The sequence below is a fragment of the Canis lupus genome, chromosome 3 (genome assembly GCF_048164855.1).
Source record: "Canis lupus baileyi chromosome 3, mCanLup2.hap1, whole genome shotgun sequence".
Lineage (NCBI taxonomy): Eukaryota > Metazoa > Chordata > Mammalia > Carnivora > Canidae > Canis > Canis lupus.
This window is the reverse complement of record NC_132840.1, coordinates 26,556,693-26,627,300: the sequence shown is the minus strand read 5'-3', so window position 1 is coordinate 26,627,300 and position 70,608 is coordinate 26,556,693. Positions and strand designations below refer to the sequence as shown.

The window sequence follows — 70,608 nt, the reverse complement described above, 5'->3', positions numbered from 1 at the left end:
TTCAGACAAAAAGTAATTATTGGAATTATCATCCACTTTCTTCGAAATGTATCTGAACCGTGGTGTAACTTAATCTCAAATGTTTATGTATCAGCGATTCTCAGCATATTTTACAACTTTCATGGTATTCCTTTATTCAGAATGAAGAGGTTTTTTTGTTTGTTTAGTCTTTCTTTCTTTCTTTCTTTCTTTCTTTCTTTCTTTCTTTCTTTCTTCTCTTTTTTATTTTTTGCATCTAAGGGATGGATTACAGTCTTTACATTCTGTGTAAGAGTAGGAGCAATATTATATTAATAACATAATAAATTTCTCTAATGTAATTTAAATGCTTATTCATTAAACTTCATTAGAGCTTTTATGATTGAGTGTAATGAATTTTCTGCCCAGTTTTACTGCCACATAAACACATGCCAATATTCAAAACACTTGCTTTTCATGGGCACATAGTCATAATTTAAAATAGTAGTTTTATAGGATCTCTTTGATACTTGATACATCTGTGTTTTATTTAGAATTTTCGGGGTTAAATTTTCCCTTATTCTTGTTTTGCAATTCCATAACAATATACTTGTCTTTTAATAGTAGCTTCCACAACATTGGTTAATTGTGGTTTTGTCTTTTACCTATGTACTATGTTTTTTTATGACATTTTCCAACTCAATGCATTTTAAGACAAAATGGGGTTTAATTCAAGTATGAATCAGCCGTATGTCTATTTTCAGTAAAGTTATATATATATTTATCTATATAAATAAATGTTACCCATGCTTTGTTCATGACTTACCTTGTTCGTTTCTTTTGCTGGTTAATGTTATCAATGATTGTGTTATCCTGTCTAGGTGAGTTGTCATAAAAATAGAATTAATTTCATCATCTATTTATTGATAAATTTATATTTTCTGTGTGAGAGAAACACTTTTTTGAATTGAAGGTAATTTTTACAAACTCTTATACCTCTATTATCAACTTTAATTATTATATTTTATTCTTAACTGTGGTCAAAACACATGACATAAAATTTATCATCTTAACCAAACAAAAGTGAAAACAAAAACAAATCCCCCCCCCAAAAAAATCACCATTAGTTGGCACTATTAAACCTGCATGCATTTTTAGAATTAGCTAGAATAATGTTACATAAATTTCAAACTAAAAAAAAAAAATACTATCAAGACATCTATTCAAGTCTTAAGCTCAAATCTCTAAAGTTAGCTCCAAGATAGAAGTGGAGCCCTATGTCCCTGGTGAACTTTAGGACAAGTAGAAACGAGATTTTGTGGCAAATAGAGTATATAGTAAGACCCAGTAGGACCTAGATAAGTGTTTGTTAACTGGTATTAAGTGAAAAAATAAATTCCCTTGTTTTCTGAAAGCAGTCTGAAGTTAGCAAACCAAGGTCAGAATGACAGGAACAAAGTTGAAATATTTAAAAAAAAAAAAAAGAAATATTAGTATACACAGTCCTTGGAAAACATAATCTTTTAAAAATAGTCCTTCTAGTTTTATAAAAGTAGTCAAATTTAGAAAGTACAGACAGGGTAGCCCGGGTGGCTCAGCGGTTTAGTGCCACCTTCAACCCAGGGCCTGGTCAGTCCTGGAGACCTGGGATCGAGTCCCACGTTGGGCTCCCTGTGTGGAACCTGCTTCTCTCTCTCTCTCCCTCTGTGTCTCTTATGAATGGATAAATAAAGTCTTTTAAAAAAAAATAAAATGCCTTTAAAAAAATAAAGCACAGAAAAATGAGAAGAAGCAAATAAAACCCATACATATATCCACTCATAAATGAGCCTATAAACGACTTGGAATTTGATTTTTCTTTCCTTCATAGCTTTATTGGGATAAATTTCACATAATATAAAACCCATTCATTTAAACTATACAATTCAGGGATGCCTGGGTGGCTCAGTGATTGAGCACCTGTCTTTGGCCTAGGGCGTGATCCTGGAGTCCCGGGATCGAGTCCCACATCGGGCTCCTTGCTGGAGCCTGCTTCTCCCTCTGCCTGTGTCTCTGCCTCTCTCTGTGCCTCTCATGAATAAATAAATAAAATATTTTTTTAATAAATAAAATCTTTAAAAAATAACCTATACAATTCAAAAATGTTTTAGTATGTTCACTGCTTGTGCCACCATCACCGTCTAATTATAGGGCATTTTACCCTCCCTTAGCAGATAACTCCTGCTCTCCCCACCCTAAGCATCCACTAATCTATTTCTGTCTCTGACAAAATTTGCCTGTTCTGGATATTTCATAAAAATAGCTTAAACAACATGTGATGTTTTGTGTTTGGCTCCTTTCACTTACCATAATCTTTCCAAGGATTGTTGTAGTTGTATTGTGTCAATACTTCACAAAAGTATTGTGTCAATACTTCACTTCTTGTTTTTGCTGAATAATATTTTATTGTGCAGATAAACCACATTTTATTTATTTATTTTAAGTAATCTCTACCCCCATTGTGGGGCTTGAACCCACAATGCCCAGATCGAGTGTCATGCTCCACCGACTGAGCCAGCCTAGCACCCTAGATATACCACATTTTTTTTTTAAGTAGGTGCCCAACACGGAACCTGCACTCATGACCCCAAGCAAGACCTGGACTGAGATCAAGAGTTGGACACAACTGAGACACCCAGGCGCCCCAGATATACCACATTTTTAATCCATTCAACAGTTGGTGGACATTTGGGTTGTTTCTACCTTTTGGCTGTTATGAATAATACTTCTATGACTGTTTATGTGCATGTTTGTGTGTGGACATATGTTATCATTTCTCTTGCATTTAAAGCTAGAGGTGGAATTCTTGGATCACATTTGTCTTTTTTGTTTGCTTATGTATTGATAGAGGGCCCTCCTCCCCAACAAATGGACTAATTTTGAACATACTGTTAAATAGCTTGTTTTTTTTCCTCCCTCTTAAAAACATACTCTGAGACATCTTTTCATATCACTAAGCATTTCTAACCTATAATCTGAAAAATGAATTAGTGTTTTGGGCAAAATACAGCCTACGTCTGGAAAATGATATTTAGGGGGTGGACTTGAGGGCAGTTCTGCAGGTGCACCCACTCCAAACTATCTGTAAGGTTCTAGTATTATTTTAACAATACAGTCAACACACAGCAGCCTGTGTACATGAAGCAGTGCACAACATTTAAATATTAGTCTAACAATAAGGGATAACAAGGATTCCTTTTTGTTGGGAGTTCAGGCTACTTACTTCCACTTAAATACCTTCAGCCCCAGGATGTCCTACCCAACAGAGGCCCTGCGGAAGAGGTTAAGCGTGTAGCTAGTGAGGGGCCACTGTGGGGTTTCATGCTGTCCTCACTCCTGTGTGACCTCTGATCCCCTGCCTGTGGCAGGGACACCTCAACTGGCAACAGCGCAGACTTCCCGAGAAAGATTATAGGGATTTCTCAATTCCATTTGTAAACATGGTCACTTTGAGTATGAAAAAGTCTAACACCAAGTACATAAAAAGTACCACGGGGCACCTGGGTAGCTCAGTGCTTGAGTGTCTGCCTTTAGTTCGGGTCATGATCTCAGAATCCTGGGATCGAGCCTTGCGTTGGGCTCAGCTAGGAGTCTGCTTATCCCTCTGTCCTTCCCCCTTCTTGTGCTCTCTCTCTCTCTCTCTCTCTCTCAAATAAATTAATGAAATCTAAAAAAAAAAAAGTTACCTAAAATGAAGTTCTGTGATTAAAATAATTAAAAATAAACACATTTTATTGGAGGATAATGCAAGAGACTCATGCTTCCATACCAGCTGGTTTGATCCTGTCCCAAGTGGGTAGGCAAAGACAAAGGATGGAAAGAGGTGGGGAAAGTTGTTTGCAGAGACCCAGGCACATGTGTCTTATTTTTCATTGTTTTGAGTAAATTTTGATTAGAAACAAAAATGATATTTTAAAGGTCAGAGATGATTGTGGTATATTGAACGCTGGGAGGACCACCTGGCAGGAGAGAAAGCATGGGGTGATTCTTGGTGAGGACCCCTGAGTCCCCTCCACCACCATTCCACCCACTCTTTGTCTCCTCCCAGGATCCTGGGATCCTGAGCTGTCTGTCTTTAACCTTCCCTTTGCCTTCCTTGAAAGTTGTCTTATAAATATGTGTACTCTCCATTCTAGATTGTATAGTTTACACAACTTTGACCTTTGCAGACATGGAATTGTACTCTGTATTTCTATCAGCCCGTTCCTGCCCTGCTCCCCTCACTCTGACATTCTGTTCTTGAGGTTCTAACTGCAGACAACACAACAGTGCCTGTTACAGGAATCCTCCAGTCTTACGTTCTAGACTGCCACTGATGCATCTTCTGGGTCCTGCTTCTTGATGTTAATGAAGAGTGGTAATAAATGGGTCTGGTCCACGAGCTTGTCCCTGGGTTTCTCTGGATGGCAACCCTCCCATTCTGTCCCTCAGCACATAGTCTTGCTCACCTGCACCGACATGTCATAGCAGATGGTGACCAAATCCACTGGAGTTTTCCTCATGCCTTCACTGCATGTCTGGTTTCTACAGAGGTCTAGCTCGTCTTTCCCCACCTGGGAAAACACAACCCTGGCTTAGTGGCTTGGTTTTCCTTCTGAAGACTAGCTGATGCTTGCTCAGAGGGTAAACCCCTGAAACTGGGGCTTCCATCCTGGTCCTACCCAGGACACAACTTACAACTTTCCATGCCTCAGGTTCTCTGTTAGATGGGGGAGAAACACCTGTCCTGCCTAACTCAGAAGGCTATCACAAAAAGAAACAGCCAGAAGTTGGCTCCCCACTTACCACCAACACAATCTGCTGGTGAAACAGAGCAGGATTTACTGCTACCACAGTAAGAGGGAATACTCCTTTGCAAAGTTTCAGCAGGGCCTCCAAGGGGGCAAGGTTAGGTCAGCATTTATTGGGAATTGGAAGTGTGACTTATTTATTATTTTTAAAGAAGGTTTATTTATTTATTTTAGAGAAGTGAGGAGGGGTAGAAGGAGAGGGAGAGAGAGAGAGATTCTTAAGCTGACTCCCCACTGAGCATGGAGCCTATGCGGGGATTGCTCTCACAACCCTGAGATCGTGACCTGAGCTGTGAAATCAAGATTTGGACGCTCCTCCAACAAAGCCACCTGGTGCCTCTTGGGAATAGGAAGTGTAGTTTAAAGTGGATCTGTCAATCTGGTGACTTGATAGGCTAAGAGTTATACAACAGTCCAGGATTGGTGGGAAGAGGGAGATGGGGATTTTGAGATTAGCCAGTATTTTAAGGGATTCAAAGAATCTTAGGGCACAAGCTGTCTGTGGCTTCCATTGAAGAGCTAATGGGTCTTTCAGGAAGTTCTTGTAATAGTAATAGTCAAAGCCATTTTCCTGGGCAAGAGACTCATGGAAGCATAAAGACATACAAAGAAGGACAGAGTAAGGGCCGCAGCCTCAGTCAGGTATGGTTCTGGTTCTCAGTGGCCAGCTAATTCCAGCAGAGATGGTTTGTGTTCTCAAAACCAAAGCATGGACTGAAAGGTAGAAAGCTCCATACAAAGTCAAGGAATTGGTGATATTAATGAACATATCCTTAGCTTTCTAGAAAGCATTGATAGCTAGGTGTAGAATGGGATGACCCTAGAACCTAGGCCAGGGACCCTGAGGCCAAAGGATAAGGAAGCACATTGTTTCCAACACCTGTGCCCTGTGAGTCCTCCTGCTGGTTAGTGGGGTTGGGGGACATGTGGAGGGTCTGTAACAGCTCATGTTTCTGAATATGGGGCTCCTTTCACCTAGGATGCTGACCTTCCTCTTTGACTAGGTGACCAAAACGACAAAATAACAACATCCCTTATGACGCTTTATGTGGTGACAGTACAGAGGACGCTAGAAACCAACTACCTCTTCCTTAGCATTCCATCCCCACACTCCTCCTGGCTCCCAGCCTGTGGACTGGTGCTCCCTGCTCTGAACTCTGGGCTGTCTCTCCCACACCCTCTGACTGCCTGCTCTCCAGGCTGTCTCTTCCATCAGTCTAGGAAGTCCAGGCTGAGACTCCTCAGAGTCACTGCTGTATCCACAGGTCCAACCTAAAGCAAGAGCTTAATACATCTAGTTGGATGGATGAAGGGCTTCTCCACAGTGGATGTTGGATTCCAATATCCAGCTTCCTCAAACTGGCCGTCTTGAGTGTCAAATTCCTCTCATTGTCCTTGTCTGTCCATGCTGAGATTTGGTGGCAGCCTTCAGGAATCCACCCGCATGCATGAGATTCTAAAGGAGAAACAGACCCAGCCGTTCTCAGGCATCCAAATCCCCCTTCCCAGTGGAGACTGGCTGTGGGGAATCACAGAAGACACCTGCCTCTTCCGGTGGCTCGAGCAGGATCTCCCTGGGCTCTGGCAGCCACAAGGATTACCAGCTAGAAAACTCCCCAGCTTCCCGAGACCAGTGGGATGAACCCAGTTAAAAACTCAGCAAGCTGCTCAAGACGCCATTGAGCCTGGCATCTGTGATATGCAGGTTTTGGCACTAATCTGTTGTTCAGATAATTTCCCCCCCTGTAATCAGCAATTTATAAGGCACTCAAGCTCCAAACACTGTGTCAGAGGGAGAGGTGGAGCAGGGTAGAAAACATCAGCTTCAGGTGGGGCTCAGCATCTCCCTAAGAGAGAGGAGATGGGTTCTGATTTCTCTTGCACTTTATGGACAGAACTTCACTGAGGGCGCTAGTGGACTGCCTTTATCTCCCCTATAATCTCCATCGGCATGTCCCCCAAGACATCTCCCCAAATACAATTTAGGTAAAATCAGTCACATGTGTTGTTTTGAGACAGGGCTGCTAGCTCTCTCTTCCAGTCCAGTTGCTGTATTGTACCAAAATCCTGGGGCTACTGCTCACCTTCTATCAGTGATCTCTATATCTAAGTTTTTTTCTTTTCTTTCTTTCTTTCTTTTTTTTTTTTCCTTGCGAATTTTGTCCAGTTAACTTAGGAAGGATTCCAAAGTGATTGTATTTGATAGCATTCTGTATGACTGTAGATATCATGTGACTTCATGACATAACCCGTTTCTCTCACTACCTTTAACACCCATTCCAGATCTATTCCCCTTCTCATTTTCTGGGACACTTATGGTTTCCACAATGTCAGACCATGTGGCATTTTATTATATTCTTTCACTGCTTTTCCACTTTGTGGCTGACTGGGCTGCATGTCACTCCTCTCTGGAGGAAAGCACCCTCAACTTAGCCTTCAGGATTGTACCAAGTTCAACTGAGGACAAGCTCAGGAGACATGATTTGCAAACACATAAGGAAACAAGCCATCATGAGTGAGAGTCAGCAGAAACTATGAACAACAGACTTAGGCCAGTGAAAGATTTCAGATGTTGGAGTGATCAGATACAGATAATTAAATACCAATATATGACAAAAAGAAAAGGGAGTTAAAAATCGAACAATCAGAAGAGAATTCCAAAAATGACCAGATAGGGACACCTGGCTGGCTCAGTCGTGAAAGTGACCGGACCATTGATACATAGGTTGAAGGAAAAAGTCCATATGATGATCTCAGTATACATGGAAAAGGCGTTTGAGAAAAGGCAACAATAATTTATGGTAAGAATGCTTGCCAAGGTAGGTATAGAAGAGAAATTCCTTAATCTGAGTGTATCAGAACTGCTAGGGCTGCGATCATACAGTACCACAGACTAGGTAACTCACACAACAGAAAAATACATCTTTCCGATTCTGGAGTCTAGAAGTTTGAGATAAGGTGTCAGCAGGGTTGGATCCTTTTGAGACTGTGAGGGAGAATCTGCTCCAAGCCTCTCTCCTTGACTTGTAGACGACCATCCTCTCCCATGCCTTTTCTCATCATATTCCTTCTATGTGGCTACCTTTCCCCTTTTTATAAGGACACCAGTCATATTGGATTAAGGCTCACCTCAATGACCTTATTTAAAAAAATTTTAAGTAATCTCTACCTCCATCATGGGTCTTGAATTCATGATCCTGAGATCAAGAGTCACATGCTCTACTGACTGAGCCAGCTAACTGTACCCCTCAACCAATGACCTTATTTTAATTGAATTATCTCTCTAAAGACCCTGTCCTCAAATTGGTCACATTTGGAGGTTGCCGGGGGTTAGGACCTCAACATATGAATGGAAGAGGGAATAATTTAGCCATAACATAAACTAGGAAATTCCTTAATCTGAGAAACCATCCTTTTGATTCAGAAACATAACAAGGACCCTCACCATTACTGATTCTATTTAATATGAGATAGGAGATCTTGGTTAATGCAGTAAGAAAAATAAATGAAATGTAGAATTAGAAACGCACTGTCATCATTTAAAGATGGTATGGCTGTCTATATCCTGCTGTCCAACAGAAATATACCATAAGCCACATATACCATTAAGAATTTTTAGTAGGCAAGAAGCAGGTTAAATTAATTTATTAAATTTATTATTATTATTTAATATTTTATTTATTCATGAGAGACAGAGAGAGAGAGAGAGAGGCAGAGATAGGGGCAGAGGGAGAAGCAGGCTCCATACAGGGAGCCCGATGTGGGACTCGATCCCGGGTCTCCAGGATCACTCCCTAGACTAAAAGCAGCACTAAACCGCTGAGCCACTCAGGCTACCTTAACTTATTATTTTTAAAGATTTTATTTATTTATTCATGAGAAACACAGAGAGAGAGGCAGAGACATAGGCAGAGGGAGAAGCAGGCTCCCTGTGGGGAACCCTATGCAGGACTCAATCCCAGGACCCCAAGATGATGGCCTGAGCCAAAGGCAGACACTCAACCACTGAGCCACCCAGGCACCCCTGAAATTAATTTTAGTACTGTATTTTTATTTAACACAGTAAATCCAAAATGTCATTTTAATATGTAATCAATATAAAAACTTATTAATCAGATATTTTCATTCCTTTCCTTGGATCAAGTCTTTGAAATTCAGTGTATATCTTAAGCATATGGCACATCTCACTTTATCCACATTTCTGGCACTCAGTAACCATGTGTAGCTCTTTCTTCAGTAAGAAAGTGCTTTAGAAGTGAAGCAGAAGGGCACCTGGGTGGCTCAGTTGGTTGAGCATCCAACTCTTGATTTCAGATCCGATTGTGATCTCAGGGTCATGAGATTGAGCCCAGCATCAGCCTCGAGATTCTCTCCCTCTCCTTTTGCCCTTCCCTTCTATCACCACCCCCTACACTCTCTCTCTTTAACCCCCCGCCCCCACCAAAACAAAACAAAAAAGTGAAGCGGCAGATCTGTTTCGCTGGTAAGGTCTGTGTTATGTCAACTCACACATTTTGCTGACTGCTGGCTAACCTCTTTGGAGTGGGGCCACAGGCAAGCCAAGGCAACACCCGCTCCTGCCAGATCTCTCCAGCCAGGCTTGTGTGTGTGGCTCTGGGGGGAAGGGGCTGACTTCTCTTGCAGGTCACCCACATTGTTGAAATTGGAGACTGAGGTGGTGACAGACCAATGTGGGTCTGGCTTGTCCTTGTGGGTTCCAGTTACACTAACTTTCCCCACTTTACATCCATCTTTCCTGTCCAACTGCTTGCCTACACAGAAGCACAGCCACAGAAGAACTATGTAACCAGCTCCCACAGTTACCCAGGGTCAAATCCACAGAAGAATCCTTTCTTCCATGTGGATTCCTGGTCATTCTGATGAATTCTAATGGGTACAGGAAGAATAGTAGGAGATGACTGTAGTTAATTCTAACATAGTAAATGTATGACGATCCACAAGTCAATTAAACCCAAGAAGGAAAAGCTAAAAACAAACAAACAACAACAGAACCATTTCATTTGTTACCATTGAAAGTGACTATTATGCACCCTCCCTTCCCTGAGAACTGGTACTTGAAGGAAAAGAATTAGTATTTATCCTTATAGATTATACTCTATATTCTGTAGTAACCAAGTAGCCTCAATTGATGACAGAAAGCTCTAGCTACACAAGAATACCAGCTAATGAATGTAGAATGAATGATAGAATTAGAAAAGAAACATTTTGTGTCCTTGATATATTAACAATTATCAATGTGCACTAAAGCAGTGAGGCAGGGGTTTGGGAGTGATGTGTGTGGTTGCATGATGTCAAAGTTCCATCCTTTGCAGACCACTTTCTGGCTCTGGGTGAGGAATCAGCCTTGGGAATCTTCACCTTGTGATCCATTTCCACATTACAGCACTGAGATCAGCAGACATGTAAGGTCCTCATGACCTGATGTGATAGGAACTATTGGGGATCAATCTCTGATTCATGCTTCGAAAAACTGAAACTGATGGGGTGTCTGGGTGGCTCTGTCAGTTAAGCATTTGACTCTTGATCTCAGATCTCAGCTCAGATATTGAGCTCAGGGTTGTGAGTTAAAGCCCTACATTGGGTTCCACACTCAGATAGAGCCTACTTAAAGAAAAACAAACAAACCAACCTGAAACTGGATCCAGATCCTCCCTTTCATAGTAAATACAGGAGATTGAAGAACAAGGTAAATCACACCACAAGGGAGCCATCCACACCCTCCAGAGGACAAAAACCCAGTTTATCCCAAATTATAGTTGTAAAAAGATAAATAAGAAGGAAAGAGTGACTGGTATGGGAAAATGGAGACGCAAGGGACCTAACAGCCTAACACAGTGTGGACCTGTTTGGATCTAGATCCAAACACAATAAATGTAAAAAATGCTTTTGAAAAAAATCCAAGAAACTTAAATATGGGCTGGGTATTATTATTATTTTTTAAATTTTTATTTATTATAGTCACACACACAGAGAGAGAGAGAGAGAGGGAGAGAGAGAGAGAGAAGCAGAGACATAGGCAGAGGGAGAAGCAGGCTCCATGCACCGGAAGCCCGACGTGGGATTCGATCCCGGGCCTCCAGGATCGCGCCCTGGGCCAAAGGCAGGCGCTAAACTGCTGCGCCACCCAGGGATCCCTGGGTTGGGTATTAGATGATATTAAGGCATTGCTGTGAATTTTGTTAATTATGATTATGCCATGGTGCTTCTGCTAGGCTGAACAGTGGCCCCCAAAGATATGCCCATGTCCCAATCCAGAATCTGGAATATGTGATTTTATTTGCCAAAAGGGACTTTGCCAATGTGATTAAGTTAAGGACATTAAGGGTGCCTGCTCCGTTCCTCTTTTCTCTTTCACTGCCCCACCCCCCACCACCCAATGCATCTCTTGCATTCTTAATTCCATCCCAGCGTTCACTTCCTGGAGGACTCAACTGACTCAACCACCTGGGTAGGAGAGGTAGGTAGGGATTGGATCATAGAAATGATGATCAAACAGGAAAGTTTGAATTTCGTTCTGGGTCTAATGGGAAGCCATTGCATGGTTTAAGGGAGGGAAGTGCAATGAGATTTGCCTTTAGAAGGATTTCCCTGGAGTATGGGGAATGGGACAGAGCCAAGAATTCTGGTTGTGACTGTTCAGCAGAAAGATTCTGCTTGGTTGGCAAATTCTGTTAGGAATCTGAATCTTCGTTTGGGTTTAGGCAGGTAGTGATATCAGGGTCATGGGATTGAGCCCCGTGTCAGGCTCCATGCTCAGTGCAGTCTGCTTGAGATTCCCTCTCCCTCTCCCTCTATTTCTTCCACTCATGTTCTCTCTCTCTCTGTCTCTCTCTCTCTCAAATATATAAATCTTAAAAAAAAAAAAAAAGACAAGAAAGATCCTGCTGGGACTGAGATGGTAGCAGAGGAGCAGTGCACAGTGGTTAGGCTCAGGATGTTTTTGAAGGTAGAGCCAACAGGGCTTCCTGATAGATTGGATGACCTGTGTGAGCTCCAGGAGGGTGGTGGAAACATTGCTGAGATGGAGGAGGGGGGTGAACTTGGAGCACTGGGGAGGCACAGTTTGGAGACGCCCATGAGACATCCAGGTGGAGATGCCAAAAAGGTGTTAGAATTACAAGTCTTGAACAGGGAGACAGAAATCTGAGAGACAATATTTCTTTCCTTCCTTTCTTTCCTTTCCTTTCCTTTCCTTTCCTTTCCTTTCCTTTCCTTTCCTTTCCTTTCCTTTCCTCTCCTTTCTTTCCTTTCCTTTCCTTTCTTTCTTGCAGATAAAGGTTTGTTTTATTGAATAACTGTGTAATTGCTGAGGCCGGTATGTACAGACAAAAGAAGGAGAGTTTTATTTCTTGGTCTCTTCCTCCTTGGACAGAGCCTCGATGATTTCCTTCTCCTTGGCTTGATGCTGATCTTTGTGGTGCTTGCATGCTGCCTTGGCCTTAGATCTGTGGGCCTCAGCCTCATCAGCCAGAAGCTTCTGGGGAGCCTTGTCTGCCTGTACCTTGTGGACGTGTTCCATGCAAATCTGCTTGTTTTTGAACATGTTGCCCTTCACCTTCAGGGACAGCTGTGACACATGTGGCAGTCAATCTGAGACTCACGGCATCTTTTGAGCAGCCAGCACAGAATTCTCATCGCCCTCACCCAGGTCACCTTCTTGGACATTTGAGCGTCGGCAGTACCTTTTCTCTTACCAGTGTCCACATACCTGCCCTTCCGATGGGTCAATGTGTTTGTCGGGCCCCCAACCTGGGAATGGACAGTCACAGACCTCCAGATGATCAGCCCATCTTGGATCAGTTTCTGCATCTGTGGACAGGAGTTAGTGTTGGCAATTTCACTAGTTTCACTGGGTTCCAACCAGATCTTCCTTTTGCCACAGTGGAGGACACTGGACGCAAGCCTCTTCTGAAGCCTGAGCTTCCTAGTGGCTGTGGTCACAGTGGTAAAAGGAAAGGAGAGAGGGTATTTCAAGTAGCCTAGCTGGCTAAGCTTGAGGAGAGGACCTGCCGACGCTACAAGGGGAAGAAGAAGAAAGGAAATGTGTGTTTTCCTCCTCTGCACCATGTTATGGGGCATCCGTGAAGCGGAGTGGGCCTCCAGCATGAACAGAATGATCTACAGTGTATATATGCTGTGGGAAGGTGTGTGTCTACAGAGAAGTGATAGGGAAAAAAATCAGACCTCCAGGCCACACGTGTCACATGAACTCAACTGTGTGTGTGCGTGTGTGCATCTGGGAATATCTGGAAGGACACACACCATATGGCTCACAGTGGCTACCTCTGGGGAGTGGCACTGGGGAGGAAGAAAATGGATTTAGTTTTACTCCTCTGTACACTGCTGGGATATTTTATTTATTCCTTTATTTTATTTATTTCATTTCTTTTCATTTTGTTTTGTTTACAACAAGCATTACTACTTGTGGTGTACAGTTTTGGGAGCCCACACATGTTTGCTTCTGGCTGGGACTCAGATCAGGTATAATAAGGGGTGGCCGGGGCAAGATGGGGTGACATCCTGTGTGTCTTTGGGGCCCACTGAAGGAAGGAATGGCCAGGGAGAGGGAGGGTGGGGCAAAGCAGCCAGCAGCTAGATCCAGCCGGGTTTTTCTCTTCACTTCCTGGTCCCTGGGATCCCAAGGGACAAGCTGGATAGATCCCTTTGGTGGGCGCCCCCAGCCCCCAAGCTCCACTGTGGCCCTAGACCATTTCCTTTTCTGTGGGAAAGGACTTGTTTGAAGATTAATTTTCTTGCTGTGTAGAGCTGCCCCTGGGCTCCAAAGGTAAATAAAACCTATCCATTTTCTTCATTCTCTTTTTGCTTTGTCTTCCCTGGTACGGTGTTAAGGATAGGCCAGGGCCTGTTTCCAAAAGTCCCTTTAATTATTTAGAAAAAGTCCTACATAATTTAACTAGAGGGACCCCAGGAATCAAATGCATAGTTGTCACAGGATACATTGACCAGAAAGTTCAAATGTAGTGAGCAGGGCTGTTTTGATTTATTAACTGCCTGGATCTCCCGGTGAGGGATTTCTAAAGACATGTCCTAGAGGGCCCCTCAGGTCTTGGGTGAGTCTACGCGCTAGGGGGCTGGCAGTGCCAACCCAGGGGACCAAGTGGCCAGGCGATTGGGTCAGGGCTGACTCCCCGGTGCCCACTGGCCTGCTGGCTGTCCAACTTAAGAAGTTTGCTGTTAGAATTTTTGAGGTGGGGCTGAATGAAAGTTGACACAAAGGGGGTGCCTGGGTGGCTCTGTTGGTTAAACATCTGCTCAGGTCATGATCCCAGAATCCACGTCAGACTCCCTGCTCAGCGGGGAGTCTGCTTCTCCCTCTCCTTTTGCCACTCTCCCTGCTAGTGCTCTGTCAAATAAATAAATAAAATCTGGAAAAAAGAAAAGAAAAGAAAAGAAAACAACACAAAGATCCACAGTGACTAAAGTCTCTTGAAGATTCTTGCCATTTTCAATAAGTACTTTAAAGATATGTTTTATTAGTTGGGGGCACTCCTTGGAAACCAAGCCGATTTCATTCTTGTTGATTTGTGTGCCTGCTTCTATGTCTGTGTGCTCTAAAAATGCAGATAGCTTACTTCTCAGCTTGCTTTCCTAATGAGCTCTATTGCCTAGCTCCTAAAGACCGAAGGGTCAGCAATGCAGGGCACCACACCCTCTTTACAGTTAGCCCATAAAGAGGAAGACATTTCTTCTTCTTCTTTTTTTTTAAGATTTTATTTTTCAAGTAATCTCTACACCCAACGTGGGGCTCAAACTTACAACCCCTAGATCAACCCCTACATGCTCTACCCACTGAGCCAGCTGGGTGCCCCAAGAGAAGGAAACATCTAAGCAAGGGCTTTGGAGATTGAGTCGAATCCTGGTGTCTTAGACTGGGTCCCTTTGAAACACTGCAGAGGTTGCCTGGGAAGGTCTCTGGGGACAGGTGCCCTGTGGCTGTGAGGAGGGCAGGATCCAGCACCTTCTCCATGGGGAGAAAGTGAGCCCGGTGTGGCTGTAACTGAGGGCTGTTCTGTAAGAAAGTTGAAATTGAGACTGGAGGTCTGGGCCTTTGTATCCCTGCATCAGCAGGTGGAGGATGGGTGCCTGCCACAAAGAGGGGGCCTAAATGTGACTCTATAGCCTACTACCTCTGGCTGCCCCTGACAACTGCATGTCACCTGAGAAAGTTACTTCATATTTCCATGCCTCAGTTTGCTTCTCTGTAAAATGAGTCCAAAATACCTGAGCTTTTCAGGGTTGCTTTAAGGATTAGAGATATAAAATACACATAAAGGTTCTAGCACAGTGCTGGTATGGCTAGTAATATGTAAAATACACATTGGATTTCTGAGACGTAGGACAAGAAAAATAATGTAAAACATCTCAAAGATATTTTAAATATCAATTACATGCTGAAATGATGACTTGGTTATATTGGATTCAATAAAATGTATTATTCAAATTAATTTCACCTGTTTCTTTTCACTTTTTCAACGTGGCTACTAGAAAATTAAAATTAAGCAAAGAGCTCATCAGATGTATACACACTGCTCCTACATGGGCAAAAGTGTCTTGAGTCTAGATTCTAGACAATATTCTTGGCTATTCCATCATTTCATCAATGAAAAATTATTCTTAGCACCCATTATGCTAATTAGCAAATTATCTGGTGTTGATTGAAGACAAAGAGAGCCAAAGTGGGCTTTTGATGAGTCTTTCAAATGTAAGTTCTAACTACCTCTGGAGTTTTGTATTTCCAATTGAGTGGACCTGGCTGTTCCTGGGAAGTGGACTGAGACTCAGTCACATGTACAGACCACACTGAAGGATTTTAGAGTAAATTGCAGGCACTCTAATACCCTTTCCAAGCCCTTTGGTTTTGAGAAGGCCACTGTGTTGTGTAGCTCAAACTGGGCCTGACAAATATGTTCATAATCACGTTCAGAATCTTCTTAGGAGACGGGAAATCTAGTGCTGTTTCAGAAAGCATTTCATCCAAAATGGTGAACATATTTATAATGAGGGTTTATGGGAACCTTCATGTAGAACAAGCAGCTCTTTCTTTACTGTAGTTAAATCAAGAATATTTTACCATAGAGGGCGCCAAATACACCTCCTCATTGTTTTCTCCTCTTAAAGAAAACATGACAAATTAGTGACCCGGAAGATTTGAATAAAACACACACAGGGAAATCATTGTTTTGAGAGTTATTTTCAGCTTAATTAATTCACTTTGACTGTCCAAATTCATTTTAGGTCTGCAGGCTATTTTCAAACAAAATGTTATGACACAGCTCATACCAAAGATTTGGGGCAAAGGATTTCCGTTTGCTGAACTGTCATCTCAAGCTAAACAAATGTCAACAGAGTATCCTTAGGCAAATTAACTTTCCCCTGAATGGGCTCTTTTATCTTGTCCATTTGCATTCATTCCCATCAGTACTTTCAGGCGGACCTAACTGAATGATGGAAACTTCAAAAAAAAAAAAAAAAAGAAAGAAAGAAAGAAAGAAAGAAAGAAAGAAAGAAAGAAAGAAAGAAAGAAAAAAGAAAAAAAAATCAATGGGTCATTTGGGAAAAGTTGGTCCTGGTCTAAATAAAATTCTTCCTCTATCAATTTCAAGAAGTCTAAAAAATCTATTTCAATTTCTTCTATTGATTTCAAGAAGTCTAACAATTTTTTCTTCAAAGAGTTAAGTAGGATGACCACGGGACCTAGGGATTCCACTTCTAGATATATACCCTAAAGAATTGAAACCAGGTATTGAAACAAATATTTGTATATGTGCTGCTGAAGCGAGCACGAAATAAATACTTGTATACAAATATTCATAACAGCACTATCAGCAGTAGCCAAATGGTGGGAACAGCTGAAATGTCCATCAACAGACGATTTGATAAATATGTCAAATGTTATTTATTTATTTACTAAATATTTAATTTATTTATTTGAGAGAGAGTGAGTGACTGAGAGAGCACAAGTGGGAGAGAGAGAAGCAGACTTCCCACTGAGCAGGGAGCCCCACGTGAAGCTTGATCCCAGGACCCTGATATCATGACCTGAGCCGAAGGCAGATGCTTAATTGACTGAGCCACCCAGGAGCTTTCAAATGTGATATTTAAATAATAGAATATTACTCAGGCATAAAAAGGAATGAAATGCTAATGCAATGATATAAGTGAATGAACCCCCCTCTCCCCAAATTAAAAGTTATAGGAACCAGACACAAAAGTTACATATAGGATGATTCCATTTATATGAAATAACCAGAATGGGTAAATCCCTAGAGAAGAAAGCAGACAGGTGGTTGTCAAGGACTGAAGGAAGGAGGGAATGGGGAACGACCGCTTAATGGGCATAGGATTTTCTTGGGGGTGATGAAAATGTTTTGGAACTAGCAGAGATGGTAGTTATACAACATTATGAATGTACTAAATGCCACTGAATTGTATTCTTCAAAAAGGTTAATTTTATGTTATGTAAATTTCACCTCAATTTTAAAAAATCGATCATTCTTTCTGTAACTGCATATTTGATGGTGTGGGGAGTGGGATTTTCTAAATAGCCAAATGACCTTTTATGGGCACCTATCAAATAGGTTTCTGGGGCAGAGGTGGGGTGGTGCTTGGGTAGCTCAGTCAATTCAGTGTCTGTCTTTGGCTCAGGTCATGATCCTGAGGTCCTGGGATCGAGCCCCACATCAGAATCCCTGCTCAGCAGGGGAGCCTGCTTCTCCCTCTCCCTCTGCTGCTCCCCCTGCTTGTGTATGCTTTCTCCCTCTCTCTCTCAAATAAATAGATAAAACCTTAAAAAAAAAAAAAAGGTTTCTCATATCAGCCTGGACTCTTGCTGACATTACAGCAGGGAGACACCAAACTCATTCCTGTTTCACTGTGGATCCTTTATGCCTCTACAGACCAGCTGTTTGCAATAGCACTGTGGATTGTGTATGAAAAGAAAAATAAATAAATAAATAAATAAATAAATAAATAAATAAATACTCTGCACAGTGTTTTTCTGACCACTGGATGTCATGAGCGTACAGTATATACTCCAGCTAGAGAAACTACACACTTGGAGGAGCTCAGTTTCATTCAATATGGCGACAGTCCTCTGTATGTCTGCATAGAGGGCATGAGGCAAGTGATGAGCCATTGAAAGGTTTTGTTTGTGCTAGCGTGACGTTGAGAGGCAAAGGAAGATGAGCAAAAACATAGCGCTGGCTTCTTTGTGCTTTCCAGAGTACTTCAATGGATTTCCAGTTATGGGCAAGCAGTCAGAATCTAACATAAAGTGTTCTTGGGGCCACTTCTCAAACCTTCTGACCAAGAAAAGTGAATGACTTGGTACCTTTTGGCCTTAGGCGGTACAGAGCTTCACTCATTTCACAAATTAAAGTAAGGACAAGTAGATGCTTGTTGTCACTATCTTATTTCCCATTGAATGGTCCTTAAAATTTCGTTAAATTTATTTATTCTTTTTGGGTAGGTTCAATGCCTACCACAGGGTTCAAACGCACAACTCTAAAATCAAGAGTGGCATGTTCTACTGACTGAACCAGCCAGGTGTCCCTCTCATTGAATAGTCCTTAATTCTTCTAGGTAGTAACTTCTATGTAAATCATTCTGAATGCAGTTGATCCCCCTTCAGAATTGTACAACCATGGAATTTTCAGATATACTCAGTTTTGGCATCAGTGCTTCCTCATTTATGAAAGTATTCTTGGTCCTCTCTAAGCTGGGGTAGTTAAGGGGGCCTGAGTGTGCCAACCAGCAGCTCTAATTACTCCTCTTGGAAATCATTTGTGTCAATGACATTGCTAACATTTTCTTTTTTTAAATTAGGGAGGAGGATCAATGAATTAAGTAGGAAGTAAATTTGGGCTCTTGACAGTTTAAGTCTAATACTTCCAAGGACACCAGATCCCCTACCCCCCGTAGGTGGGGCTGTCTGCAAGTTATAAGGATTTGAATGGTTTATTAAAAGCCTCTTTGGGTTCATGAAGATGGAAGTGTTGAAATCTGGGCTTAGAGAACTGAAACTAGGGAGTTGGAAAAAAAAGAACATATCCACAAATTTAGATAACTAAAAAAATATTTTTCTTTCTTTCTTTCTTTCTTTCTTTCTTTCTTTCTTTCTTTCAGAAAGTGCACAGTGTGTGTGAGACAGAAAGCATGCACAAGTGTGTGTGTGTGGGCAAATAGAGAGAAAGAGAATCCCAAGCAGACTCCTGGTTGAATGTGGAGCTCAAAGAGGGGCTTGATCCTATGACCCATGAGATCATGACCTGAGCCAAAACCACGAGTCAGATGCTTAACTGATTGAGCCACCGAGGTGCCCTTACATTTTCATTTCTATGAGTATTCAACAATAGGTGAAGTAAAGAAGCATTCCAGTACCTGAGCAAATCCAGGAGTGAAGAAAGGGAATGTTTATATTTTAAGAATGTGCTCAAACTTTCTGCATCCTTAATGCCAACAACTTCTAGTATGGAATAAAGATCAGATTCAGAACTTAAAAGGAAAATTTGATCATTCTTTAGAATGACAGTGCAAGAAGAAATAGGAAGGACTGGGAGTGACAGGTGGGTGTTTTAGGATGAGTGGCCAGAGTGACCTTCTCTTAAGAGATGTCCCTCTACCAGTAACCTGAATGGGATGAGGGAAGAGTCATGGAATATCTGGGGGAAGAGCCTCCAGGCAGAGAAACAGTGGGTGCAAAGGCCTTGTGGTGAGAGCACATTTGATGGGAGAAGAACAGGAAAAGAGGGCAGAGTGGTAGGAGATGGTACTACCCTGAGTGAAACCAAAGCTGTTGGATGGCTTTGAGCAAGGGTTGCCATGAGCTGGTTCATGTTTTAGAAGGTTCTCTATGGCTGCTTAGAGAATAGACTATAAAGAAGGACCAGAGTAGAAGCAGAAGACCAGGTAGTGGCCACTATAGGTGTCCAAGCAAGGGGGCTGGTGGCTTAGACCAGGCTGGTAGCAATGTCCAGGGGAAAAAAGATGGTCAGAAATATATTGAAAGTAGACTTGACAAGGTCTGTTAATGGATTGGGTGTGGGGGAGGACCCTCACACTTATGTTTCTTCTTGCCTTTGGGTTTTTGCTGACTGCTCTGCCAGGAACACTCCTCCTCAGATCTTTACCTGGCTCTTTCTTCTTGTCAGGCCTCAGTTAAAATGTCACCTCAGAGAGGCCTTCCCTGACCACCCTGTCTGATGTCCTGCTTTTTCCCTTCCCTCATTCTGTATGCCATTATGCTGCTTTGTCTTAATAAATTTATCCCTATTTGAAATAAATTTTTTAAAGTTAAGAAAACTTACCATACCCAGCATGGAACCCAACATGGGGCTTGAACTCATGACCCTGAGATCAAGACCTGAGCTGAGATCAAGAGCCAGGACATTCAACCAACTGAGCCATCCAGGTGACCCTAAGCTTTTATTTTTAAGTAATCTCTACACCCAATGTGGGGCTTGAACACAATCCTGAGATCAAGAGTCAAATGTTCTACCAACTGAGCCAGCCAGGTGCCTCCATTTTATGTATGTATCTATGTATGTTTATTTATTTAATTTACTTTTATTTTATTTAAAATATATATATTTTTAATTTATTAGAGACACACAGAGAGGGAGGCAGAGACACAGGCAGAGGGAGAAGCAGGCTCCATGCAAGGAGCCATGTGGGACTCAACCCCAGACTCCAGGATCACACCCTGGGCCAAAGGCAAGTGCTAAACCACTGAGCCACCAGGGTGTCTCTTTCATTTACTTCTTTTTTTTTTTAACATTTAAAAAAAATATTTTATTTATTTATTCATAGAGACACACAGAGAGAGGCGCAGAGACACAGGCCAAGGGAGAAGCAGGCTCCATGCAGGGAGCCTGACGTGGGACTTGATCCCAGGCTGCAGGCGGTGCTAAACCGCTGTGCCACAGGGGCTGCCCCTTTCATTTACTTTTAATATTTATTTCCTCCGACCTAAATATAAGCTCTGTTAAAGCATAGCTTAGAAAAGTGACAGAAATACTGTGTATTTGTGGATGTCTTAGGGAAACTTTCACATGCAAGTGAGAGAACTCCCCACTATCAGAGACTCATACAAAAGGGATTATTTCCTTGGATAACAGGAAGTTTAGAGGCAGCTGCTGGCAGTGTGTCAGCTGCTCTATGAAGTCATTCAGGACTCAAATTCTTCCTCTCCTTCTGCTTTGCCATCATTAACATACTGGCTTTTTATCTTCATGGTCACAAGATAGCTGCCACAGCTCCAGGCATCAGACTTGATTTTAGTGCTAAAAAAAGAGGAGGAGGAAACAGTGTTGGCAAGCTCTCCTCTCCTCTTGGACTATTTTTATAAGAAAGCAAGAGTTTTCCCAGAGGTCCCCCCAGCTGATTTCCCTTTAAGTTTCATTGCCTAAAAGTGAGTGATGTGGCTACTATTCGCCATAAGAAAGTCTGGGAAGTAGGCGAAGGAAAAGGGATGGTTAGTCAGCAATGGTGTCTTCCACAGTCAAGGAAATGAACTGAAAGGGATTGATCAATAACAAGATGACACTCACTTAAGCACCCAAACAGACCCAGGGAATACAGACTGAAAATTCAGGAATTCTTAGGAAGATTGGTCACCTGTTCGTTTGTTCATTCATTCATTCACTCATTCACTCATTCATTCCTGTTCTGTTTAGGATTTTTATATCTAAATTCATGAGTGATATTAAAATTTTTCTTTACTATGCAGTCCTTGTTAGATTTTGGTGCCAAGGATACACTAACCTTATAAAATGAGTTGGAGAGAGTTCTCTTTTATTAACAAATGTTATCTTTTCCTTAAAAAGATTTTATTTATTCATTTGAGAGAGAAAGAATGAGGGGGGGGGGAAGGGGGGAGCAGGCTTCCCACTCAGCAGGGAGCCTGATTGGGACTCAACCACAGGACCCTGGGATCAGGACCTGAGCCAAAGGCAGACACTTAAGTGCCTGAGCCTCCCAGGCATCCCTGGCAAATGTTTTCTGTAGAGGACTAGATAACTGGCTTTGCAGGTTCTTTGGTCTCTGCCGCAACTACTCAGCATGCTAGTTAGCATATGAGAGTGGCCACAGACCATGGGTAGAACAGACATGGCCAGATTCAGCCCACAAACTGTGGTTTATCCCTGTTCTAGGCTATGTTTTGTGTAAGTTTAGAGTCATTTGTGACTAAATGTTTGAGAAAACACTCTTGTAATACCTCATGGGCTTGCTTTTGATTTGCGAAGATGTTTTGGAACTGTTGATTCAATTTCTTTAAAAATTATAGGATAATTCTGCTTGTCTCTTTCTAAGAGACATTACATTATATTCTTGTAGAAAGCTGTCCATTTGATCTATGTTTTCACATCAATGGACAAAGAATTGTTCATAATTAACTTGTTAAATTGTGGTTACAAATATATATTATGTATGTAATTTTTTTAAAAAGATTTTATTTATTTATTCATGAAAGACACACAGAGAGAAAGGCAGAGACGTAGGCAGAGGGAGAAGTAGGCTCCTGGTAGGGAGCCTGATGTGGGACTTGATCCTGGGACCGTGGATCACGCCCTGAGCCAGGGGCAGGTGCTCAACTGCTGAGCCACCCAGGCGTCCCTATGTATGTAAATTTTACTATATTTTGCTACTTTCTATAGAGTAAAATTTACCATTCTAGCCATGAAAATTTTTAAAAAATTTAATTGTAGTAAAATATTTATGAAATAAAACTTACCACCTTAGCCATTTTAATTTTTAATTGTATTTCTTTATTTTTAAAGATTTATTTATTTGAGAGAGAGAGAATAAGTGAGGAGGAGGTGGTCGAGGGGGAAGAGGAAGAGGGAGAAGCAGACGCCCCACCTAGCAGGGAGCACGACATAGGGCTTGATCCCAGGACACTGAGATGATGACCTGAGCTGAAGACAAATGTTTAACCGACTGAGCCACCCAGGTGCCCTGTCATTTTAATTTTTAATTGTTAATTATTTTATTTGATTTTTATCATTTTATTTTTCCATCTTCCCAAATAGAAACCATAACCCACTAAAAACAGCAGTTCCCTGTCCCCAGGCACTGGTAACTTCTATTCTATTCTCTTGTGTCTACTCTAGGTACTTCATGTAAGAGGACTCCTATAATATGTGTCGTTTTGTGTCTGGTTTCTTTCACTTGGCATATTTTCCAGGTTCATCCTGGTTGTAGGGTGTGTCTGTTGAAATTTCAATCCTAGCTCACACTATGGTGGTAATGATTTTGTGATAGATACATGTATCAAATTAATACACTGTCCATCTTAAGCTTACAGAATGTTAGATGTCAATTTTATCTCAATAAAGCTGGAAAAAATAAAAATACTTCCCTTCCTTTTAAAGGCTGAATAATATTGTATCATATATATATATATATATATGTTTATATATAAACCACATTTGGTTTATCCATTCATTTGTCAGAGGACATTTGAGCTATTGTATTGAATACAATACAATATTGAATAATATTGTATCATATATAAATATAGTTTATATATAAACCACATTTGGTTTATCCATTCATTTGTCAGAGGACATTTGAGCTATTTGCACTTTTTGGCTATTATGAATAATGCTTCTGTGAACACAGGTGTGCAACTATCAATATCTGTGATACTGTGTGCGTATCAGCTTTCAATTCTTTTGGGTATATATCAAGAAATGGAGGGGCTCCTGGCTCAGTCAGAGATTGAGGTCTCCGGGTGGTGAGTTCAAGCCCCACATTGGGTCTAGAGATTACTTAAATGAATGAGTAAATAAAAACTTAAAAAAAAAAAAAGAAGTGGAATTGCTGGATTGTGTAGTAATTCTATGTTTAGCTTTTTGAGGAATTGCCAAAAGGTTTTCCTTCATTATTAACTTAAAAAAAATTTATTTATTCATGAGAGACAGAGAGAGACAGAGACATGGGCAGAAGGGAGGAGCAGGTTCCCCACTTGGGGAGCCCAATGCAGGACTTGATCCTAGGACCCTGGGATCATGACCTGAGCCAAACACAGATGCTCAATCACTGAGCCACTCAGGTGCCCCCATTATTAACTTTTTAATAGAAGTTTTACACATTGGTGATTACATGAATCATAATATGTACACACTCAATCATCTCAAATCTACACCCAGGACAGAATCCTTACTGGCTCTCCAGAAGACCCCTGTGTTCCTTTCTGGTCGCCTCCAACACAAGAGTTAGTTGTGCTTGCTTTGGAGCTTTATATAAATAGAATCATTTTTTGTTTATTCTTCTGTGATTGCCTTCTTTCATTTAACATATTGTGAGATTCCTCTATGTAGTTGCCTGGAGCAGTAGCTAATTCATTCCACTGTATAAATACACCACTGATGGTATATTAATATTTGTATATACCCCCACCACTGAGGCACCTGGCTGGCTTAGTCAGTGGAGTGTGGCATCTTGATCTCAGGGTTGTGAGTTTGAGCCCCATGTGAGGTATAGAGTTTTAGTTAAAAATGTTTTAAGTTTCATTTTCTGTCTGTTGCTATTATATAGAAATACAATTACATTCTGTATACTATCCTTGTATACACCAACTTTGTATACTAACTTATTAACTGTAATAATATATGTGTTGATACTTTTGGATTTTCTACCTACCTAGTTATGTCATCTGTGAATAAGACAGTTGTATTTCTGCCTTTTTAATCTCAAAACTTTGCCCTTCTTTATTGCACTGGCCTGGACCTCCAGGTAAATTTTAAATTTTAAGTTGGGGTAGCAAATATCCTAGTCTCTTTCTTAATCTCAGAGGAGAACTTCCAATATGTATGATGCTTGCTGTAGAAGTTTTCATACATATTTCTATCAGATTGAGAAAGTCCTTCTTTTTCTCCTAGTTTCCTAAGAAGCTTTTCTTTAAAAAATTTTTTAATAGATTTTATTTATTTATTCATGAGAGACACAGAGAGAGAGAGAGAGAGAGAGAGAGAGAGAGGTAGAGACACAGGCAGAGGGAGAAGCAGACTCCACGCAGGGAGCCCGACATGGGACTCGATCCCAGGTCTCCAGGATCAGGCCCTGGGCTGAAGGCAGCACTAAACCGCTGAGCCACCCAGGCTGCCCACTTTTCTTTTTTTTTAAAGTCATAAATGGATTTTGATTTTCTCTTTTGGATGGTGAATTTTACTGATTGATATTTTTGCTGCATATGTTGAAATGCTTTTAATATCTTTTTCTCCTATTTTTTGTTTCATTGATTTTCAGATGTTAAACTAACCTTGCATTCCTGGGACAGACCCAACCTCTGGTGACAAATTATCCTATTTATATATCCCTGTCTTGGTGATCTCTGTTGCTTTCCAAGAGATTTTTCAAAAAACTAATTTGTCTGGGGTACCTGGCTTTCTCAGTAGGAGCAATGTGAGACTCTCGATCTCAAGGTTGTGAGTCCCAGGCCCTCACTGGGAAATTACTTAAAGATAAAATCTAAAAAAAAAACAAAAACAAAAACAAAAAACAAAACAAAACAAAAACCCAATTGGTTCAGCATTTCTAATTTTCTTGGTTGAAGTATTGGTAAAAAAATAAGTCAGGCTCCCTTTGCTGAAGTGGAGAAATCTTAAAAGATTTTAGATTTCAGTGTATCTGTTACATTCTGCTTTCTACTCTTAGATCAATATTGCAGAGGTTCATATGGGCACAAGGCAGAGGGCTGTATCTTTCCTATGCAGAGGCTCCCTCTCCATGCCAGACGGTGACTCAGGCCAAAAGGTGATTCTTCCGTCCCCACTGATGCACCAAGGGGTGCTGGTCCTGCCTGCTCCTGGAATATTGACCGTACTGGGTCTTTGATGCCTTCTCCTAAAATATAACTGACATTTCTTTCAGACTACTGAGTTGCTGCACCAGCCCAACCAGCTGACCCTGGTCATTCCATTGTGACCATTAAGAGCTTAGAGAAGTGCCCAGCCATAGGGATTCCCTCCCTGGATCAACTCTTGTCCATCTTATTCCTCTACAGCCTCTTCCATTCCTGGTGTGTTTCATGACATTGCTGATTTATTGCTCTGTTCTTTCTTTCTTTCTTTCTTTCTTTCTTTCTTTCTTTCTTTCTTTCTTTCTTTCTTTCTTTCTTCTTTCTTTCTTTTTTAAGATTTTATTATTGATTGATCAGAGACACACACAGAGAGGCAGAGACATAGGCAGAGGGAAAAGCAGGCTTCTCGAAGGGAGCCCGATGCAGGACTCAATCCCAGGACCCCAGGATCACGACCTGAGCCAAAGGCAGACGCTCAACCACTGAGCCACCCAGGTGCCCTATTACTCCATTCTTTGGAGTCTAAATCCACTTTTCAATGGCTCAAAGTTTAATTTAGCTTGTGGGTCCCTACATCCTTCCTTGTCATAGACTGAATATTGCCCCCTGCCCCAAATGTCCATGTCCTATTCCCTGGAACCTGTAAATGTCACAAGAGACTTGCAAGCGTTATTAAGGATCTTGAGATGCAGAGACTATCCTAGGTTTTTGGGGTAGGTCCTAAATGCAATCTTAAGAATCCTCATAAGCGGGAAACAAGTAGATCCAAGGAGGAAATAAGAGGTGTGATGGTTGAAAATGAGATTGGAAGGATTCTAGGAGGGAGACCAGTGGCTACAGAAGCTTGAAAAGGCGAGGGAATGGATTTTCTCCTCAGAGCTTTCACGAATTTGCATGTCATCCTTGCTCAGGGGCCATGCTAATCTTCTCTGTATCGGTCCAATTTTAGTATATGTGCTGCCGAAGTGAGCACTCCCTCAGAGCCTCTAGAAAGAACCAGCCCTGGCAACACCCTGACTGGAGCCCAGATTTTGGATTTCTCACCTCCAGATCTGTAGGAGAATAAGTTTATGTTGTTATCAGCACCAAGTTTATGGCAGTTTGTTACAGCAGCAATAGGAAGCTGATACAATCTACTTACATAACCATCCACTTGGGTGTAAGGGAAGTCAGGACTCAGTATAGTTTTTGTAATTGCTTTCTGACTGGTTTCAGGGTGGGAGCTGAAAGACACGTACCTGTCCTACAGAAGTAAGTTGGGGTGGAGGACATAAAAGAGATATAAGCAAGACTGTGGCCTGCTCTAAGAAGTAGAAGTTCCAGCCAGCAGGGGCAAATAGGACAACCAATTCCAACAGCAGGTCCTATGGTGAGTTTTCACAGATGAGGGGCTCAGAATGTTGATGGTAGACTGGGCTATAAATGTTGTTAGGAATTTGGTTCTTGTTTTGCTAATACCTAAACTAATAACAGAGAAGAGAATTTCCACAAGAGTTTTGGTGTGGGTGTTTTTTTGATGTGGGTTACTGGAAGAAGGGTAGATATGATGGAGGAACTTGCCTGCTGGTGGACGCTCTAAATGCTGAATTCTAGGTAAATGGGTGAGACTGGAGATACCCCACAAGGCTGAGTATCTTCCCAGGGAGGCTGGTGAGAGAAAGCATCGGCATCCGCACTGATTGCGGGTGGACATGGCAGGATATTCTGCAAGCAGATTATTTAATATGACAATTTAGTTATGTTAATGATTCCCTTATATGGACATAGCTGTAAGTCAGAAAGGAAATAAAAAATTTTAGGGTAGTCAAAAAAGATATTTCAAGGGTGCGTGGATGGCTCAGTTGGAGCATACAACTCTTGACCTGGGGTTGTGAGTTCAAGTGCCATGTTAGGTGGCTTACTTAAAAAATAAAATAAAATAGAGCTTACTTAAAAAATAAAATAGAGCTTACTTAAAAAATAAAATAAAATAAACATTAAAAAAAGAAGTTTCAGGGTTCACCTATTTTGGTTTTAGTACTACCCGAGGGCCCTGAGTTCAACTCTATCCATTCTTCTAGTGCATGTAATTCTAAGATGTGTAGTCATCTGATTTCTGGCCAAACAGATTTTAAAAAAACAAAAAAGTAATTAAGAGGCCAGGAGATGAGGGCAGGCAAACAGACAACCCCAAGAGGAAACAGTGAGCAGACTGTGTGAGCAATGCTAACTGTCAAAAATAAACATATGTACACTGTTACTTCCAGATGCTCTTGCTGCCACCCTTGCTCCAGCCTCACAATCAGCATACAGTCCACCAGCTAAACGGTTAAACCCCGGCAAAGCAAGGGGCTTCCAGACCTTGCTACGGCACCAATCTCATTTCTGTCCTGATTGGTCATGCCCTGGCCTTATGGATGTTAATAATTAGAATATCACTCAGGAACAACAGTGTATATTGCTTTAATAATTAAGCTAGCTAATTTCCACCCCCCCTCAATATCTAAGAAATAAAAAAACATGATAGCTAGGGATTGTTTCATGTAGGGAGAACAGTCTTACGTAGTTGTGGGTGCAGCGGGCATTCATAGATGACAGTGCAGGATAGTTGATTTTCATATCAGCGAGCCTCAGTCATTAAGAAAAGCTGAATTACATTTAGCTTAATGTATTTAAGAGAATAGGCATAAGTGTGATACATTTTAGAAGTATTAATCCAAAATAGACTGTGTGTTGGTACTTCTATAGAATTGAGCCTTTAACCATCTAGAAAGTTCACTTGTCCAGAATGACTCATTCTTCAGGATTCTAGATCTAGTGCTCCTGAATGAAACAAAATGATGGCCCTGTCTGTATTACTGCAACCAGAATGTGTATATTCTTGCGTAGCCAGATCCATTCTTCTATGTTAGTCTTATGCAAACCTGAGCATTGGCTCACCGGGCTGACCACCCCTCCCTGCTCACCTGGGCTGACCACCCCTCCCTGCTCACCTGGGTTGATGGTGCTTCCCTGTTTACTTGGGCTGACCTCACATCCTTGCCTCTTCCTTTTCTTTGCCTTGGTGGGTCTCCGTCATGGAGCTGTGGTGACACTGAGGAAGAACAAAGCTCCCTTCTCATTTTTGACATGATGTTATGATTAAAATGGCATACTTGTCAGCTCATCTCAAGACAGTCACTCAAGCCATAGGCCTAGAAAAACAGGAGTTTAGAATATGACACAGCCTTGATGAGCCGGAGATGTGGTTGGATGATAGCGGAAATGAGTTCAGAGTCGAATGTAACACACTAACAAAGTAAAATGAAACAAAAACCGAACCAAAACAAGCAACGTGCTTCACAAATACAAGAAGGAGGAAACTCATGTTCAAAGTTAATGGAAAATTTTATGGTTGAAGAAGATGGTGAGTTAGAAAGTAGGCAATGAAAGGGACCCTGCCTGACTCTGTCCTTCATGTGACTGGAGCCTGCCACCTAGGAGAGGGAAGGACCCTCTTTCTCTAGTAAGGTGCCCTCATGAGCAGGTGGGTCCTGGCAGGTCCAATCACTTGGTTAACTCAGTTTCTCACTCTAACCGCCTGTTGACCACATTACCCAGCTGCACAGATTCCCAGCCCAGTACTCACCTGAGCCAAGGATTCCGAGAAACCAGAGCAAGGCAGATTGATGGATGATGTGCTGCGGAATGGCTCCATGGTGAGGGTGCTAAAATTGCAGACTCACAGAAGCGACCATGTGCTTACTGTGAGGACTCCGTGGGACAATGAAAGTGCCATGGCCCTCTGGGCTTCCCCAAGCCTCAGCGCAGGACAGGGAACCCGTGGGAAATGGGGCCATGGGTAGTAGCAGACACTCTCCAATTCCCTGAGCAGCGGCCAGGGACGGACACCTGCTCCTGGAGCCCTCCTTTCTCTGAGCGTGGGTCCTGTCTCCTCATACTGCCCCGGCCCCCTCCTCCCTCCCTCTCCCTGCAGGCCCCCTCTACCCCTCACTCATCACCCCCTTCTCCTGCTCCCCTGCTCAGCTCTGCGCCCCCAGTTGCCATCAGGCCATGACACCAGGCTCCCTCTGCACGCCCTCCTTCCCTGAATACCACTTCAGATCCCCAAGAAAAAAAGGCTCAGACGCCTCGGTTTGTGTTTCCCTGCCTGCTGGATGTTGGGGGTCCCCAGCCCGGTCTGTTTGAAGGTCCCTGGCCGTCCTTGCTGTCCTCAGCAGAGGAGGGGTCTCAGGGGATCTAGGGGGGGGCCCTCTCGCAGGGCCAGGGCCCAGCAGGCAGGGCAGGACGCACTTGGCAGAGACCAGAGAGTGGGCTTCTGATTTCTGAAAATGTGGAGGAACGTTCCAGGAGGAGGAGAACGAGTCCTTCGTTTTTACCTCTGGCTCCCTCCGGAACAGGCTGAACATGGCTTTTCTTTACAAAGGGAGGGATCTGAATGGGCAATACTGCCATTTGCACAAGTTCTGAGTACTGCACACATGTGTATGGTGGGATGCCCAGGAGAGAGGTACTGTTGTGAAAGCCTACTCACGGTGGGGACACTGAGGCAGAGAATAGAGTGTGTGAGTAACTTGCTCTGGATCACACACAGCTCGTCAGTGTAGGGCAGGGACCTGAACCCCGGCAGTCTGGCTTCAGAACCCTGCTTCACCAGGACTCCAGTATCCTGGAGTATCCAGGACTCCGGACTGATGCTGGGAGAAGGGCACGACGAGCTCGATAGCAGGGGTTAATGCTGCTTTCCAGAACAGTCCTCTGTGTCAGGCCAGTGCTGCAAGCGCCCTGCGGGGACACGGCCTGCCCGGTGCCTTTGCCCTCTCTGAAGGGCATGGGAACCGCTGGCCTGTCAGCAGGTATAAACTCAAAAGTTTCTCCCTCGGCTAGCTTCAAGGACTGTTTACCCAAGTAGACAGGGGAGGATTAGGCACTGCCCTGCTGCAACCCGTCTGGGTGTGACCAACCGCACTGCAGCTGTCACAACGAATGCATCCTGTGGGGACACAGGATGCCTGCACTAGCTCCATGGCCCCAAGCCATGCACTGGGATGTGGTTCTCAAGCTGGGCCTCCAGGGCCTTCGGTTGATTCAAGAGTGAGGATGAGGGGATCCCTGGGTGGCGCAGCGATTTGGCGCCTGCCTTTGGCCCAGGGTGCGATCCTGGAGACCCGGGATCGAATCCCACGTCGGGCTCCCGGTGCATGGAGCCTGCTTCTCCCTCTGCCTATGTCTCTGCCTCTCTCTCTCTCTCTGTGACTATCATAAATAAATAAAAATTAAAAAAAAAAAAAAAGAGTGAGGATGAAAGCACAAGCGCCGGGGCACCTACCTGGGTGGCTCAGTGGTTGAGCGTCTGCCTTTGGCTCAGGGCGTGACCCCTGGGTCCTGGGATCGAGTCCTGCACTGAGCTCCCCATAGGGAGCCTGCTTCTCCCTCTGCCTAGGTCTCGGCCTCTCTCTATCCATGTCTCTCATGAATAAATAAGTATTAAAAAGAAAAAAGGGTACAAGGGCCTGTAGGTGGGACCCTCTGGTCCATGTGCAAACACGGTGCCAGGCCGTTTCCCGAGGCAGCCCAGATGTGCAGTGGCAGCCTGCACGGGTTGCTCACACGGGCAGGAAATACCACGCAGGATCCGGTGAGGGTTTCCGGGCCCCGGGACGGCCCTCACTCATGCCCCGAGCCCCACTGCCAGGAGCGAGGGCATAGGGAGTATCATTGTCCCGGGAAATCCTCCCCATCCTGCTCCTCTCTGCCTTGGGCCTTTTCCCTCTCCTGGGGCCACTCGGGCACAAAGGGCGCAGTGTGTGGCCCTTGCAGTGAGTTTTCATAAGCTGGCACGTGGATCAGCCCAAACCGTGGGCTTACCAGACACGGCGATGACGCCAGCGGGGATCGGGCAAGTGCGCGCCACCTGGCCCTGTCACCCCAGTCACAAGGACCATTGTGGGAAGGTGTTATTGTTTTAGTGGGTGCAGCTGAGGGTGGGTCTGTCAGCGAGACTTGGTAAATTGTTATTTACAGTTTCTGAGCTTTTAAAAGAAGAGCAGCCCAGCATCAGCCTGATTGCAGACCCACGCACCATGAGGGCTCTGGCGCTGCTGCTGGCTCTGCCCCTCCTGGGGGCCCGGGCCCAGCACGGTTCCCTGTGGACCTACTCAGGTAAGCCCGGCCCAGGGCCCAGGGCTGCGAGCTTCCTCGTCGCCCTCACCCCTGCTGGCGCTGCTCTCCGCGGCTGCAAAGCACCGAACCCTGATCAGGACAAGAGGAGTTCCCAGACCCCCCCGCTTTGCCTGCAGGGTTTTTGTTTTGTTTTGCTTTAGAACCTCTCCTGGCCACAGTGCTGGTTGCAGAGCCCACCCGCCTCTTCTGACCGCCAAGCCCTCTGCTTTCTCGGGCTCTGCACGCGGAGAAGGAGGTGGTCAGAGGGCGCCCTGCGACCTCACAGAGGCTGGGTGGGCTTGTGAGAGCTCTCTTCTTGGAGTGGGAGTTTTACCCAGAGCACCCCGACCTGCCAAGAACCCAGCATCTTTGCACGGCTTCCCCTGCACCCTCCCTGTAGCCACGGTCCTGGGGAGACCCAAATCTGTACATCTGGACACGGGGCACCACTCCCACAGGGCAGTGAAGAGAGCTCCTGCCCCTGGCCCTCTTTTGCTGCGCTGCACCAAGGGATGGGGCTCTGCGGGACACTCAGGGCTGCTGGAGGACCCACTGTCCCCATGGCGCCCCCCCCTCCAGCTTCGGACACAAGACAAAGCGGGCATTCAGGGTGGATGTCTGTCCTGTGAAGTCAAGGGCAACAGAATTAGGGACATGCTGGGAGGCTCAGAAAGGCCAGCTGCAGAGGGCAGGACGACCAACTCTGACCAACCTCTCCATTCTGGAGCAGAGGGGCCCACACATGGCCAGTGCATGGAGGCCCAGGGCTTCTGCCTCCTGTGGCTCGTTGGTACCAGGGGTGCTTCGGTAGGGTGAGCAAGAGAGGGAATTCCAACAGGCAGGTCTTGCCCTGCCCAGGCTCGGCCCAGCCCCTGAGACCGTGGGCCCTCTGAAGAGTCATCAAGGGCCTGGGAACACTCGGGGCGGCTACTTCAAATGCCTTTCAGGAATACTCAAGAAACCCGCAACACCGCCAGGGACACAGGCCAAAGCCTTTTTGATCCACATGGGGCGTGTGCTTGCGGCCTCTGGCCTTGATCCTGGCATCCCACCTCCAGGAAAGAATTGTTTAAATATTGGTGTGTAGCATCAAAGAAGAGCAGAGAAGTAAGAAATGGACTCCTCTGTTAATTGCCAAACCGAGCAGCTGCGAGGGGCCCCAATACAAATACCTCCCTTAAAATAAGCCCTGGGGTGGCCACACAGCTGCCCCTTAACAGAGGGGTGAGCTTGGATCCCCAACTGTGAATGGATGGGTGTGAGCAGGACCCACAGCCCATTACAATGGCTAGCTTTCCTCCTTCCCTCCCTAGAAGTGTTACCCACCTTAAAGAAATACATTTCCTCACTTTGATTTTTTTTTTTTCAACTAATCACTTTGGTCATCTTTCCCTTTTGTCCTGAATCCATAGGCGTAGGCACCTAGGTGGTCTTGACCATCCTTGGACCCAACGAAAGGGACTGGAGCAAGGAGATACGGGGACAGTCCTGTATTGGTGGAGGGGACTGCATTGTTGTTGGGGGAGGGTGAGGTAAATGGTCCCATTAGGAGGAAATGGGTACAGGACCCCTGAGGATAACACAACAATACCAAACTGTGGGCACCTTCCTGTGCATTTATCAGCATATTTCCATTCCAGGGGAAAACTAAAGCTATATATTAAAGATCTTGTTTCCAAACACTGACTTTCCTCTCAGGGGCCAGTGACAGCAACAGGGGAGATGGGAATCCAGGTCAACCTAGCATCCCTGAGATGCTAGGTTCCACAGAACTGACTTCGACACCCCCCCCTTCTGCCATGAGCTGAGCTCTGAACTCTGACCCCTTGGCTCTCTCCTGTCGCAGAGGGGGCACTGGACCAAGTGCACTGGCCAAGGGAGTACCCCACCTGCGGGGGGACGAGACAGTCACCCATCGACCTGCAGAGGAGGAAGGTTCAGTACAACCCCTCCCTGAAGGCTCTGAAGCTGACCGGCTACAGGATCCAGGTGGGCGAGTTCCCCATGATCAACAACGGCCACACAGGTAAGGGCAGGCTGCTGTCCAGGGGTGCTCAGCAACAGGGACGGGTGCCAGATGCCAGGGTAGCACACCGGACATGTAGAGTGCAGACTGGGAGCTAGAGGCCCAGGTTGGAGGTCACACCCCCTGTCCCAAGCTGCAGGCAGGGCCTCTGTCCTTGGCCTCAATTCCCGGCTGGCTCCATCCTTCCGAGTTAACCTCTCCCCAGGCTCAGTCTGACCCAGTCACTGGGAAATCCAGCTGCAGAGACAGTGCTGCCAAAACCACTGACCTGCCTGCGTGTTCTGTGGATCAATGCCCTGGGCTGATTTTCCCTATTTTCTGTACTGAGTCTGATTGGCTCCAAACGCCTAATAAGCAGGCCCCATATTTCTCGAAGGTGATTTTTTTTTTTTTAAGATTTTATTTATTTATTCATGAGAGACACAGAGAAAGAGGCAGAGACATAGGCAGAGGGAGAAGCAGATTCCCTGCGGGGAGCCGGATGTGGGACTCCATCCCGGGACCCTGGGATCACAACCTGAGCTGAAGGCAGACGCTCAACCACTGAGCCATACAAGTACCCCTTTCTCAAAGGTTTTAAAAAGAAGCTCTTGAGATCTTGAATTGAGTTCTCTTTGGGAGGTTGGACAGGAAAAGGCTGGCCTGGGTCTTGGGGACTCCTGCTTCGGGAAGCCTGGACTGGAACAACTGTAAAATCAGTGCTTTCTGGTTACTGAGCATACTTTTGATTTTCCAAGTGGGCCTATTCCTTCTGAGCCCCATGATATCCCCTGCTCCTGGCAGAAAGCATTGTTTGCGGGGGTGGCCAGGGGCCCTGGAGGCCAAAGAACTTAAGGTCATGAGGTCTCTAGTGACTGAGCCAGACCCAGGCCCCGGATGTCTGATTCTTCGACCGTGTTCTCCTGGGACCCCTCCCCATCCCACTTCCACCTGGGCTGGACCAACTCACCTCCTACCCCCATGGGTGCATGGGGGTCACAGAATTAGTTCTCCTATTTGTACAAGTGAGAAGATAAAACCAGTTGCCCTTGGTGGGGCTGGCGGGCACAGGAGGGAAGAGATCTGTAAAAGGCCTCAGGCACATGTGGTCTGGATCACTGAACTCCACAAATAATTCAGGAAAGCCTCATTTTATCATTAATGGCAAGCTCCAATTTCCAAAGTTACTCTCTGAAGCTTCCAGCAGGTTGGCAGGTTGGAGCTCCCCCTGTTCTGCTTGCCTTTGGTGAAGAGAGGCCAAAGGTGGCAGTTGAAGGCAGGGGAGAAGTGTGGTTGACCCCCCAGGACAGTCAGCCTGAAGCGGCAAAGGATTGAAAACCCCCACTGGTAACAGGGGCTGTTTCTGTTGCGTGCCTGCTGCGTAGGGCTTCATGCTGAGGTCCCTGGTGGTGTTAGGAAGATCCCAACTTCCCGGGGGAAGGGGGGCGGGGGGCTTGCAGCAGCTCCTTCTTCCCAGTTTGGAGAGGACCCTGGACCTTCCTCCTATGGGCTGGCTATACTGGGCTCTCTGGATGCTGGAAGACTGTAGGATCCCCAATCTACCCCACATCATATCCAATGTATTGGAAAGCACTCACAGCCCTCATTACTTATGTTTTTTGATGTAAAGTGTTTTGAAAGATTTTTAGAACTCTTTACAATTGGCTTTTCATTGTTAGCAAGCTCTGAGCTTCAAGCGTTCTACTGAGGGAAAAAAAAAACCCATCCTAACCAACAAGTTTTCAAATTAATAACATTTGATGAGTAAGCTCAACAATGAAATTGATGTGATGTAATTAAACACTTATTAATCTTGATTTTGCAGGGTTCTTTTTAGATCTTGGAACCTAAGATATATATATTTACATATATATACATATTTTATATACATATACATATTTTAATAGACTTATATACATATTTTTAATAGACTTCATTTTTTAGGGTGGCTTTAGGTTCATAGCAAAAATAAATAGAAAGTGCAGAGATTTCTCATACACCTTCTGCTCCCACTTACATTGTCCCCCCATTATCAATATCACTCAACAGAATGGTATATATTTTTAAAATATTTTATTTATTTATTTAAAGAGTGAGCAGGGGGAGGGGCAGAGAGTGAGGGAAAAAGATTTTCTTCCTTTTTTTTTAAGATTTTATTTATTCATGAAACACACAGAGAGTGACAGAGACACAGGCAGAAGGAGAAGCAGGCTCCATGCAAGGAGCCCAGTGTGGGACTCGATCCCGGGACTCTGGGATCATGCCCTGGGTCAAAGGCAGGCGCTAAACCACTCAGCCACCCAGGGATTCCCCCTGGAGAAAGAATTTCAAGCAGACTCTGTGCTAAGCACAGAGCCCAACACAGAGCTCTATCAAACAACCCTGACATCATGACCTGAGCCAAAAATAAGAGCTGGTTGCTTAACTGACTGAGCTACCCAGGCGCCCTCAGAATAGTACATTTTTTTTTTTTTTTTACGGAGGATGAACCTACCTTGATGCAACATAATCACTAAAAGTCCACAATTTGCCTTAGGCGTCACTCTTGGTGTTAGACATTCTATGGGTTTGAGCAAATGTAGAATGACATATTATCAGTACAGCATCATTCAGAGTATTTTCACGGTCCTAATTTTCCTCTGTGCTCTGGCATTTCATCTCTCCCCCTGATGCTGCCCTGGCAGCCACCGATCCTTTTGCTGTCTCCATGGTTTTGACTTTTCCAGAATGTCACAAGGTTGGAATCAAAGAGTATGCAGCCTTTTCAGATTGGCTTCATTCATTTGGTAACACATTTAAGTTTCCTCCCTGTCTTTTCGTGGCTTGATAGCTCATTTCTTTTTAGCATTGAATAATATTCCATTGTTTGGATAGACCACAGTTTATCCACTCACCTACTTAACGACATCTTGGCTGTCATTCAGTTCACAATTGAGCAAGTATAAATAAAGCTGTCATAAATATCTGTGTGCAGATTTTTGTGTGGACCTGTTTTCAGCTCCACTGGGTAAAGACCAAGGAGCATGATTACTGAGTTGTATGGTAAGAATATGTTCAGTTTTGTCTTCCAAAGGGGCCATACCATGTTGTGTTCCCACCAGCAGTGAGTCTGTTCCTGCTGTTCCCCAGTTTGATGTTGTCAGTGTCCTGGATTTTGGCCGTTCTGACAGGTTTGCTGTAGTATCTCATTGTTGTTAATTTGTATTTCTCTGGCGACATACAATGTGATCTCTCTTTTCAGATGCTTATTTGCCATCTGTATATCTTTGGTGAGGTGTCTGCTAAGGCCTCTGGTCTATTTTTTATTTTATTTTATTTTTTTAAAGATTATTTATTTATTTATTCAGAGAGAGAGAGAGAGGCAGAGACACAGGCAGAGGGAGAATCAGGCTCCATGCAGAGAGCCTGACATGGGATTCGTTCCTGGGTCTCCAGGATCACACCCTGGGCCGCAGGCGGCGCTAAACTGCTGCGCCACCGGGGCTGCCCTCTGGTCAATTTTTTAATCAGTTGACTGTTTTCTTATTGTTGGGTGTTAAGGTTTCTTTCTATATTTTGGGTTGGAGTCCTTTATCAGATGTGTCTTTTGCAAATATTTTCTCCTAGTCTGAGGCTTATCTTCTAAGTCTCCTAATAGTGTCTTTCACAGAATAGAACTTTTCATTGTAATGGAATCTAGCTCATCAGTTATTTATCTCATGAATCCCGTCTTTGGTGTTGTGTCTAAAAAAAAAGGCATCACCCCACCCATGGTCATCTAGGTTTTCTCTTATGTTATATTCTAGGAATTTTATAGCTTTGTATCTTACATTGAGGTCTGAGGCCCACTTTGAGTTAATTTTCAGGACGAGTATAAGTTCTGTGTCTAGATTCGTTTCTCTGCATGTGGACGTCCAGTTGTTCTAGCGCCATTTGTTGAAAGACTCCATTGTATTATTGTCTTTGCTCCTCTGCCAGAAATCAGTTGAGTATATTCATGTAGGTCTATTTCTGGCCACTCTATTCTGTTCCATCGATCTATTTGTCTATTCTTTTGCTGAAACTACATTGTATTGATCATTGTCACTCAATAATAAGTCTTCAAGCCAAGTAGTGCGAATCCTCCAGCCTTGTTCTTTGTCATTATTTCATTGCCTACTCTGGGTCTTTTGCTTCTCATGTAAGCTTTAGAATCAGTTTGTTGATATCCACAAAATAACTTGCCAGAATTTTGATTGCATTGAATCTACAGATCAAGTTGAGAAGATCTGACACCTTTACAGTATCAACTCTTTCTACCCAGGAGCACAGAATATCTCTACATTTATTTATTCATTGATTTCTTTCATCAGAATTTTGAACTTTCTTCATGTTGATCTTGTACACACTTTGTTACATTTGTACATAAGCATTTAATTTGGGGGAGTGCTGATATAAATGGTATTGTGCTTTTAATTTCAAATTCTACTTTATATTTACACTTTTATGTGGCCCATTTTTTATTCTTAGAGTCAACTGGCATAAAATTATATTTCAGTAAAAAGAAATCGAAAACACATTTGGATATTGAGTCAAACTTAAATTGTTACAGAAGTTTTTATTTATTTTTATTTTATTTTTTATTTTATTTTTTATTTTTTTTAAAGATTTTATTTATTTATTCATGAGAGAGAGAGAGAGAGTCAGAGACACAAGCAGAGGGAGAAGCAGACTCCATGCAGGGAGCCTGATGTGGGACTTGATCCCAGGTCCCCAGGACCACGCCCTGGTCCAAAGGCAGGCACCAAACCGCTGAGCCACCCAGAGATCCCCGTTACAGAAGTTTTTAAAGCTTATTCTCAATTTCCCTATTTAGTTGTGGACTTGTAACAGTTGGTGGACCAGTACTCATTGATAATATATATTTATTTTTATTTTTTTATCCACCTAAAATATATGTTCATAGACTCCCAAAGAGTTTAGAGACCTGAGACATTGGGCCTCCGTGTCCAGTGGGAGAAACAGCACTGTTCTCTTAATAGGTACTATCAGCCACTCTGTTTGTTAGGCTCCTTGAAAGGACAGACGATCTCTCATTCATCCTTCTATCTCAGTGCCTGGCACAGAGCCTGACACAGATCAGATGCACTTGAGGGGAAAAGACTTACATAGGAGAGGATAAATTCCACAAGTAGGTGCCCATGAATGATGTAGGGTTCTCAGCAGGTTTTGATCTCTGGCGGCTACAGGAGCAAGGCTAGTTTTGTCTTTAAAACAAATAGGGGTGCCTGGTGGTTCAGCAGCTGAGCCTTTGGCTCAGGCCACGATCCGGGATCCTGGAATCAAATCCTGCATCACGCTCCCTGTGGGAGCCTTCTGCCTATGTCTCTGCCTCATGAATAAATAAATAAAATAAAATTCTGAAATAGTTTTAGACTAGAAAAATTGCAAAAATAGTACAGAATTCCCATCTACCCTTCTCTTACTTCCCCTAGTATTAACATCCTAACCTTACTACCTGGATACAACACGATCAACTACTTCATGGACCCCTGTGAATTCCATCATGTTCCCATAGATGTCCTCTCTCTGGTCTGAGACCTAATCCAGGACCCCACAATCCATGTGGCTCTCCTTCTCCTTAGTCTCCTCCAACTGGAGTCAGTTCCTCAGTGTTTCCTTGACCTTCACAACCTTACTGTCATGTCTTGAGCACAGAATATGCTCAGATCCCATGGATTTCCTGGCCTGATAAGAACATGGTTAAATTAGTTTCAAACAAAGAGGAGCAACTTCTGCTGAAAGTTAAATCAATTTTCAGAATCTGGGATGTTAAGCAAGTTCATTTTGGGGGACAAGTATTTGGCCTCACATTTTCAAAGGCACAACAACATGCCCTGAAGCGCTGCCACTTTTCAATCCAGGCTGTGCCATCCTGTTGATAAAACTTGAGCAAAACACTTGGTCTGCAGGAAATTGTGTTTTGGGGAAACATACTGTCAGGAGTTTTGTCATTGCTCGTGTGGAACTAGCTGTCCAACCAGGAGTCTCTGGCCTGGTGCTCCACTTTCCACTCTCTTGGCACAGATGACTCGGCACATCTTCTTTTAAAGGCTTTTCCTTTGTTTGTTTGTTTGTTTGTTTTTCATGTGAGCATTGATTTGGAGGCTGGATGCATTTTAAGCACTAAATACAAAGCTCCTGCTCTGCTAAAGAGCACGTTAAAATCTTTGGGGCCAGATTCCTGCTTTACAGCATGAACTTAATCACAGCTCCCTGCTGCTTTTGACACAATGGAAGGGAAGAAAGGGACATTATTGATAGATATCGAATACCTAATACTCTTTAAGAAAATCTACTTGTTGGGCGCCTGGGTGGCTCAGTGGTTGAGCGTCTGCCTTCAGCTCAGGTCGTGATCCTGGGGTCCTGGGATTGAGTCCCACATCAGGCTCCCTGTAGGGAGCCTGCTTCTCCCTCTGCCTGTGTCTCTCCCTCTCTCTGTGTCTCTCATGAATAAATAAATAATATCTTAAAAAAAAAAAAAAGAAAACCCACTTGTTTATAACCATCTTTGATGACTTTAAGTAGAATGACCTGGCTAGCAGAATAAATGCTACCTGTTCCTGTCTGAGTCCTAAATTATGTATCTCCTCCTAGATATTTTCCTTAGTCACTCTCTACTGTCACTGTCCTGTGTCTCTCTTTTGTCTGGCTCATTGCAAAATGCAGAGGTGTCTCCAAGGCCTGAGCCAGTGAAGTGAACAAGAGCAGCTAGGTGACCAGAGTGACCTCCCTGGGGAAGTCTGTAGGGCATGGGGCAGGAGGAAGTGGGGAGAGAGAGTGGCCTGTTGTCCCGTTGGCAAGAACCCAACACTTGAATGCATTCATTGATAACCAGATCATGTTAAACCCCAGGCCAGGAGTTCATGTGTTTCCTCAATGCTATAGAATTTGGTCTCTTGTCTTTTGAAGACAAGTGGAGGCCTGTAATGGTGGCATCCTGCCCCTGCCACTCCCCATTCTTGGCCTAATCTGCCCTCCCCGCTCCCGTGACCTGTGTGCCTATGAGCAAGTCTTTCCTTTCCACCTCCCCAGGCTGACTTCCTTGTCCAAAAAATAGAAGTGCTGAAGCCCTACAGGGATGCTCCCTTCTGTGGAGTGGGTAGGTTATCAGTTGGGCTATTTCTAAAAGGCTATCCAGGATGACTGTGTTAAACACTTTATCTTGGTCTCATAAGCAGTACCCTTGAGTAAAAGTCATCAAACTAGTCCCAAGAGGGCCTCCTTCCTGTTCCCTACACTGTGGGCAAATTATGAAATTGGCCAGAAGTGGAGAGTAGAATTCTGTTGTCCGCACCCACTGGCCAAATCTGTTAGGGCATCCTCCTTCCCCAGGGCTGGCAAGCTGGCCCTGCCACTCATGGTCTTGCCATTCTGGGTAGGAAGGTGTGTGCCATGCAAGGGGTGCCTGCCCAGCCCAGGTCACCTGATCTCCCATCCTGCCCTGTGTGCCAGTCACCTCCTCCCCGTGGGCACCCCTGCTTATGGAGTTCTAAGCCAGTGTAGTCCTGGCTGGCCCCATTAGTGGGCAGGCAGCCAGGGGAGCTATCTGGTCAGTGGACCTAAGCCGTCCATATGCGTCTGCAGTGCTTGCAGTCCTTGCTCATCTTCTCCTCCAGTGCAGATCAGCCTGCCCCCGACCATGCGCATGATGGCCTCTGATGGCACCGAGTACATAGCTCAACAGATGCACTTCCACTGGGGTGGCGCGTCCTCAGAGATCAGCGGCTCGGAGCATACCATCGATGGGATCAGATTTGTGGCTGAGGTACTTTGAGGACCCCGGCCAGGTCCTCTTTTCTTCAAATCCTACAGTCACTTTCCTTATCAAAACAGCCAAAAAAGACTGTCATGGTGACAGTCAAGTCACCCCAAGGTTGATTTTTTTTCATTCATTCACAACTATGTATTGGTCCCTGCTATGTGCCGGGGGTTCAAGCAGGGTCTCCCCTCTCACAGAATGCACAGCAACCAGGAGTTTACAGCCCATAGAATGGGGAAAGCCCTCTCTGGTTTAAGTTGAATTTCTATATGTTAGATTTGCAGGGTTCTCTCCTGCAGAGGTTTATCCTTAGGGTGGCCACAGTTTACAGCGTCCTCCAGGGCAATGTGACTCATGCCACACCTGTGAGACCTCAGGAGAACCCAGTGTCCTCATATGATGAGCCCTGCAGACATTGCCAGCTTGTCTACCTGGAGGGAGGTGGGGTCAGGGAAAAGCACTTAAATTACCATCCCAGAATCCCACTCATGCTCTTTCCATTCTTGGGAGAACTTTCTGGTCTTGATAGATCTCATACCCAGATGGAAGGCAGTCAGAGTTGTTTAGGAGGGATAGGCTGAGGCCTTGGGTGGAGCATCTTTCTCTTCACTCTTCCCTGAAAATCCAAAGCTTTTGAAGTCCAAATGTACTGCTATTGTTTTATCTTTCTTGCTCCCACAGATTCACATCGTTCACTACAATTCTAAATACAAGAGCTACGATATAGCCCAACATGAACCGGATGGTTTGGCTGTGCTGGCAGCCCTTGTTAAGGTAGGCTGAAACTATACACGTGAAGTCACAGACTGGTGTCCGAGGTATTAAATGTAGACAAAGGGTCTTCCTTCCTCTCCCCCCTCATCTGTTTCTGAGCTCACCATTCTTGAAAACACTGACTTGGTGAAACCCTTGCTCATAGTCACTGTGTTCCTTCTGTGATACCAATCTTGGGGACCTTGGATAAGTTGGACAACCGACTTAAAAGAGCTAGGATCACAGCACGATTGACCAAACATAAACCAGTCTGAGGGGTGGGGGAAGTCAGCAACCTGCCAGATGAAGGCAACACCTCTGCTTTTCTCAGAGAGTCTGGAGGGTAGAAGTTGCGGCAAGGTGGCAAGACGTGGTCAGCGAATTCAATTTCCTTCAAACAAGTGTTAAGTTGGATAAAATTGCCAAAAACAACCATATCCCTGCTCTGGAAATGGAACAAAGGCAGACAAATGGAGGCTTTTTTTTTTTTAAAGATTTATTTATTTATTCATGATAGACACATAGAGAGAGAGGTGGAGACACAGGCAGAGGGAGAAGCAGGCTCCATGCAGGGAGCCCGACGTGGGACTTGATCCCGGGACTCTAGGATCACGCCCTGGGCCGAAGGCAGGTGCTAAACCGCTGAGCCACCCAGGGATCCCCACAAATGGAGGCTTTTATTTGTGAAAGGTGGCTAGAATTTTGAGTAAGAACAATGGGGCTGTTCCTATCCCCACCCTCTAGTTTGGTCAGCAAGGTAGTTTTACTAGGGCAGGCTGGGCAGGAAAACCAGTAGCTTCACTGCCTGGGGGTGTGGGGTGCACTTGATCTGGAGTGTGAGTTGAAAACCAGTACCCCAGGCACTATCAGTACAAGTGGCAAGCTTGACACAAAAGGCTGAAAACAGAGGGAAAATTTATAGCTCTGATAATCTGAGGCTGCAATCCTAGCTGAGGAGAGTGGTAAGTGGCAGACCAATCAGAAATTTAATGAGAGATCCTGCAAATGAGAGACCTGCAGAAGGGCTGTGTAAGCTTCCCAAAATGACCTGATGGAAAGGAAAAGCTGTGGCTGACTTGGTAACTGGCAGGACTCTGAATGTGCTTCTCAACTCATACAGACCCATCAGCGGAGGGTGCAAATCTTATGGACTCCTGGGATTTGAGCACAACCTCTCCTGAAATCATTGACTGATCACAAAGCTATGCTGCCCTACATGGTTCCTAGAATCCCCTCGGTATCCAAGCTAAAAATAAGATTTAAGAACAGAGCAGAGACATCAGCTTGTGTACATGGCTGGGGGAACACATCTTGCAGGTGAAAGAGAGGCAAATTACTAAACAGATACACAAACAAACAAAACTCTCAGGACAATTTTCCAAAAAGTCAGAACTCATACTTACTAATGTATATTATCTAAGATGTCCAGTTTTCAAAAAAAGTTGGGCATGCAAAGAAATAGAAAAATATGATCCATCTTTAGGAGAAAAAAATACAGTCAACAGATAATGACTCTGTGATTTAGCAGACAGAGCTTTCAAACAACTATCATAAACATGATAGTTTATATGATAGTTTATGATACATGATTATTAGTGTTCAAGGAATTGAAAAGAAACTGTTGTTCAAAGAATTAAAGGAAAATATAATGACAATGACTCAAAAAAAAAAAAGGAAATCTCAATAGAGAAACAGAAATTATAAAAATACACCAAATGGAAAGTCTAAAGTTGAAAAGTTTAACAAATAAAATGAAAACTTCAAACATGGTCTCAAAGTAGATACCAGGCAGCAGAAAAATGAGTCAGTATATTTGGAGACAGATCAAAGCAACTATTCAATCTGAGTAACAAAGAAATAAAGGATTGAAGAAAAATGAACAAAGCCTTAGAGACACATGGGAATAAGATCACACAGCCCAACATAAGCGTAATGGGAGTCTTGGAGAGGAGAAAGAGAAAGTGATAGAAAAAATACTGAAGAATCAATGGCCCCAGATTTCCCAAATTTGATGCAAAAAATAATTTACTAACCCATGAAACTGAACAAAGCACATGTCTGATCAGAGTCAAAGCCAAACTGATGACATCAACAAGAGAAAAAGGATTTTTTATACATAGGGACCAACTTCTCATTAGATACAAGTCATCAGACTGTGGAATGACTGTCCATCAGGGATCCTTTATCCGACTAAACACCCTTCAACAATGAGGTGAAACAAAGGCATTCCCAGATAAAGAAAAACTGAGATAACTGCTAACAGATCTGTCTTACAAGAAATACTACAGCAAATCCTTCTGGCTGAAAGGAAATGACATTAGACAGTGACTCAAATGCACAGAAAGAAATGAAGAATGCTGGAAATCGTAAATATAGAAGACTATATACATATATTTTTGTTTTGTCTTCAAAAAAACCATAAGGTTCTTTAAAGCAATCATTAAACCACTTATTGTTGGGTTTACAATACACGTGGATATGATATCAATGACAAAAGTAGGAAAAAAGGCAGGAAAGAAGTACAGCCTAGCTTGGAGCAAAGTTGCTCTATTTTATTGGAATTAAGTTAGTATTAAGTTAGTATTAATATGACGTGGGTTGTGACAAGTTGTATATTGTGCAGTAGCCCCTCCCTTCTCCTTGGTTTCACTTTCTGAAGTTTTGGTCACCTGAGGTCAAGTGCAGTCCAGAAACAGATGTTCCTCCTAGCGATGTATTCCAGTAGCCTAACACTAGGTCCCAGCACCCATGTCCTTCCCCTCCTTCATCTCGTCATGTAGGCATTTTATCATCACACATCATCACAGGAAGGGTGAATGCAGTACAAGATGTTTTGAGAGAGAAAGACCACATTCACATAACTTTTATTGCAGTATCCTGTTATAATTGTTCTATTTTATTATTAGTTATTGTTGTTAGCCTCTTACCGCATCTAATTCATACACTAACTCTTATCACAGGTGTGTATAGGAAACAATGTGGTGTTTTTATGGTTTGGTGCTACCCATGGTTTCAGGCATCCATTGGGGGTATTGGAATGTATTCCCTTTGGATAAGGGGAACTCCTGTAATCGCCGGAGCAACCATTATAACTAAAAATGGTTAAATGGGACACGAAATGTATTTGTTTGACCCAAAAGGTGGAACAAGAACAAGAAACCACGAGACACCTAGAAAACAAATAGTGAGTGGTGGTCATAAATCCAAGAAATTGGAATTCATACACAGGGAAAGAAGAATTGGATCAACACCACCACTGTTGGAAAAGAACCATTGAAAATTCACCTTTTTCACCTAAAGCAATTTTTCTGACTTCTAAAAAGTCAATGCTCATATGAAAAAAAAAAAAATAGGGACCTGGCAGTGGACAGAGTTGGAGCAGTTTTGCCTTGGACAGACGGCTGTCCTCAGCTCAGTCACGAGTCCTAAGGATAAAGAAGGGAGCTCAGGAGACCAAGCCCCCTCATCACCGTGAGTCCACCCTGTCCACAGTCCCTGGGGCTATCATAACGGTGACTTTTGGCCATGTCCTGAGGACCTCACCTGTCACCTCTGAGAAAGCTTTCCCTGGAAGCTGCCAAAAGGCTTCAGTCTTGTCTCCCTGGAACAGACTAGTGGGGCCAGGTAGTTGGTGGCCAAGAACAGCCAGGCGATTTCTCCCCGCACAGCAGGGACACCAAACAGCTGGATTAGCGGAGACAGTACCAGATGGAGGTGCCTTCTCCATTCGGTTAACTGCTCTGTGTTTCTCCTACAGGTCGAGGATTATGGTGAGAACACTTACTATAGCAACTTCATTTCTCACTTGAACAACATCAGGTATCCAGGTGAGGAAAGCGCACAGCAGCCGCAGGAGTGTGGGGTGGGAACAGGGGGCCGAGAGGGTGATGTCGGCAGAGAAGGTGGCACACGGGCCCTGCCAGGGGAGTTCCCCACTCCCTGGGCAAGGACTTTTGTTCTAGCAATTCCTGCTGTTGGCTCAGGCTGTGACCCTCTGGGAAACCTGTTCACAAACACCATCTGTGATGCCCACAATTGGAAGCTCTGGAAGGCCGGGGTACTACTGCCTGGGGATACCTTTACTTCAGTGGCTCCAGCAAGTAGTGAGGACCGTGGGCACCAGAGGGAGATGTCCTCTTCAGCTTTAGGCCGAGAAAAGCCTCACACCTGAAGCTCCTCCTCGCTGGGCCTGGACAGGGCTGCTCTCCCTTTTCTGTGCCTCCAGGAAGCCGAATTCTTGTCTGAGTGGCTGCCTACCTCTACCACCTGGGACCTGAGCAACAACCACATCCGCTTTGGCTACCTCTCCAGACTCCAGTTCCCTGACTTCAGTTCCCACCCCTCTGGGGAGTGCCTTGACCTCTGACCCATGGGCCTCCTGCTCTCACCCCTGGTCATGCCCCCAGGCTTCCATCTCTCTTTGCCCAGCTGAGACTCCCCCTTGGGCCTTCTGCTGACACGCTCTGCATCCCCCTCCCCCCATCCCTCCACGAGCTCACCTGACAAAGCTCCAGACAATTCTCACCTACTCAGAGCCTGAAGCCAAATGGCTGGACGTAGCTGGACAGACACACAGATGTCTGACTGCTGTTATTTTTATTCACGGCTCCAAATATGAACACATATTAGCACTGCCTGGAAATCCTAAAATACCCTCCAGGCATTTGCTTTTCCCCTTTCCAGAATTTTTATTTCACATTCTCTCCTCTCCCTGGAAGCCCCTCTGCCCTGACCCCAGCTTCCCCCCTGGAGCAGATTGGATGCCTTGCTCCCGCTTCACCGAGAAGGCTGTCAGATGCTCGCTCATCTTCCTAACCCATGTACACCTGACTAGCTCCACGTCCCCTCCTGTGTCACAGTGGGTGAGAATCCCTGCTCCTGACCAAGACGACCCCTCCACACCAGCGCCCACCACCCCTCTCTCCTAGCGCCCTTCCTCCTGCCCACCTCTCTTCTGTCCACATCACCGATTTCTTACTGTTCATCCATCATTCCATTCAGCACACAAATCTGTGCTCTAGTACCTCCTGGTTCAAAACACAAACCAACACACGTATCTTTTGACCCAGCCACTTCTCCGCTGTCACCCCATCTTCTACCCCATTTGAAGCTCCCTTGAAAATGTTGCATGACGGTCCTTGTTCTCTTTCCTCATCCACCCTCAGCTGGCCCTGGGACACCACCATACCTTTCAGATCCCCTGTGTTAGATCGCCTGGCCACTTCTCTTTTCTCTTAATTGAACTGGAAACAAGCATGCACCACACCTGGCTCTCGTTCTGGTCACACTCTGGCTCACCCCCAGCTCTGCTGTCTCTGTTCTTGCTATAGTGATGGGGGGCACCAGCTCTGCCTTCCCTGGGGACGTCATTCAGTCTCATGGCCTGGATTGCCCTCTCTGGGCCATGGATTCCAAAAATCTGTATCTGGTCCTCCATGCAGGGACAGTATCAGGCAAGACAGATGAGGCAAAGCAGACGCAAGAACCAGCTGGCTATTTTCCGGATGGTTAACAAGGCCAGGAGGAGAAACCACAGGCCTGGGGTATAAATGAGGCGTTTCCCCGACTGCGCTGACTTTAGATATTGTTTCTACAAACCGACCCAGATACATTTCCTTTTCCAATCCGATAAATTCCACTTCTGATCCCTACTGCCTACAGCACTGGCCTCCCTCTCAGCTCTGGATTCCTTTATCCAACTGCTTACTTGATATCACCCTATGGATCTAAAACTTAATATGAACCGAGGCCTAAACATAACTGAGCTCCCTACCACCATCCCCCAAGGCTTGTCCTTAAACCGACTTTCTCATCTCAGCAAAGGGCATCATAATGTATTCCATTGTTTAAGCCCCAAATCCCAGAATCACTCTTTTTTAAAAAATTGTTTTTAAGTAGGATCCACCCCCAACATGGGGCTTGAACTCATGACACTGAGATCTATAGTCTCAAGCTCTACTAGTTGAGCCAGCCAGGCGCCCCTCCCAGGATCATTCTTGATTTGCCTCTTTCCATTATCCCTCACATCCAAACCATCAGCAGGTCTTATTGTTTTTACCTCCCTGCTTTCCATCCTCTTGTGTGTAAGCTGAGAAGTAGAATTGCTGGATCATATGATAATTCTGTTTAATTTTTAAAGTAGCGTCATATGGTTTCCCATAGTGGCTGCACTGTGGTTCGGAAATTCTTGATTCACTTAAATATATAACAGTGATGAAACCAAACCTATGCACTAGAGCCCTTTAGAAGGTTGTATCTTGAAGTCTTTCCAATAACACTAACATTTAGAATTCTTTTGCCTGTTCATGGGAGTATGTACTACTAGATTCTGATGCCTTGGTTTAGTGAGCCTATTTATGTCTACATAAAACCTGTAACCTCTTTGCCATTAGAAAAATGCAAAGTTCTTAGGGAAAGTGAAACAAAATTCAACTCAACTCTGTATTTTTTGATAGTGTCATGCTGAGTTCAGGGGCTCAGTGTCATGACATGAAAGGAAGAGAGATTCTCTTGATGCACTGCCAGAAGTCTCTGGACATCCTGCAGAAGCCCCTCTCCCCACACCCCACACCTGGCTGAGCTTGGTTCCCGGGGTCACGGCAGGATGAGCTCAGGACCGGGTGCCTGGACCCCTGCTTGGTTCTGATTCTGCCTTTCTAATCTCTATCCATTCATTTCTAAGTGAGCCCAAACCAAGGAATTTTGTTCATTCTTTGGGAGATCTTACCAAGAAGCCCCGGCAGTCATAATTAATTTCTTTCATTTATCATAAAGCATATCCTCTGCCCAACAGCTGTGATGACAGTTTTGCTCATGAGTATGTTCCTATGTGCGAGGTCAAAGGCCAGACTTTATAAGCACACCCCCCTTCATTCTCACGGCAATCCTATTGAACATTACCTTTCACAGATGAGGGAGCAGCCTTTGAAGAGTGAGCACTCAGCCAAGAGGAGGTATCTGAGTGGGTCTCTCCCCATAGTCTTTGCTCTTAACCCCTTCTAGGAAGCAACAAACTGGGGAAATGTTTCTAATGATCAGCTTCTATGTTCTGGTGAATCAGGAGATTCAAACATGAAGCAGCTGTCCTAAGCCTGAGCTGTCCTAAGGAGCAGCAGTGGTCCCTAACATTCCTTTGTCTTTTGTTACCTCTGTTAGGACAAAGCACAGTTCTGAGTGGCCTTGACATTGAAGACATGCTGCCTGAGAACACCCACCACTACTATACCTACCGTGGGTCGCTCACTACTCCTCCCTGTACTGAGAACGTCCATTGGTTTGTGCTGGTACATCATGTCCGGCTCTCCAGCATACAGGTAATACAGTATCACCTCACCAAAGTCTCCCCTTTTGATTGCCTGGGTGACAAGAGTGTGCCCCTCCATCTCACCTAATGCCAACACCTGGGGTCCCAGGGTGCCTTCCATGCACAGGCTCCTGGGCCTCACCTCTATCACCATGGGCGATCTTACTAGTACTATGGCAAAGATGAGTAAATTGAGGCATCAGGGAATCCAAAGAACCACAGCCGATGTAGCAAAAAGACTGGGACCTGACCCCAGTCAGAGGAGAGGGACTGCATGATGAAGGCAAATATTTACTGAGCAATGCTTCCACCAGGTACTGTTCTAGGCCCTTGATGGACAGAAGCCCTGTCCTCATGGAGCTTACATTCTAACTTCATAAATGGCTCTATGCAAGGACAGTGTCCTTGCTCTTTACCATGCAAGCACGCCTGCAGCCCGTTGAGGAAAAGAGTTGGGTCAGCCACCTTTTGTTCCCCAGCATAGCAGGGTGCATAATAAACAGTTTGTTGGGTTAATTAAAGGACAAATGTTATTGAGGTTGCAGAGTCAAGGCTGGCATTTCCTTCTGGGTGATGATTTTCTTCAGGAACAAACATATCTTTTTCTTAAACTTTTCATTTCCCCAATGGAGGAAAAGGTGGAAAGATCCCTATTCAAGGATAAACACACACACAAATCTGTTTGCTTCTTTCTCTCCTTTCTACTTGTGATCAAATACTCATAGAAAACAATTAGAAGAGATGGTTGAAAGGATGGATGGATGGATGGATGGATGGATGCTCTGCCTGCCACATAGCAGAACTAATATCTTCTCATACCTGCTTTATCGGGGTTATAAAAATAAACCCAAGCTCTAGTTCAATGGCTAATTACACTCCTTTAAACCATCCAGTACTCCTCCCCTCCATAATTTACTTCATGTGGCCTGTAGACTTGGAAGCTTGAGAATTCCATATTGGATCACCAGAATAAGACCCTCCACAGTGACTACCGCAGGATCCAGCCCCTGAATGGCAGAGTGGTGGAAACCAACTTTGTGAATCTCCCTAGTCAGGGTAAGATCACCTCTTGTTTATCCTTTGCAATTTTTTGAGTCCTGTTTTCTTCCTTATCTGGGTGGACCATATCTTCTGGCAGTAGTAGGGGAGGGAGAGTCATCTAAAGGACAAGAGCCCAGATGGGCCATTCTGTATAGGGAGTGTGTGGACAGAGGAGATGGCTCATCTTCCCAGTCCAGGCAGTGATGCCAGTGAGTAGAACAGAGACCATAGGGATGGACAGTTACATGATTCATTATCTACTTGGTCTTGGCCAGACACAATAGGAGAAGAGAGAGATGCTCAGCAACATCCTGATGCTCCCATAAAAGTTTAGGCTCAAGGTAACCTCATTAAATACAACTCAGATTATTTCCCTCACACTTTTATGTTGGTCTGTTCAAGCCCATCCCCAACTCCCATACGTTCCCCCAAGGTGGGGTTAACTAGAATATTGTTTACTGCATTTTCTTGGGGATCATGCCCCAGACACCAGGGTGCTGGAAGTACGCATGACCCGTCCAGCCTCCCTGGGGCCCTCTAATGCCCTGGGTCAGGCTTCTTGTCTCACTTCATTGTTGTGGTTGCAAGAATGTAAATGTTGGGGTAGCCCGGTGGGGGAGGGGTGTTCAGCAGTTTAGCGCCGCCTTCGGCAGAGGGAGAAGCAGGTTCCTTGCAAGGATCTTGATGTGGGACTTGATCCCTGGACCTGGGATCATGCCCTGAAGGCAGAGGTTCAACTGCTGAGCCACCCAGGTATCCCTCACCCCAACTTTATATGCATCTTTCAAAACTTTTAAATCTCTGGGCATGCTTCCCCCTCCCCACCAACAAAGGCCCATTTGCGATTTTCTTCCCATCTTTCCTTCCTGGTGCGTTGATTGTTTTCCCTCGCATTTGTTTGCGTCTCCAACAATATTAACAGAAAAAAAAGGACACCAGTTACAATGATCATTTCCCCATATTATACTACATATGATATTAACTACAAATTCCTTTTCCAAAGGGTGACATCCTCCTAAGCAGGTCCAAATGCTAGCTGGCTAAGCCAAAGGGTGCAGAGACCCACTGATCTGCCTCCTTATATTCTAATTTTGCCATGGCCCCATCTTCCCTAATAAGTTCAGTAGGCACATGAAATTGCATAGTTTCTCATATGCTGCATCCCAAATGCTCTTTCCACAAGGCAGGAGTGTCGCTCCAATTCACCCTCAGGAGACAGCTCAGATGTTTTAGATACCCGCCTCTCTGACCAAGGTGCCCCACACTGCAGTTTGCCTATATGTCCATTTCGCCCACCCTTCTGAGACTCGCTGTTTAGGATTATTAGGATTATTACTTCAGCTCCCAGTAGATAGTGAGAAGGCTTTTCCCCCCAACCCAGCCAGGGGACCTGAACAACGGCCTCTTTGCTGTTAAGAGAATAGAACTGGGCATCTTCTTACCCCACCTGCCCTCAGACCCAGACTTCTACATGGCAGCACAGGTTCCCAGTCAGCCTGGTTTGTATCACCCACCTGATGCCTCAGAGTTCCATCGAATTCCACCCCCAATGGCTTAATACTATCAACCAACCCATCAATAAGGAATGACCTAACAAAGAAGATCAGTTACAAAAGCAAGAAAATGGCCAAATATAGATGTCTTGCAATTCATTTATTAGAAAACACCTATGTCTTCTTAAGGTAAGGGCTACTGAGCATCACATGAGAAACCAAGGACCACGAGTAAAACCACCTTTGACATATCAGCCCTTGGACTCTGGCAGCTTACACGCCGAAACTCAGACACAGTGAAGGTGCTTGAAGCCGATGGGATGGGAACATGCAGGCATCCTAAGGAACCTGAAGTCCTTCCCTCCAGTACAAGTGTGGGGAATAGTGTCTGGCTGCCCCACATTCTGTTTTCACGAGGACCACCAAAGTCTTGACCTTCCTGTATTAACTCTTCTTTTTATCGCATATAATCTAGGTTCTGAGTTCCAGTTTTACGTAAATAAGCTCAACAATAAGCTTGAATACTTGAGAAGACTTCTCGAAAAGACGAAAGTGGAAAAAAAACCGCACATACACCAAGCTTGAAGGGAGAGATGTGTAGGAGGAAGAGGTGGCCCTCCCCCAGCTCTGAGAAATCCTACGTCGGGATCTCAGCCTTCCCCTAGGCTCCTGTTTAGTTTCTGATTAAGACCATCATCCGTGAGCAGACGTGAGATGGTTTAAGGGTATGAGAAGGGGTTTGTGAGACGACAATAATGGGAATTGATTGGAATAGAAATTTAAAGGAAATGGAGCCCTGCCTACCTTCCTATCGAATCATGCATGTTCATCTATGTAAATTAAAAGCAGCCCAGACTGTGGGATTTGGGTGTAATAAAATATCTTTGGGAATTTTTCATTGGAAAATTTCTCTTTTCTATTCCTTTGTACCACTTTGAATTTGTCTTCTTTGCCCTGCCCTCAGGGACACAGGTGATGGGACAGAGATCAAGGTGGGAGGGGCTCCAGTTCAGAAAAAAGGAAAGAGAGTCTGTGTTGGGAGCTTGTCAGTGGGGAGGTCTGGAGCCCCGGCCACGCTGTGTGAGTGAAAGGGAAATGAAAGAGCAGGAACATAGGGTGCCAGAAGAGATGGGAAGGAGAGAGGATCTGGAGAAAGGACTGCCCTGCAGATCTTGTCCTAAATCAGGTGGTGGCTGGGACTCGTCGCTGGAGCCCCATTCAAGTGTCAGTTCTGCTACTGTGTCATGATTGCACACTGTGATAATCACCTTTCAGGCCGTGGCTTGAGGAAATTTTTTTTTTAAAGATTTTATTTATTTATCCATGAAAGACACACACAGAGAGAGGCAGAGACACAGGCAGAGGGAGAAGCAGGCTCCATGCAGGGAGCCTGATGCGGTACTCGATCCTGGGACTCTAGGATCATGCCCTGGGCCTAAGGCAGCCGCTCAACCACTGAGCCACCCAGGCGTCCCTGGCTTGAGGAAATTGATACATGTTCTGCACTGAGGCCCCCTTCTTACCACTCGTCCCTTGACCCTCCCATCTCCGACCTGGCCCCCAACATTCCTCCCGGTTCCTGGTTCCTTCGTCTGCCTTTGTTTCATCACCTCTGACTTCATTTACCACTCAGGGCTGTCCTCACTGAAGCCTCATTTCCCCAGTTTAGCGAATCAGAAGCCAAGATGCAGGACAGCCAGCTGACTTGGCCACCATCTCCCGGGTAGAAGATGGTAGAGCCAGGGTCTGAATCCAGGTCTTTTCTATCTGTGTTGTGTTAGCTACGTAAGGCTTCCCTTCCATGTGTACAAGCTTTGTAAAGCACCTGCCACGTGCCAGGCAAGGGGCCGAGGACAGGGGCACAGAGATGGGGTGGGAGGGATAGTTCCTACACTGGGAGCTCAAGTCCAGAGAGCAGGACGCATTTAACGAAGCAGTCACCCTCTCCTGGGAGAGCAATCGTTTGTGACCTCCGCAGAGGGGCTGGTGCTTGGCCTGGTTCAAGTGGTTCACCAGGCGCCCAGCTGGAAGGTAAGGGGCACCCCAGGGCAGGCCGGGGGAGTAGATCCTGCTGAAGAGAAAACACATGGGAGGGAGAGTGGGGAGGGAGAGTGTGGTGTGGCCGGAGGAGCAGGTTCAAGGGAGCTGGTAGGGAAAGGGGCCAGAGCCGGGAGGTCAGGCACGTGAGGACCTCTGTGCCACTAAAGGGTTTTGGATTTTCTGCTGCAGGAGATGGGCAGCTGCTGCAGGATGTTCAGCAAGGGAATGGCATGAAGCTTTGCTAAGATTCATCCTTCCACTGGAGAGGAGGGTCTGCGATGAACAGGAGAGGAGGCTGAGCAGCACAGCCCAGGGGTTTGCATAAATAAGGAAATGAAGACGTAAACAAACAAGATGACACACACCTGTTTGTGCTTGAAAACAAGGGGGAAAGGAACAAAAAATTAACTATAATGGTTTCTGAAAAGGGGAGGCAGAAGAAGAGTGGGAGATAGGGCTGCACATAGGGTTTTTCTGAGTGCATCCTGTTCGGGAGTTTTAACTTTGGAACCTTCCATTTTAAGTCATTATAAAACAAAATTAAAATTTAAAGATCTTTTTAAATCCCTAAAACTTAGCTTAAAATGTAAAAACATGGGACACCTGGATGGCTCAGCGGTTTAGCGCCCGCCTTCAGCCCAGGGCGTGATCCTGGAGTCTCAGGATTGAGTCTCTCATCGGGCTCCCCGCATGGAGCCTGCTTCTCCCTCTGCCTGTGTCTCTGCCTCTCTCTCTCTCTGTGTCTCTCATGAATAAATAAATAAAATCTTTTAAAAAAACCATAAAAACATAGTAAAATGATTGAATAATTATACATTCAGTTGGTTTTCAGGGGAGGAAGTGGGAGTGTCAATAAAGACATGAACACACTCACTCTCACTAATAACTAAGGTGATGAAAAAAATTTTTTTTAAGGTGATGGAAATTAAAACCACAACAAGGTACCGTTTGACACCCTCAGACTGGCAAAAACTTTAAAAAGTCTGACAATTATCAAGTACCCTGAGGATGAGGGGTGATCGTCATCCTGTGCTGGTAGGAGTGTCCATGAAACAACCACCCGGAAGCACTTTGGAAATACGTATAACTTGGAACATGTGCTTATTCTATGACCCAGAAATCCCACTCGTAGTTATTTACCCTAGAGAAGCTTGCATGTGTACATGAGAAATAAAAATGCTCACATTAGAATTACCTGTGGTTGAAACATATGGGGAATTTCTTAAATGTCTGCTAACAGGATAATGCACCATAATCATCTGGGTAGTAGTAAAAATGAATGAACCACAATCACACCAATCAACATGGTAGAGACTCACAAGCATAATGAAATGAGCCACAAAAGCAAGTAGCAGGAAAACTATATAGCACAATATTATTTATAAAAACTCGAGCAATCACAGGGGTGCCTGGCTAGTTCAGTCTTGATCTCGGGGTCATGAGTTCGAGCCCCATGTTGGGTGGAGAGATGACTTAAAAATAAAATCTTAAGAAAATAAAGTTGAACAATAGCAAAATAATTATACATGTATATAATCTTAAGGTGGCATAATACACAGTAAAGGTGGTTCATAAGAAAAACATCAAATTCAGAACAGTGGTGGTGTTCATTATGGGGAGAAAGGAAGGGAGACACAGCCTTCACTTGTGTCTGTGATGATATATTGCTTAAAGTGGGTGGTGGATACATGGGTGTTCATTACTCTTTATTAATTAGTATTTATTCCTTAAAAAATATGAATCTAATCATATCACTTTCCTACTCAAAACCCTCCAACAGTTTCCCATTACACTTCAACAAAGTACCAAGGCCCTAATTGTGGTCTATACCATTTGGCCCCTGACTGCTTTCTGTACATCATCTCTCCCTTTTGCTCATTGAGCTCAGACCATAGTGTTCTTCAGATATACCAAATATATTCCAACCACAGGGCCCTTGCACATACTGTTCTCACTGCACTGAATATAGGACACGGGCTTCTGTTCTTTCTTGCCATGCTTCTACACCCACATCACCACAAAAGCCACCAGGCCATCTTTGGTTCTATCCTAGAGATTGACAATGAGCTTGAGATGACCCTGGCTGTCCCAGGTAACATGGTGATGGGCTGCTTCTTCACCATTCTGTCCTGCACTGCGATCCCAGGCTGGGCCCATTGCTGTGTGATCCTGTTCAGGGCCTGGTCATCTGTGAATTGGGAGAAAAACTTGCAGGAAGGTTGCCCTGGGAAGGTTGTGTTGTGGAAGAGCCAGGGACTGTTGTCCCAGGTAGAATCATAGTGGTCTCCAGAATCCTCTCCAGTGGATTCCTGGGCTGATGAGCCATGTGCTTCCTCCAGCCTCCCTGGGCCACTGGTAGATTCAGACAATGGCCCAGAGCACAGCTCCAAGTTCAGGTAATGAGGCTGGTGGGGGGTTCTGCTACCCTTGGAGGTAGCAGAAAGGAGAGGGAGAAAGCCACCAGGAAGTGCTGTCCACTCTTCTTTAACTAGCTAAGTACAGAATGTAATAGGCGAGATTTTTCTTTTTATTTCTTTCTTTCTTTTTTTTTTTTTTTTTTTTTTACATTTTATTTACTTATTCATGAGAGACACAGAGAGAGAGGCAGAGACATGGGCAGAGGGAGAAGCAGGCTCCCTGTGGGGAGCCTGATGTGGGACTCGATCCCAGGACCCCAGGATCACACCCTGAGCCAAGGGCAGATGCTCAACCACTGAGCCCTTCAGTCCTCCCCCAAGGATTTAAATAATAGAGTCTTCTTGGGTGGGTTAGAGTATGACATTTTCTTGCCTCGTGAACAAGCATTAACTCTGTGATGAGAAAAAATAATATATAACAAACAATAAGATAAAATGAAAGAAGGAAAAATCTGGAATCTTCTAGAATGACCAATTTTTTAACTTTTTTTGTAGTCAACCACATTGTTTTAATTTTATTGAGAGTTTGAAAGTGAAAGTCTTCAATCATCCCCGGCATTTTTACAACTTTTCTGGAAACTATAAATATTATTGTTTAATTGTGTTATTGGTTACTGTTGATTTATGATTCCAACTGTTCACAATTACAAACTACTTTAGTTTAAAAACTAAAACAAAAACACCCAAGAAAACCCTTAAAAGACTTCAGGCGGTAATTAATTTTGGGTTAATCTTATTTCCCTCAGATTGTCATTGCGGACACTGTTTAAGCTAAATTGCTGGGGTCAATTTTGTTTCCTCTCGGTTTTGTCCGGGCGGCCGCCGAGGCTCTGAGGGCACCTTGCATCCCAGGGACAGCAGCCACCATCTGCTCCTCCAGCAGCCACAAGGCCAGCTGCACGGTCAGCGCAGACAGTCCCCCTGGGCCAGGACCGGGCCTGTCTGGGAGCAGAAGCGGGGAGACCCCGGTCAGGCCCAGGCCCCCACTGCCCCCCCGAGCTTCCAAGGTGCTAGAAAGCAGCGGCCAGTAACACCGTGTCCCTCGGACACAGCCCGTTAGCTGTTCCCTGGGGCTCTCAGTGGGTTTCTCTCACCAGTGCCAGAATTTTCCACAAGGCCTTCTGTGTTGGTGCCATTTTGTGGAAACAAAGGAAAACAAAGGTTTTGCTGAAGATGGATGGGAGGGCTGAGCAGGTGGGCTGTTTGCAGAGGCGGTGCTGCCCCCCAGTGGCTGCTGCGAGGACGGCGGGGCCCCTGGGAGCTCTTCCTCCCATTTTTCATATCGGTAAACTGAGGTACATGGAGCCCAGAAAGGTCTCGTGGTGAGATACAGGCACATCGGCGACACACAGCACAGCGCCTGTCCCCGAGCTGCTCCTCCTTCTCACACAGGAAGGCGCGCCATTGCCCTGGGCTGCGGGCCCTCCCTGGGCCTCCTCGGCCGCCTCTCAGAATATCAAGGCCCCTTCCTGCTGGGCTGAGAGATGCAGATGCCCAACTCTTCCTATCCAGCCTCTTGTCACCAGGGGGCTGCCTCTCCCCAGCTGAAGGGACGGTCTGCCATTGAGGCCTCTCTAGAGCCCCGCTGACATCTGGGTGCCAAGGCCATGCAGAGGGAGCCAGCACGCCGCCCGGGCCCCACACGAGTGGACGCTGGGATTGCAGACACCAGGTCCTTCTAGGAGAGAGGGAGGGTCAGTGTGGCTGGGGGTTGTGGGCAACGAGCTGCCGGTGACGGCTGGACCGGCGGGACTCCTGCCCTCCGCTTCCACAGAAATTCCCCACAGGCCTCAATGGAGCAGATTTAATTGCATTTCTGCTCTTCATAAACACACACTCTCCAACTAGGACACAACACACCTTTTTTTTTTGTTTGAGTCTCGGAAGCAACCAGGGAGGCTGGAGGGCCTGGTTTGGAACCTGGGACCAGGGAGTGACACACAGCCTCTTAGGGGACAAGTGGGAATTCTGAGCCCTCACTGGGGAGCCTCACTGACGGAGACCTCTGGGCTGAGTTTTAGGATGTTGGGACCTAAGCATCTTCCAAATTAGTGTTAGATGCCCTGTTGGCCCTGCCTCTGGCAGCACAACAGGCACCTGTGGGTAGAAGCTGAGGTCAGAGGCCACCCCCAACTGCTCCAGTTTGGGCCACTCAAGTGTGGCCTCTCTTTCAGTGCAGAAATGAGAAAAGCCTGCTGATACAGGTCCTTTTTTTTTTTTTTTTTTTTTTTAAGATTTTATTTTTAAGTGATCTCTACACCGAAATGGAGCTCGAATTTACAACCCTGAGATCAAGAGTCAAATTCTCTACCGACTGAGCCAGCCAGGCACCTCTGATGCACACTCATCCTAGAAGCAGACAAAGATGGGCAAACAGAGCCCTGGACCAGGAAAGAAGGAATATCAGATGGGACCGCCAGCCCTTGTCAAGAATAAAAGGCCCCACATTCACAGAGGGGGCCTCTGAGGCAGTGTCCCTTGGCTCATGTGCAAAAACAAGCGGGCCATATGTTCTTCTCACTCTGTCCCACTGGGCCCGGGTCTACCTGGTGAGCTCCAGTTCATCCTTTAGGACGTGGTATCCTCACCCATGAGATAGTCACAGCACCCATATGATGCACATTTAAGAATAAGGAACAAAGGGAAGTTAAGTGACTTCCTCCAGATGTCTCAGGTATGAAAAGGCAAAGCAAGATCTAGATCCCAGGTCTTCTGTTTCTTAGGCTGGTGATCTCTCTACTATATTTCCCACTTAAGCAGACCTCATAGGGCTCCTATCAGAAGTTCACCACCAGAGATTAAAAATCCTTTATGATTGGGGTGCCTGGGTGGCTCAGTTGGTTAAGCGTCTGACTCTTGATTTCAGTTCAGATCTTGATCTCAGAGTTTGAGTTTAAGCCCTGAATTAAATCCTTGGGACCCCTGGGTGACTCAGTTGGTTAAGCATCTGCCTTCAGCTCCAGTCATGATCCCAGAGTCCTGGGATCGAGCCCCATATTGAGCTCTCTGCTCAGTGGAGAGTCTGCTTCTCCCTCTCCTTTTACCTGTCACTTTGCCTACTTGTGCTCGCTCTCTCTCTCTCTCAAAAGGAAAAAAAAATGCTTTATGGTCAACAAGCTTCTTTTGGAAAATGAAAACACTAGGAGGGGAAGTTAATAGGGTAGGTCTAAATCTCTAGCTGGCAGTGAAGTATTGCTCTGACTTGCTTTATTCTTTAAGGAACTATTTTATTCAAGACTATTTGTTTTCAGAGACAGAAAATCCAGATCAAACAGGTTTTAGCAACAAAGGAAGTCTATTGGTTTACCCTACTAAAAACTTCAGATGATTTCTGGCTTCCATCACAGCTGATCCCAGTGCTCACGCCGTGTCATCAACACAGAGCTCTTTGTCGCTCTGCTCTGCCCTCTGCTGGTTCTCAAGTAAACCTTCCCCCCCATGGTGGGTCCCAGCAGCTCCAGGATTCCCTCCTCTTAGTGCCACAGCCAAGGGGGGAGAACTGGAATAAAAACCCTATCCAAAGTGGGACCGTGGAGAGAATATCTTCAGCAAAAGGGAGGGTGGGAAAGAAGTCCACCCAGTAACAGGAAATGATGAGGAAACCTGACGATCCAGGTGTCAGGCATTGGGGGAGGGTAAAGACGTAGGCCTTGGGCTTTCAGAAGCATGGGCCAGCCTTCCACTGGCTTCAGGGTTCAAATACACATGATGTGCACATTAAGAGAATACAAAAATAAAAACAACTGGGGGAGGGGGAGAAGGTAACCCAAAAACTTGATAACTCCAGGTGCCTATAAAAAAATAAAACAAACAAACCAAAAACAACTCCACGTGCCTGACCGGAGCAAACACAAAAATGTGTTGGGCACAACTGCAGATATTTAATAATGACTGGGAATATTAGGTGACATTAAGAAGTTCTGTCGAGGGGCCCTGGGTGGCTCGGTCAGTCAAGCGTCTGCCTTGGGCTCTCAGGTCATGGTCCCAGGGTCCTGGGATCAAGCCCCTCCTCAGGTTCCCTGCTCAGTGAGGAGTATGCTTCTCCCTCTTCCTCTGCCTACTTGTACTCTCTCTTTCTCAAATAAGTAAATAAAATCTTTTTTTAAAAAGTTGTTTTGAATTTTGTTATGTGAAATAGAGGTATAAAAACAAGGGTTTTTTTAAGATTTTTTTTTTTTTTTTTTTTTTTTTTTTGGAGCGGGGGAGAAGGAGAGGGAGTAGGGAGAGAATCTCAAGCAAGCCTCACACCCGGTGTGGAGCCTGACACAGGGTTTGATCTTATGATCCTGAGATCACAACCTGAGCCAAAATCAACAGTCAGAGGCTTAACCAACTGCTTAACTGAGCCACCCAGGCACCCCAACCAGGCTTTAGTTTTTAAAAATACATAATATATTTAAGGATGAAATGTCATGATGTCTGAAATTTACCCTTAAATATTTCAGCAAAGAAGGAGGAGGGAGAGAGGAAATATGGCAAATTTACAAGTTGGTGTTTGTTTTTTTAAGAATCATTACCAGAAAAAAAGAAAAAAGGATCATTATGAGGATGTGTCTAGGGGTCACAGGTGAGAACCTGTGAGACTTAGAACAGGAATGGGAGACTGCGGGGCGTAGAAAGCAGAATGAGACGTGGGGACCAGGGCCCTCATCGTTGGTCCCCATCTGTCCCCACCCAGGAAGCAAACAGGCTACTTGCAAAGTCCGGTAAATTGGCAGGAGCCCTGCCCCCTGCTCATGCCTGCTTCCAGCCTTGGCCAACAGTGCTGACCTGTCCCTCTCAGGAAGCAAAGCACCCATGTCCTTCCCTGACACTGGGGTCCCCGAGACTGGGCCAGGGGACGATGGTCAAGACCTTATTCATCATGGGGCTCCCTTTCCACCAGGACATGGCCTGGGGTCAGACTCTGGGACAGAAGATGCTGAGATGGCAGGTTCTCTCGGACAGACACCATACCTGAATGACAAAGGGGAGTGTTGGGTCTGCTCCTGCCCCCACGGAGGCACCGAGCAGGTGTCCAGGACAGGACCTCAGGACGGGGCCATACAGAGGTGGGGATGCAGGGCCGAGCTCCAAGCAGGAAGGCTGGGGACCCACTTGGGAAGGACATTCCACCGGTGAAGCTGCCGCAGTGACCGCTCACTCCGAATAGCACGTGCGCGGGCCGGGCGCTGCGGGCTGCACTGTATGAGCCCGCCTCGCTGGCTTCCCCAGAAGCAGAGCCTGAGTCAAGGATTCCAGAGCAAGTAGCTACTTTGGAAAGTGGAAGAAGACACTGGTAGGGAGGGGAGAAATGAGCCAGAGCAAGAAAGCAGCCAAGAAAGGGTGTGTCATGGAACCAGCTGCCAACAGGCATCTGCTGCTTCATGCCTCGGAGTCGCTCAGACAGGAGCCACCCGACTGTCCCACTGTCGGACGAGGGCCCCGGGGCACGTGCACAGTAACTCCCCGGGCCAGTGGTACGGGGTGCTGCGTGGGCGGCCCCCCAGCCCTTCTGGGTCACCCTGGGCTCAGAAGAACATCTTTGGGGAAAGAGGGGGGCAAAGCCAGACACTCAGAGTCTCGGCCAGGGCTCACGGGAGGGGGTCTGCCCCCCTGCCAGCCCACAGACACGCGGAATCTGCTCAACAATGCCACCAGGTAGATACAAAGACTATTATTTTTCCAGTTTTTCAGATTGGAAAGTGAGACAGAGAAGTTCGGTAACTTACCCAAGAGGCAGAGCCAGGATGGAAAGCTGTGCCTTAAATGGCTCCAGAGCCCAGGCTGGAATGGGCTGTGTTTGGAGGGGAGAACTCATCGATGAAGGCATTCAAGCAGAGGCTGAGGGGCAGGGGCTAAGAGATAAAGGTCCTTTTGGTGCTGAAATCCATGATCTCTTGAATGGACAGGGGCGCGAATACATCCCGACTCGCTGGGCAATGAACACACAGGCTGGTTTTCTAGCAGACTGGTCACCAAGCAGGCAGTGACGACCTACCTGGGAAACACCTGGCCACACACCTAGGGGCCAGCTCATCAGAGCCCAAACCTCGCTCACTGTGCCATCAGGCCACCCTAAGACCTCTCCCCCAGCCCTTCCTGAGGCCCAAGAGCCACGTTAGCCTCCGGGAAGCTCAGGGCTGCCTAGACCCCATGTGGACAGGCTGGCACCCCCCCCACCCCCCCGCACCGCCTGGGCTCAGGGTCCTCATCTGAGGGCAGTGATGAGACCATCACTGAGGTCCCAAGGTCTGGGGCTGTGGGGTTCAGGCAAGAGAGTGGTGGCCAAGCCTGGGCTTCTAGAACAGCCCAATCACTGTTGGTGAAACTGAGAACAGCACAGTCTGAATTACAAAGAAGCCTGTGTTGTGAATCATTCCAATATGCTGAATGTTTTCTTCATTCAAATGTACAACATCTGGCAGATTGTTAATCAAGTACTTAGAACCCGGAGACCTCGGCTCACACCCTTCCTTCTGGGAACCTTGACCTAGGCATCCTTCCTTATCTGCAGAGTCATGTCCTTGCAGCACTCGGGCTTGGGCATGAAGATTGCTGGGTAAACCAAGCAAAGTACAAAGAACTATATTCTTCTTTCTTGCACAAGGCACGAGACAGGAGCATGTGCAGTGACTCAGTCTGAACCCCAAACCTCAGAACAACAGTGGTGCCGAGGCCACCCAGGGAGGGGCTGCAGCTGTTATAACCTGGAGCCCTGGGTCACCTGGCTGTAACTAAACCCAGTGAACAAGCAAAGCACTTACTGCACTGCTGAGGCATATGCTAAGTGCCATCAAGCACTCTTCTTTCAAAGGCTGTGCCACCTCCATGGTGTAGATGATGGAAGGAATGCTGTTCTGTGCAGTGGACATGGGAAGAAATTCCGAGAAATTCAGGGGCTTGCTTCCAGGGCATGGCGTCTATGGCCAAGTGGGGACTAGACTTCAGGCCTCTTGAATTCCAAGATCACACCAACTCCCCACAGCAGGGACAATCTAGAGACAGTGTGGTTTACCAATGTGAATTTTTAAAAATATTTTTATTAATCATTTCTTTTATTTAAAATGTACAATTTGAGGGGTACCTGCATGGCTCAGTCAGTTAAGCTTCTAGCTTTGGCTCAGGTCATGATCTCAGGGTCCTGGGATTGAGCCCCATATTACGCTCCCCCGCTCAGTGGGGAGTCTGCTTCTCCCTCTCTCTCTGCTGCTCCCCCTGCTTGTGCTCTCTTGCTCAGGCTCTCTCTCAAATAAATAAATAAAATATTTTAAAAACTAAAATGTACAATTTGATATTTGGACATATGCACACATCATGGTATTACCACCACAATCAAGATAATGAATATTTCTATTATTCCAAAAGTTACCCCCCAGGTAGCCACTGGTCTGTTTTCTGTAACTTTAGAATAGTTTGCATTTTAAAAAATTTATTTATTTATTTATTTATTTATTTAGGAGAGAGAGAGAAGGAGGGGCAGAGGGAAAGGGAGAGAGAATCCAAACAGATTCCCTGCTGAGCGTGGAGCCTGATGCAGGGCTTGATCTCATGACCCTGAGATCATGACCTGAGTTGAAATCAAGAGTCAAACACTTAAATGACTGAGCCACCCAGGTGCCTCAATTAATTTACATTTTCTACAATTTTATATAATTGAAAAAATACAGTATGTACTTTTATTTTGGGGGGCTGGCTTCTGTCACTCATCAGAATTACTTTGGGCTTCATGCATATTATAGCACTTGTCCATCATTTGTATCTGTTTATTGCTGAGCGGTACTCTCTTGTATGGATATACCACAACTTCTTTAACCACACATCTAGGAATGTACTTTTACATTGTTTCCAGCTTGGGGCCATTATAAATAAACCTGCTATGGACATTTGCCTGTGTATGGACAAACGCTCTACTTTCTTTAGGTAAATACCTAGGAGTGGAATGCTGGCTCACTCGCAGATGTACTGTTAACTTTTTAAGAGACCAGCAAACTGGTTTTCAAAGTGGCTGTACCATCTTACAATCCTGGCAGCAGTGCACAGGTGTCCCTGTCTCCCCATTCCCCATCCTGTCAACACTTGATGTTGGTGAGTTCAGACATTCTAACAGGTGTGTTGAAGTAGCTCATTGTGGTTTTAATTTCATTTCTCTAATTAATAATACTGAGCACCTTTCCCATGCTTATTTATGATCTATTTCTTTTTTTAATATTTCATTTATTTATTCATGAGAGACACAGAGAGAGAGGCAGAGACATAGGCAGAGGGAAAAGCAGGCTCCCCATGGGGACCCCAATGTGGGACTCAATCCCAAGAGCCCGGGATCACACCCTGAGCCAAAGGCAGATACTCAACCACTGAGCCACCCAGGTGCCTCTAAATCTTTTGCCCATTTTTTTATTGGGTTGTAAGCTTTCTTATTATGGAGTTTTGAGGGTTCTTTATACTTTAAAATATCTAGATACAAGTCTTTCTCAGCTATATGATTTTCAAATATTTCCTGCTGGTCTGCTTTTCTTTCATTATTGTAGCAGTCTGATGTATCAATATTTACTTGTAGGAATTGTGCTTTTGGTGTTTTTTTTTGTGTGTAACTCAAGTTCACAAGTATTTATCTCTCATGTTCTATAAGTTTTAGAGTTTAAGATTTTAATTTAGGCCTATCATCCATTTGGAGTTAATCTTTATATATGATGTGAAGTATGGATAGAAGATTTTTTTTTTTTTGCATGTGGATATAATCACCCAGTGCATTTGTCAGAAATGCTATCCTGGGGGCGCCTGGGTGGCTCAGTTGGTTAAGTGTCTAACTTTTGGTTCTATCTCAGGTTGTGATCTCATGGTCCTGAGATTGAGCCCTAGGTGGGGCTCTGCACTCAGCATGGAGTCTGCTTGGGTTTCTCTCCCTCTCCCTTTAACCCTCCCCCTCATGGTCTCCTTCTCTCTCTCCCTCAAATAAATAAAAATAAATCATAAAAAAAAGAACTATTATCCTGTCACTATTCAATTTTTTTTGTCAAAAATCTGTTGTTTATGTAAGTGTGAGTTTATTTCCAGATTCTTTATTGTGTTCTAGTCATCTATTTGCTGCATTGTACTGTTTTGATTACAGTAGCTTTATAGTGAGTCTTGACATTGGTCATACAGTCATCCAGCTGCATCTTTTTCAGAGTTCTTTTGGTTACTATAGGTTATTTGCATTTCGACATAAATTGTAGAATCAGCTAGTCAATTTCTAACCAACCCTAAAAATGCCTGCTGAGACTTTGATTGGAATTGTGTTGAATTTATAGATCAATTTGGGGAAGATTAAGCCAATCTTTACCTTTTTTTAAAAATTTTTTATTTATTTATGATAGTCACAGAGAGAGAGAGAGAGGCAGAGACACAGGCAGAGGGAGAAGCAGGCTCCATGCACCGGGAGCCCGATGTGGGATTCGATCCCGGGTCTCCAGGATCGTGCCCTGGGCCAAAGGCAGGCGCCAAACCGCTGCGCCACCCAGGGATCCCAGATTAAGCCAATCTTGCATTTCTAGAATAAGCTCCAGTTGGTCATGATATTGTATTATATTTATAACATTACAGCCCCCTGCCACAGAGTGAGGGGAAACCACCTCCCCCAGGAAGGCAGTGGAGTCTAGAGGCTTGGCCTCTAGCTCCTTCAGTTCTCTAACCAATGCCTTGATCAGGATTCAGGTTTCCACATCAGTCAGTGAACTTGAAACATTGTACTTTAAAGAAGTGCATCCATATATCATTTGGGTTTTGGTGTTAATGTAGAATCAGAGAATGGAGTTCTGATTGGCCAACCACTTCTCTACCAAATCAAGGAGTAAAGTTTCCAAAGTCTTCTGCCAAGGTAGTATAACCAAAACCTCAGAGCTCTTACTCTCCCTCAAGGCCTGGGGCAGAGCTCCCAGAGAAGGAAGCCTTGAATGCATCACCTGGGGACACATGTTTCTTTGGCAAACAGAAATAGTGTGTGAGGCCCAACATCTGTGATTTGTCCTCACGTCTCAAGAAAACACTCTGCTTCTCTTGGCAAAAATTCAGTTTCTCTCCATAAATGTTTGGCCTTTGGTCTCAGGAATGACCATATCCACGTAAATAGTGGTGAGGAAACAAATTCCAGCCAAGAATTAAACTGTAGTTGCCAATGACCTTCCAAGCCAAGGGGCAGGAGAATGGGAGAAAGGAGGAGGAAAGAAATGACAGGGGTAGTTCTGGGAGAGGCCTTTGTGAGTCACAGAGGAATTTCTTGGTGGCCAGCTGGAAAATTAGGTCCCACCCTCATGTCAAAGAGGACTTCTTAGCCTTCTAACGGTGGGGACATGATGTCCTCCAGGATGATGTGCACACCCTTAGGACAGGGAAAGAGGCTGCGGTGGGCTACCTGTTCCCTTGGTTACAGCAGGCTTTCTATTGCCTTTGAACTTGGCAGCCCAGAGGCCCTAAGTAATTGCTTCTCCATCATCTGAGTGAGGGAGTTCCCTTCAGTAGGTAGGAAACCGGCTTATTTACAGAGCTTGAAGTGGTACCATGTGTGCTTTATGGACCTTGAAAGTGTCTGCGAGCTGCCCCCTTGTTGAATAAGTAGAAGGGGAAGCACTTATTTCCTGGAGCCCCTGCTCCCTCGTGGGTTAGGGGCTGCCCACACGTGCTTCCTGCCGGACAACCCCACTCACCTGGATGGAAGGGGACAAGAAGCTCATGGTGAGGTTGGACGGCCCATGCACAGCCCCACTTGCCACGAAGGCAGCTGGCCGGGAGGACTGCAGGAAGATCTCGGTCCTCACATGGAGGGGGTGGGCCCTGGAAGCAGAGAACACAGGAGGAGTGGAGAGCAGAGAGGGGCTCAGAGGGCCCTCAAGGACTAGTGGTCCGGGGACCACTAGTCTATTGCAGGTGGCCGAAGGGAGAAGCTGACATCTCTCAGCCAGCACACCCCACTTCCTCTCTCTTCGGGCTCCTCCTTGGGTGCACAGCTGCGCGGCATGGGGACAACCTCCGTGCGTGGGCCCCAAGGTCACACGGAGTCCACTCCACCCTGGTGTTGGTGCCAGTTTGAAATTCTCAGCCAAGGCAGAGCAGAGCTCTTGTGTCTGGGAAGTGCTGCCCCCCTGCGGTGGGCGTGGGGAATGGCGGTCACCTGCAGGTTACCCCTCGCCGGGGGTTTCTCAAAACTTTTTCCATTAAGGAGATTTGTCTAAAATGTTCTCAGCCATTTTTACCCCGAATCACCACATCTCATGAAATTTTATTTATTTTTTAAAGATTTTATTTATTTATTCATGAGAGACACAGAGAGAGGCAGAGACACAGGCAGAGGGAGAAGCAGGCTCCATGCAGGGAGCCCGACGTGGGACTCGATCCCAGGACCCCGGGATCATGACCTGAGCCAAAGGCAGATGCTCAACCACTGAGCCACCCAGGTGCCCTCCTCATGAAATTTTAATGCCACATATATGCTATATAACTGTTTTATGTACTGTCTATAGTTTTATGTATAAAAAGAGTAACATTCCTTTTTTTTTTTTAATTCATGAGCAACACAGAGAGAGAGAGAGAGAGAGAGAGAATGGCAGAGACACAGGCAGAGGGAGAAGCAGGCTCCATGCAGGGAGCCTGACGTGGGACTCGATCCCGGGTCTCCAGGATCACGCCCTGGGCAGAAGGTGGCGCTAAACTGCTGAGCCACCCGGGCTGCCCAAAGAGTAACATTCTGTCCCTCCCCCCAACCATATTCCAACCCTTGAGGGTGATATGGCCACATTGAAAATGCACAGTCTCACTGGATGGAGATGGACAGGAATTCCAAGTCCCCAATGGGCTGCCCTTGGGAAGTCAATCCAGCGAGGAGGAGGCCCCTTCTTCAAGGCTCTGTACCCCCAAATGGTGAGAATGGTCACCTGTGCTGCCCACCCTGTCCTGTTTTCCTCTTCATTCAGACTGGCAGTGAAGCAGTCCTTTAGGAGCTGGCTCGCCTGTCCAGTCCGTCCACTGTCTGATCCTGAATCTGCGGCACATCTGATTACCCACATTCCTTAGGCAGGAGCCAGAGGCCCGGAGGCCTTGGGGAAGCACGGCGGCTTGCTCCAAGCCACACGCAGGCAGGAAAGGGTGGACTCAGGTTCCTGACACAAAGACCAGCACTCTTCCCACTGGGCCCTCCTGCCTCCACATTTGAGGCTCATCGGGGGAGGTTTCCTGCCAAAAACCTCACCTAAACATCCTGAAACACGACGGTGTCGGTGTGGTTCACGGCTGTATCTGAGAGCTTGGCACAGCAAGACAAAGCCGGGATTCCATCACCGAGTGTTGAACAGAGCCGTACCTTTACTTTGGTGTTTGGACAGCTCTTTTTCTTTTTTCTTTCTTTTTCTTTTTTTAAAGATTTTTATTTATGTATTTATGGGAGACATACACACACACACACACACACACACACACAGAGAGAGAGAGAGAGAGGGGCAGAGACACAGGAAGAGGGAGAAGCAGGCTCCCTGTGGGGATCCCGATATGGGACTTGATCCCAGGACTCCAGGATCATGACCTGAGCCAAAGGCAGATGTTCAACCACTGAGCTACCCAGGTGTTCCTGGACAATTATTTTTCAAACCAAGTTTCTATAGGGAAGGTTCTCGTCTTAGTAGTCAGATCCCTTGCCCAGGCAGTGAGAATCAGGTTTGATTCTCAGGAGGACACACAGGGGAGGAGGACCCCAGAGTCTGGAAGCTCCTGAGAGGTAGGCTGAGGGAAGGCCTGAGACTGCCAGCATATGGACAGTGGGGTAAGGCAATAAAGGATTGTAGCCAGGGCAGGGGGTGGTGGGCAGAGGACCAGACAACCAAGCCTGCGTGGGCTATGGGCTAAGCAAACGATACAAGGTTTGGATGTGAGCTGAGGTGTCCCCAGTGGGGTCTGGCTGTCACAAGCTCCTTCTTTGCAGAGGCTCCGTTGGGAACTGTTAGGAGTCACAGGAGATTGGTGGGGTCCCAGCCTGGCTGTGGCACAGGTTGACACTTGATCAATGTGTGTTGAATGGATGAATTCAAACTGGAACAGCCTTCAAGGGGAAGGTAAACTGAGCCTAGCCTTCAAGTCTGGGCAGGGTTTGTACAGCAACAAAGGAAAAAGCAGAGAGGATGTCACAAGCATCATGAATTGGGGACATCCACTCATTCAGCAAGTGTTTCCTGAGCACCTGCCATGTGCCAGGCCCTGGGAGGCTGGCAGGGTGTGCAGGTGCTCACTGGGCCCAACAGAATGCCCCACAATGTAGGCGAAGACGCAGGTGATGCCAGAGTAAGACAGCTTGGGGACTGCTCTGTGGGGAGAGGCAGGGTGGTCTGGGCCTTAGACAGTTGGCCTGGGACCCCTGAGAGCTCAAGGTCCAGAGCTCCATGTGCAGAAGAGGCCACCCGTAGGTCCCTACGCAGGGCTCTACACTACCTTCTAGGAGTCACGAGGCCAAGACAGCTGGCAGACCACCATCCCTGCTCCCCACAGCCAGGACAACAGCTGGCACCAAATCGGGCACACAGACTTCGAGCACACTGAGCAGGGATCTAACTCACAGGACTAACTCACAGGACTAAGTGTCTTCTCTGCAATCAGAAGGCGAGCTGCGGAGGAGCTGGCACGGGCCTGGCGGTGGAGATGAGCCAGGAATGGCTAGTTCTATGATGCTGTCTCCTGCTGCCAGGGGAGGACGAGGCTGGGAGGACGGCCTCCTGGAACGGAGGGGGCACACCGGGTGACACAGGGATGAAGAGCCAGAAGAGGCCTCCGAGATCTGAGAGTTTGGCACAGCACAGACGAAGCCGGGATTCCATCACCATGTGTTGCACGGATCAGTACCTTTATTTTGGTGTTTGGACAGCTCTTTTTCTTTTTTTCTTTCTTTTTCTTTTTTTAGGATTTAAAAAATATTCATGAGCGACACAGACAGAGGCAGAGACATAGGCAGAGGGAGAGTCAGGCTCCATGCAGGGAGCCTGATGCTGGACTCGATCCCAGGACCC

At 45.4% G+C, this 70,608-nt stretch overlaps 1 protein-coding gene and 2 pseudogenes across 2 annotated transcripts; 1 reads left to right on the top strand and 2 right to left on the bottom strand.

Annotated features, from left to right (window-relative positions):
* Window positions 1–12,150: 12,150 nt before the first annotated feature.
* Window positions 12,151–14,796, bottom strand: LOC140625775 (large ribosomal subunit protein eL19-like; annotated as a pseudogene).
* Window positions 14,797–26,492: 11,696 nt separating this feature from the next.
* On the bottom strand, window positions 26,493–26,605 carry LOC140631357 (U6 spliceosomal RNA; annotated as a pseudogene).
* Window positions 26,606–26,854: 249 nt separating this feature from the next.
* Window positions 26,855–53,054, top strand: CA6 (carbonic anhydrase 6). Of its 2 annotated transcripts, XM_072819768.1 has the most exons (9): window positions 26,895–27,001; window positions 31,636–31,773; window positions 33,620–33,799; window positions 41,416–41,564; window positions 42,240–42,332; window positions 46,069–46,138; window positions 49,467–49,624; window positions 50,547–50,670; window positions 52,624–53,054. In XM_072819768.1, the coding sequence occupies exons 2-9, from the start codon at window positions 31,695–31,697 to the stop codon at window positions 52,731–52,733; spliced, it is 963 nt and encodes a 320-aa protein (XP_072675869.1). In that variant the 5' UTR covers window positions 26,895–27,001; window positions 31,636–31,694; the 3' UTR covers window positions 52,734–53,054. The 2 variants fall into 2 exon arrangements, with proteins under 2 accessions (XP_072675870.1, XP_072675869.1); XM_072819769.1 differs by lacking the exon at window positions 31,636–31,773 and having other exon boundaries at window positions 26,855–27,001.
* The last annotated feature ends 17,554 nt before the right edge of the window (window positions 53,055–70,608 follow it).

Bases quoted from the DNA above. Each gene is read 5' to 3' on its own strand.
- CA6 (XM_072819768.1), top strand. From the start codon at position 31,695: ATGAGGGCTCTGGCGCTGCTGCTGGCTCTGCCCCTCCTGGGGGCCCGG. The intron at 31,774-33,619 runs GTAAGCCCGGCC...CTCCTGTCGCAG, and splicing joins TTCCCTGTGGACCTACTCAG to AGGGGGCACTGGACCAAGTG. The intron at 42,333-46,068 runs GTAGGCTGAAAC...TTTCTCCTACAG, and splicing joins TGCTGGCAGCCCTTGTTAAG to GTCGAGGATTATGGTGAGAA.